Source organism: Galendromus occidentalis, unplaced genomic scaffold (assembly GCF_000255335.2).
Source record: "Galendromus occidentalis unplaced genomic scaffold, Mocc_1.1 scf7180000077524, whole genome shotgun sequence".
In the NCBI taxonomy this organism is placed as follows: Eukaryota; Metazoa; Arthropoda; class Arachnida; order Mesostigmata; family Phytoseiidae; genus Galendromus; species Galendromus occidentalis.
This window is the reverse complement of record NW_003805512.1, coordinates 21,678-87,205: the sequence shown is the minus strand read 5'-3', so window position 1 is coordinate 87,205 and position 65,528 is coordinate 21,678. Positions and strand designations below refer to the sequence as shown.

General features: G+C 50.9%; 12 protein-coding genes across 12 annotated transcripts in view; 6 read left to right on the top strand and 6 right to left on the bottom strand.

The window, feature by feature from the left end:
• Positions 1 to 1,672, bottom strand: part of LOC100905066 (mitotic spindle assembly checkpoint protein MAD2A) — a 1,742-nt gene extending 70 nt beyond the window's left edge. The window contains exons 1-5 of the mRNA XM_003747511.2: positions 1,591 to 1,672; positions 1,147 to 1,236; positions 858 to 1,042; positions 542 to 728; positions 1 to 444 (exon numbers count right to left, since the gene is read on the bottom strand). The exon at positions 1 to 444 is cut by the window's left edge and continues 70 nt beyond it. Of these exons, the coding sequence (XP_003747559.1) occupies positions 284 to 444; positions 542 to 728; positions 858 to 1,042; positions 1,147 to 1,216 (603 nt within the window). The 5' untranslated portion in view covers positions 1,217 to 1,236; positions 1,591 to 1,672 and the 3' untranslated portion in view covers positions 1 to 283. The remainder of the gene's footprint in view (positions 445 to 541; positions 729 to 857; positions 1,043 to 1,146; positions 1,237 to 1,590) is intronic.
• Positions 1,673 to 5,859: 4,187 nt separating this feature from the next.
• On the top strand, positions 5,860 to 8,419 carry LOC100903431 (lysosomal acid lipase/cholesteryl ester hydrolase). Its single transcript, XM_029112654.1, has 9 exons — positions 5,860 to 5,937; positions 6,286 to 6,360; positions 6,521 to 6,593; positions 6,667 to 6,825; positions 6,920 to 7,067; positions 7,188 to 7,473; positions 7,560 to 7,648; positions 7,781 to 7,996; positions 8,086 to 8,419. The coding sequence occupies exons 1-9, from the start codon at positions 5,860 to 5,862 to the stop codon at positions 8,417 to 8,419; spliced, it is 1,458 nt and encodes a 485-aa protein (XP_028968487.1).
• A 1,016-nt stretch (positions 8,420 to 9,435) lies between these two features.
• Stt3A (catalytic subunit 3A of the oligosaccharyltransferase complex) lies at positions 9,436 to 11,857 on the top strand. The gene is made up of 2 exons (XM_003747508.2): positions 9,436 to 10,920; positions 11,014 to 11,857. Exons 1-2 carry the CDS (start codon positions 9,549 to 9,551, stop codon positions 11,790 to 11,792), a joined length of 2,151 nt encoding a protein of 716 aa, XP_003747556.1. The 5' UTR covers positions 9,436 to 9,548; the 3' UTR covers positions 11,793 to 11,857.
• Positions 11,858 to 14,880: 3,023 nt separating this feature from the next.
• Nagk (N-acetylglucosamine kinase) lies at positions 14,881 to 16,549 on the top strand. Its single transcript, XM_003747657.2, has 2 exons — positions 14,881 to 15,471; positions 15,795 to 16,549. Exons 1-2 carry the CDS (start codon positions 15,174 to 15,176, stop codon positions 16,523 to 16,525), a joined length of 1,029 nt encoding a protein of 342 aa, XP_003747705.1. The 5' UTR covers positions 14,881 to 15,173; the 3' UTR covers positions 16,526 to 16,549.
• On the bottom strand, positions 16,336 to 18,257 carry LOC100904579 (uncharacterized). Its single transcript, XM_003747507.1, has 7 exons — positions 18,112 to 18,257; positions 17,831 to 17,989; positions 17,527 to 17,737; positions 17,243 to 17,420; positions 17,000 to 17,134; positions 16,604 to 16,869; positions 16,336 to 16,454 (listed from the first exon to the last, which is right to left on the bottom strand). The coding sequence occupies exons 1-6, from the start codon at positions 18,172 to 18,174 to the stop codon at positions 16,818 to 16,820; spliced, it is 798 nt and encodes a 265-aa protein (XP_003747555.1). The 5' UTR covers positions 18,175 to 18,257; the 3' UTR covers positions 16,336 to 16,454; positions 16,604 to 16,817.
• An 814-nt stretch (positions 18,258 to 19,071) lies between these two features.
• LOC100903142 (uncharacterized) lies at positions 19,072 to 20,438 on the bottom strand. The gene is made up of 5 exons (XM_003747656.1): positions 20,207 to 20,438; positions 19,987 to 20,058; positions 19,766 to 19,901; positions 19,373 to 19,680; positions 19,072 to 19,185 (listed from the first exon to the last, which is right to left on the bottom strand). Exons 1-5 carry the CDS (start codon positions 20,354 to 20,356, stop codon positions 19,072 to 19,074), a joined length of 780 nt encoding a protein of 259 aa, XP_003747704.1. The 5' UTR covers positions 20,357 to 20,438.
• Positions 20,439 to 22,409: 1,971 nt separating this feature from the next.
• Positions 22,410 to 23,730, bottom strand: LOC100903004 (uncharacterized). The gene is made up of 4 exons (XM_003747655.1): positions 23,581 to 23,730; positions 23,140 to 23,431; positions 22,608 to 23,037; positions 22,410 to 22,515 (listed from the first exon to the last, which is right to left on the bottom strand). Exons 1-4 carry the CDS (start codon positions 23,728 to 23,730, stop codon positions 22,410 to 22,412), a joined length of 978 nt encoding a protein of 325 aa, XP_003747703.1.
• Positions 23,731 to 51,004: 27,274 nt separating this feature from the next.
• Usp2 (Ubiquitin specific protease 2) lies at positions 51,005 to 55,838 on the top strand. The gene is made up of 7 exons (XM_003747506.2): positions 51,005 to 51,607; positions 52,908 to 53,148; positions 53,273 to 53,501; positions 53,661 to 53,910; positions 54,006 to 54,186; positions 54,360 to 54,492; positions 54,607 to 55,838. Exons 1-7 carry the CDS (start codon positions 51,005 to 51,007, stop codon positions 54,695 to 54,697), a joined length of 1,728 nt encoding a protein of 575 aa, XP_003747554.2. The 3' UTR covers positions 54,698 to 55,838.
• Positions 55,839 to 57,183: 1,345 nt separating this feature from the next.
• Positions 57,184 to 57,891, top strand: LOC100902855 (uncharacterized). The gene is made up of 3 exons (XM_029112652.1): positions 57,184 to 57,414; positions 57,554 to 57,649; positions 57,752 to 57,891. The coding sequence occupies exons 1-3, from the start codon at positions 57,294 to 57,296 to the stop codon at positions 57,889 to 57,891; spliced, it is 357 nt and encodes a 118-aa protein (XP_028968485.1). The 5' UTR covers positions 57,184 to 57,293.
• A 148-nt stretch (positions 57,892 to 58,039) lies between these two features.
• Positions 58,040 to 59,481, bottom strand: Mic26-27 (MICOS complex subunit 26/27). Its single transcript, XM_003747505.1, has 6 exons — positions 59,427 to 59,481; positions 58,916 to 59,128; positions 58,728 to 58,827; positions 58,452 to 58,634; positions 58,239 to 58,339; positions 58,040 to 58,156 (listed from the first exon to the last, which is right to left on the bottom strand). Exons 2-6 carry the CDS (start codon positions 59,126 to 59,128, stop codon positions 58,133 to 58,135), a joined length of 621 nt encoding a protein of 206 aa, XP_003747553.1. The 5' UTR covers positions 59,427 to 59,481; the 3' UTR covers positions 58,040 to 58,132.
• A 358-nt stretch (positions 59,482 to 59,839) lies between these two features.
• On the bottom strand, positions 59,840 to 61,623 carry CycH (cyclin H). Its single transcript, XM_003747504.2, has 7 exons — positions 61,370 to 61,623; positions 61,100 to 61,223; positions 60,811 to 60,971; positions 60,552 to 60,700; positions 60,289 to 60,441; positions 60,089 to 60,200; positions 59,840 to 60,003 (listed from the first exon to the last, which is right to left on the bottom strand). Exons 1-7 carry the CDS (start codon positions 61,482 to 61,484, stop codon positions 59,867 to 59,869), a joined length of 951 nt encoding a protein of 316 aa, XP_003747552.1. The 5' UTR covers positions 61,485 to 61,623; the 3' UTR covers positions 59,840 to 59,866.
• A 975-nt stretch (positions 61,624 to 62,598) lies between these two features.
• Positions 62,599 to 63,556, top strand: LOC100904004 (uncharacterized). The gene is made up of 2 exons (XM_003747503.1): positions 62,599 to 62,825; positions 63,282 to 63,556. The coding sequence occupies exons 1-2, from the start codon at positions 62,618 to 62,620 to the stop codon at positions 63,524 to 63,526; spliced, it is 453 nt and encodes a 150-aa protein (XP_003747551.1). The 5' UTR covers positions 62,599 to 62,617; the 3' UTR covers positions 63,527 to 63,556.
• The last annotated feature ends 1,972 nt before the right edge of the window (positions 63,557 to 65,528 follow it).

Here is a 65,528-nt window from a genome sequence, read left to right as displayed (position 1 = left end):
AAGGCTCACATCCGTCATGGTCGATAAGTTTTAAAGAGTCCAGCGTCTAGCGTATACAAAGCGATAAAGAAACTCTGTGGAATCGCGGTATTGGATCGCAATCCTCGATTCCGCCAAGACCGAGATAATTCGGGCGGAGTTGGAGCAGGGCAAAGCAACGGCGGCGCTTGGCCTTGAAATCATCCTGATGGATAGGCCTGAGACCTGGGAGTTTTTTCTTATTATACAACACAATTCTTCCCTTGAAAAAATTGAGAATAATAGGGACCGCTGTCCTCGCCAATCAGCGGTAGACGACAGCAGCATCGACGCTATGAACAGATGTCGAGAAACTTTTGATTTTCACCATTTGACCGCCTTCAATCAACATGGGTTTCGAGTCGGCCCAGAGTTCTTCGTTGACTTCTCCATCCTTTTTCGTGTACACCAACAGGTCAAAAGCCACTGGAAAGAATTTCTCTCACTGTTCAGATATATTTTGACAGACTCTGGAGTGAGACTTAGAGGATTGAGCCGGGTGCAAGAATTTGGAGAGACTCACACTGTCCCTCAAGTTGCGGTAGAAAGGTTACACTGGCGACAATTTGCCGAATGATGGCTGCGATTTCTTGCTGGATCGTTTTCAGCTCTTTCGTTTTCGGGGCACTTTCCTCGGTCATTTCTTCGTCGACATGGACTTTGAATTCCCATCGCTCCAAAGTTTCTTTCGTTTCGACATCGGCAATAACCTGTGGGAATGAATAACCGAATTGGCTTGCCTCCAATGCCAATGCAAAGGATACCACGACCGCAAAAGATGCATCGTTTCTTCTTTTTGAGCACAAATGTCTCACAGGGGATACTCCGAGGTCACTCACAAGCACAAGCTGCCGAATCATCTTCTTCCTCAGGAGTTCTTTTAGTTGATTGGCGACACCTTGGAGGTAATCCTTGAGACGCTCATCGTCTGTGACCAGCATGGTGAGGCCATACTTCTGGACGCGGCAAAAGTTTTCGGGAGGATAAACGCCTCTCTGATACAAGATGCTGTTCACGCTGAATTCTGCGAAGTTGAATCGGCTTTTAGCAAGAAGTGAGTAGTCAGCTCGATCGGGATCTGATGGCGAGGATAGATGGTCCATCGAGGGAGAGACTGAAAAGCTTCACCGAAGAATTCCGCCACGATTGCCGCAGACCCTTGGAGGGTGACTGTGTTGCTCTGAAGTGTGGTGGCCATGCTGTCGAACCGCGACACCGCTGGAAAAAAAGTGGCTACTTGAAGGATCGTCTCTCGGAAGCACTGAGTGTCCCAAGAGCACAGCCGGAGCTATCGAGAAGTTTAGTCTTTGAACATCTGTTCTCCGACGATTCGTCAACGAGCGGGTCGATGGGGTCGGCGCGGACGCAATGCAAGTTGGGGAATAGTCGGACTCGAGCTGCCCCCCCCCCTGCAGAATGAGTCTGAATAACGAGCCGGGACAGGAACGAACTAAATGAAGATTTTCGAGAGGAATCATCCAAAACTTCCGCCCGCACGGGGAGGGTCTGCCTTTTCCCACCGATCCCCTTTTAGATTGGAAGCGTAGGTCGACGCCCGTCTGACTCACTCACCCTTGAGACTGCTCGTGAAGCTCTTATCGAGGATGTGGAGCGCTCTCCAGCTTCAGTTTGTTCCAATGGACCAACGACGGCCAGTAAACATTCGCAGTACGAGCTTTAAGAGACCGCGCTCAGATGATGACTGTGATCCGATACGGTCTCCGACTTATCGATTCGGGCGGCCGGACCTCAGAGCCACAGGAGGAATTTTTCTCTGACGCGCTCATCGGATGCGGCTCTGACGGCCCTGGAGCATGCACATTTGAAGTACATAAGATATGCCATATGCGCAGAGGAATATCCGTGCTCCCGGTCGGGGGCTGATGATCCGACTCGCTTAGATCGATTCCCGAATTCTGCGAAGAATCGATTCGAAGGGATTTCGAAAATCGAGATTCTGTCTTCTGTCGTATCTCTGACTCTCATGCTCATCTGCGGAGCGACGTGAGCACTATCTTGATGATGGTCAGCCTTGTGCTCTTCCGGACGTCCCTTGACTCCACAGAATCTTCCTCGTGTCTTTCAGGCAGGCTGACATGTCGCATCCACTTTCGCCGACCCACCCGACTCGGTGGGAAGAAGGCATCGATGCGGCATAGTACGGAGCCCGGAGCCGCTTCCGGCTGAGCCGAATCGCGAAGTTCCTTTGCGAGCTCCGCCGCTGAATATTCGTTATGGCGTTGTCCTCAATTCACGACCCGTGTCTTCTCCTACCGCTGTCCTTCGCGAGAGCACGGCATGCTCCTGTTTGTACGAGACCCAAGAAGTCACCAGCGCGCTGTAACGCTCCTTCGCCTTTCAAGGAGCGCGGTTTTCTAAACCTGCACCAGAAAACCTCCTTGACTTTCTCGGCATACACGTCAGACGGGAAATGGGATAGAGAAGAGGACATTATCCGAAGTCCTCGCTCATCACAATGGCTTGCCTATGCCGGAGCACTGACTTCGCTTAGCAGAAACTACAGAATCGGGGCCATCCTAAGCAAGCGGAAACAGATTCGGGAACTGTCACAGTCGCCCTGAACAGGGCGTGTTCCAATGCGAACATTTTCGACCACCTGGATAATGCATCGATGATATAATAATCAGGTACACGAGGGCTTCCACTAGTGCTGCAGAATTTACATGTGTATACTCGAATGCTCGCTCCCAAGGTCTGACAGCCGCTTCCCATAGGCCCATCGGCGCTCTCTGAGAATCTCGATCGAGTTGTACGCAAACGTCGTCTCCGTGACGACGAGCCGCGCGGTCCGACTTTCACAAGCAAGCTTCATGCTTTCGCAGTCGCCCTCATGAACTTTGGAAGAGATTTTCTTGCGCAGCACATTCGGAACCTCCACCCTGTCTCCGGAAAATAAGCGTGCATCCCTGTGTCCGCGATAGACAGAGTCTTCCTCCGCCTGTAGCAGTCCCGAAGTCCTCCCCGACACCCAAATACGTTTCCCGTGGGAAATGCAATACACAGGCTTCAGCTCGACGTTTCTCGATATTTCTGGTCCTCCGTGCGCTGCTTGAGACGCTGCTGGAAGCTCTGCTCTTTTGATGAGCTCATGAGAGCTCAGGAGGCTTCGTGAGGAACTCCTATTATTGAGGACGAGAAAAGGAGCAAGCACGGAATGGCAAGAAGCGGTTGTCTCCGTCGGATCACTCGATGAAAGAATGATGTTTCTGGTCAGTCGGTAGAAGTATCAAGGATTGGATGTGACGGAGTTCCGTATCTAGTTGCCTCGAATTTTTTCCGGGAATTATCTCACGACGATTCCACTGGATTCCACGTTCGGGCGTCCCGGCTGAAGCCCCTTGGATTGTGCTGCGCTCAGGAGCTGAGGAATTTGGGGAAATTCCCACAACCAAGGTCAATCGGAGAGGGACCGGCCGGGCTGAAGTGAAGTTTCCATTCACTTTCAAAAGCACCCGACATTGTTGACGAGAATGTGATCAGACGACGATGGTTAAAAACTCGACGTGAAAGCCGCTTGTCGGTACATGCATGACTCCATCTGGAAAACAGCCGGACCGTGTACTTGACGCGGATCATTCCCTCCTCGAATCGATAGCCAAGAGTTCGTGGGTCATTCCTGACGAGAAGTTCGGTAATTTCGCAGATAGACAATTTGGGCTGAACATGATTGGTATAGAAACATTATTCCACACAACGGGAAGGACGAGTATTGCGTCACAAACTTGAATCCGGCGAATTCTATTGATTACACTTGCTGGCTTGATTCGATGCGGACTGTCGGAACCTGGAAGGCTTACTGGTTTGTTGGCGGACGGAAGGGCAATCCAACAGACGGTCTGATGAGCGGCTTTTAAAGTCTCGCCGACGAGAGTCGAGGACAAAAGACCGTCCCCGCTCTCTCAGTACATGAAATTCTTTGCGCAACATTGCGTGCATGAGCTCGGTAACTTACTTGAGGGTTGACGGTTGTCGTCCGCCAGCGGATTCGTCGACCCGCTGAGAGATGTTTCGACACTGTGTCATCTTAGTGACGATCGTTGCCTCCTCAGAAGTTCTCCACGTCCTCGCAGAGCTTGATCCTGATGTCGGGAAGAACTTCGTGAGTACCTTTAGCAACATCCCTATCTCCAAGCGGGGAGCCCGAAGGGGTTCGTGGGAGTGGGAGATTCGTGTCTGTGCTCAGCGTCGGACTCGGCAGCGCTTGCATCGGCTCGGAAGCCGTAAACTGGTTCCGTCCGCGGATGTTCCGAGGGGGAATATCCCTGAGGAGGACGAACGAAATCCTTAAATTGCCCTCTGTGACATAAGACATCTAAGCTCTATACTTCGAGTTGCGGGAGCGCGGAACGCTAAGTCTTCAAAACACGGGGTATTATTACGTATCGGGTACCTATCGGGATGCCGTGAATGTTGTAATGCACGGGCATTCAACGGAGATCAACGGATCTCAACTGATTACAAAGGCTTTAACCCCTCGAAGATATGTGAATCATTAGAAACCATTCATGATAGGAAATAGTACCGTGTTCAATCATTTCTAAGAAAGGGGAAGGCAGTCTCCAGTATTAGGGCACTTTCGAGGTTGTGAATGCAAGGGGAGGAGTCGCGAAAAGCAGAAAACTTTTTCTGCGGCTCCGCTGCTGTAGGAAACCATTATGCTCGGGGTGGTGTTTGATTTGATCCGTTCAATATTGTCCGCAAGAGTTAGTGACCCAAGTCTCCCGCTGATGGGCGAGAAGTACACGGGCAGTCTCCGTCAGAGCAGGTTTCGTGAGGTCAAAAAATAGACGGGCATGCCCCGCAATCGGAATAATCGAGTTAATTGCCCCCGGGAGTCCGAATGGGACCTCAGCTCAGAGATGGTCATGATCACGGATTCGTTCAAAATTATCATAATCCATACCAATCATTATAATCCTACCCGAAATCATGAGAGGGACTCGAAAATCCACGATTGGGGTGTCGGAAATGCCTTCGGATCTATCCGAGGTCGTCGATGAGAATTCGACGCCACGTATCGCCCACCTCTACTCTCTGGGGCTCAAACCGTATACACGAACTCGAAAAGGAGATCAAGTCAATCATTATCATCCGGATTATTATCCACGTGATAGTCACCATAGTCTCGATTCATAAGAATCACGATGACGCCAATCAGCTCGGTGCAATCGGTTTCCCGGGCAGCAGGGAAAACCCTTGATTTTTCTCGGGGACGAGAAGTAGCTCACACGGTGATTGATCTTGCTCTTTCGCGATGCACGCTCAGACGCTTGAATCGTCAAGTTATCCACGCGGGAAGGTGTGGAGTGTCAGACGATTCTTCTTCTTTGACCCGATCGACTTGAGCTCCGCTGCAAACAACATTCTCTTCTTCCATTTCCTCGTACTCGGCGGATCATTAGTCTGGTCAGACTCTGCCGCTCGATAAGCGGAGTGACTCGGAATCGATGGGTTCAGCCTGGGCTATCATTAGCAGGAGCGTAATCTCGGCATGGAATAATCGAGAATGAAAGCTAAGAAATGTGACCATATGGACGAATCTGCACGATGGATCTCAGAATAGTTTACAGTACCTCGACTTACAGTCGTCTCGACTTACGACCGATTCGACTTACGATCCTTTTTTCTAGAAGAATTTGTTTCGACTTCCGAACGATTAATTCGAGTTGCGTCCGATTTTTTGGGGCGAATAATTCGCGGTTGTCGCTCGACTCGCTCTGAATTAATATGTGCACAACTAATGAACTGAGGTTTTGTTGTCGATGAATACACATTTCGCGGTCCATCTACCCCGCTCTGAGCTGATCTAATCGCCCCACTATGGGCTCCTATGGGAAATTCTGTTTCGAATCACGATCTTTTCGACTCACGATCGGTATCCGGGAACGGATTAAGATCGTAAGTCGAGGTACCACTGTACTGCTTCCGACAGGCGGCATCTCCTGCTGAATCACCTGCCTGTATTGTCGAATGTTCCTCTTGAGGATGGAGTGGGCACGATTGTGGTCCTGGAACTCCCGGTTGATCAAAACTCTTGGAAAATCAAAGTAGAGTGGTGCCCAGTACCGCTCGGCCTGATTCTCCTCGTGTCACAGATGGCATGACTGCTCGGAGAAGGTCTCCCTCGGAGAGCCTCGGAGCAAATATTATGTGGAGACCACACTGAGGACGTCTGGATCCTGGAGACTATTCGTCACTTTCGAAGGGAGGGCTTGGCATCAGACTTTCATTTCCCTTTGATTGCAGAGTGAATTGGTCCTGTCGAAGGGATTTATACCCGAGGAGCACCACGTCATAACCGAGGACAAGTACATTTTAGGGGTATTTCGCGTCAGATGCCGCCAGAATTGTTGTCCTGAAAAGGTATACCGAGGCAGGTCCATCTCGAATTGACCAGGGTCTCTAGACTGTCATTATTGATCTTGCATCTTGCTGATGGGCGAATTGAACATGAGACGTCTCGAAAACCGAGAAATTCCAGGTAGTCTACATTTCGACCCCCCTCTTTTTGGACAGCGACGCTTTCGTCGCCGACTTCGCGAACAATTCCCTCGGTGAGCGCCCTCTGTCAGAATATCATTCGAAGATTCCTCCGGTGAATCTTACGCGATAAGTGAGTGGTTTCAGCGTTCCTCCTCGCGGACAATGGTTTCGATGTATGGATCGGAAACATACGGGGGACTAAATACAGTCGAGCCATGGTCGGGAAACCGGATCCCTCTGCATCAGACACGTCGTTTTTCGACTACACCTTCATCGATGCTGGCTTGAAAGACATACCAGCAGGTGATCTCTCCTCACGTCAGAATCCATACACCATCTCATAAGGGCCTACGCAGACCGCCGCGAGAACTGACAGCATTCAAAATTTCCCGTCTAGGTATCGAATACGCCTTGGCTAAGACCGGACGATTGCGTCTATTCTACGTCGGGCACTCCCAAGCGACCGCTGGACTTTTCGCGTTGCTCTCATATCGTCCCGAGTTCAACGAGAAAATCATTGCGATGGCTGCTCTGTGTCCCTTCAGGTGAACTATGCTTCCGAACGAAGACGAACGATAGAGACAAAATAGTGTTGTGGTTCGAAACAGCGTCAGAATTCCATGAAAAATTTTCTGGGCTCTCATTCGAAGAAAACTCTCCTGCAGGCGGATATCCTGCAACGTAGGTCAGGATATGCAGTTCGGCACCCTGGCCAATATCGCTCACTTCTACCGATCTCTCAATGTAAGAGCCGGAGCTTCGCTGGATACGATGGATCCTTGTTCATCATTCACGATCGATAAATTGCGATGGTTACAGGCCCTGCGATCTGTATTCGGGGAATTTCCCCCCAAGACCGGACTCCATCAAAATTTACTGTGCAAAATTTCGAATTCGCTCTGTGCGTTTGCTTTGCATTTCGGTCTCGGCACCGCGCCGAACCTCAATCAGGTCAGGGCTCCAAGTGGAAAAAACCCAAATCATATGGTCTCGTTTTTCTGAATACTGTGCTATTTGACTTTCCCTCCTTCTTCCAGAGCCGTCTGGACGTTTACGTGACGTTCATGCCCGCTCCGACGTCGCTGAAGAATTTAGTTTTCTTTGGACAGGTACGCCGACCATATATGTAAGAAAATACTCGGATAACTTGGAGGCGCATTTTTAGTTCCCGCTTCTCGGAACTGTCGGGAGCCCATTCAGTCATCGGGTCATAAAACAGAGCACAGATCACGGCTTCTGAATTTCGACCAATCCATAGATGTCGAGTAGGAGCTGCAACAACACCGACGAAGTCTACGATTTTGACTACGATGACCTCACACGGGGCTGGGGAAGTCTATCGTCATTGTTCAATAAGGAAGAATCGAACATGCTTGCCTACGGCTCGAGTGAACCGCGACGGTTCCTCGCGAAGGACATTCGAATACCCGTTCGGCTGTACTATGGAGACGATGACGGTTACGCTACAACAATGGTGGGATAACGAGGAATCCATTCCTTTTCTCGACTCTCCCCTCGAGGCTAACTCCGACCGACGATTGATGGATACCGCCTTGTTTCCAGGAAGCAGAGCGGCTCTCGAGAGAACTTCCAGATTATCGGGGCTCCTTCAATCTGGGCCCAAATTTTGGACATTGGGACCTCATTATGCCCACTTACAACGCAAGTCATGTCCACGATGCTATGCATTTTCTCGACAATTTCGTGGCGAAAACATGCAGACTCTGAAGTGACTCTGAAGTCGCGACATCGATCCAGGGATTTTCAATTCCATACTCAGCTCCCGCACTTGTTGGAATCCACCAAGCACGTCACAAACAGACGATCAAAGGTCATGGTCTCAAATAAAAGCGTATCTGTATTGATTCAACGAGTCGTTCCCGTCGACGAGAGCTAGTGTCGAGTGACTGCAACCTTAGCGGACGTCGAACTCTAGATTTCTCTGTTCGGGGAAGAGTCTTCGTCACCGGTTGGCGCTGATTGGTGATCCCTTGATTGCCGCATTTGAGATCCGTCTGAGGGGCGAAGCACATCAACAAGGCTTTCATCGTGGTATGATAGCTCTGGCGATCGATGACGCACGGCAGTCCGTCAACGATACGGTTGAGCTAGGCTGTTTTTCCTTCCCCCTCGAGGCTGTACCCGCAGACAGCCCATTCAGCGCTATCTACAGAAAAATTACCCCATCTGATGTTGTGCCTTCAGATGATGGGCAGTCTCGCTCCGAAAGTCTGGATCACACGCCGGTCAGCGGATAGCGCATGCGACGTTTGCTTTGAAATGTCCACAAGTAGACTGGACTGTTCGGAAACCGTGCTCATGAGAGCGACGGAACTTCCGCGAGCGACGTTGAGCTTAGAAATAAACCTGTTTCCCGCATCTAAGGCAAAATCGGTTAAACGAAGCCCTATCCTCTAAACAACTGACCTAGGCGGCGGGTCGCCTCGGATCTCTCCGCATCCTGAGGCTGTCCTAAGTAAGATAACTGAGCTCGTGCTGTGGACGCGACCCCTCGAATCATCGTATTCGATTGCGATCTCGACGCGCTCGGGATCCCGAGATTGCATGGGGACCTTGTTGTGGATGTCATGACAGAAGTCAAACGGTCAAAAGTCGTGATAATCACGGTTGGGATCACCGCACTATATCTACCGGCTGCGAGGCAAAGATCATGGGCATCAGCGTCTCCATGCGCCGGTACACGGATTTCTATCTGTGAACGTCATTCCCCTACCACGAGGATGTGTTCCCCTACGGAGTATCATGCGCCGATCAAACAGGATCGGTCGTCTGATCGTCCACTCGAAGGAATGTCCTTCTTTTAGAAGTCGGAATCGGACCGACTCCAAAAGAGAGCAGCGCATATGATCGCTTGTTTTGACAACACAGGCACACGCCGCAGCCGCCAACTTCAGAGCTCGACGAGCGAAAGAGTTTGTTGCCAGCAGCAGGCCGGCGAGCCGTGAAGCGACCGGAACAGTCAGCCGTCCTACGTACAGAGAGCTGCTTTTCGCAAGTCCAATACTATGGGTACCGCCAACGGGCATACGACCAGCCCGTTGGAGCTCAAGCGCCATTTCTGGTGGAGCCGAATGAACTCCGATAAACAAGAGGCTGTGCTGAAGCTGGTCATTTTGTCCATAGCGTGCATCCTATCGTTTTCGTGCCGATTGTTTAGTGTGCTCCGCTTCGAAAGTGTCATCCACGAATTCGATCCGTACTTCAACTACCGCACAACACAGTTTCTTTCCGACAACGGGTTCTATGCCTTCCACAACTGGTTCGACGATCGCGCCTGGTACCCGTTGGGCCGGATCATCGGTGGGACGATCTATCCCGGATTGATGGTGACTTCGGCGGCGATCTATCATGTCGCCAACGCGCTCAACATCACCATTGACGTGCGAAACGTCTGCGTGTTCCTCGCGCCGGCTTTCTCATCGCTGACAACGATCGTGACGTATCTACTCACTCGCGAACTCTCTAACACGAGCAGCGGGCTGGTTGCCGCTGCAATGATATCGATCGTGCCGGGATACATCTCGCGGTCTGTAGCCGGGTCCTACGATAACGAGGGTATCGCTATCTTCTGCATGCTGCTCACATATTATCTCTGGGTAAAAGCTGTCAAGACGGGTTCGGTGCTGACAGCTGCCACCTGTGCCATCGCGTATTTCTACATGGTATCGTCGTGGGGTGGATACGTTTTCCTCATCAATCTTATCCCTCTGCACGTGTTGACGCTGATGGCCACCGGAAGATTCAGCCACCGCATTTATACGGCTTACTCGATCGTCTATTGTCTGGGCACGCTGCTCTCGATGCAGATCCCGTTCGTGGGATTCCAACCGGTCCAATCGTCTGAGCATATGGCCGCCCTCGGTGTATTCGGGCTTTGCCAACTGTACGCTTTCCATGAATATCTTCACTCGAAACTGAGCAAAGAGCAATTCGAAATCCTTTTCCGAGCCGTTATGGTCCTCGCCGCGGCTACCGCGGGGACCGGCATCATCATAGCGACAGCGTTTGGAAAAATTGCACCTTGGACGGGACGTTTCTACTCGTTGCTGGATCCATCATATGCGAAGAATAACATTCCCATCATCGCATCGGTCTCCGAACATCAACCGACAGCGTGGTCGTCGTTCTACTTCGATCTACAGCTGCTCTGCTTCCTGTTCCCAGTGGGAATGTACTTCTGTTTCAAGAAACTCACCGACGCCAATATTTTCATAATCCTCTACGGGGTCACTTCGATATATTTCGCTGGTGTCATGGTCCGTCTAATGCTCGTCTTGGCTCCGGTCATGTGCATACTCGGCGGGATTGGGATGTCGAACATGTTGGTGATCTACATCAAAATGATGTGCAACAAAGGAGAAAAGAAACCCAAGAAACGTGAGCGATTTATACTTCGATAACAGCATGTAATACATCAATGCTCCTCATGCTGCGAAGTGGAGGGAAAATCTCAATCTATTCCTCTTCCAGACGATGCCAGCAACGGACTGCCGAAGGAGAAAATCGGTCAGGCCTTCGTCGTGATAATGATCATATTCATGGTTTTCTACGCCCTCCATTGTACATGGGTCACCTCGGAGGCGTACTCTAGTCCTTCGATCGTCTTGTCCGCTCGTGCACACGACGGCTCAAGAATCATCTTCGACGATTTCCGAGAGGCCTATTACTGGTTGCGTCAAAACACACCTGAAGACTCGAAAGTCATGTCGTGGTGGGACTACGGTTATCAGATAACGGCGATGGCGAACCGGACGATTCTAGTGGATAATAACACATGGAACAACACTCACATATCCAGAGTTGGTCAAGCGATGGCATCGGACGAGCACACGGCGTACGAGATCATGCGCGAAATGGACGTTGATTACGTTCTCGTGATTTTCGGTGGGCTGTCCGGCTATAGCTCTGACGACATAAACAAATTTCTCTGGATGGTCCGTATCGGAGGCTCTACCGAAAAAGGCAAACACATCAAGGAACATGATTACTACACGCCGTCCGGCGAGTTCCGCGTCGACAAAGAAGGATCGCCAACTCTTCTCAACTGCCTCATGTACAAGCTGTGCTATTATCGTTTCGGAGATGTATACACGGAAGGCGACAAGCCGGCCGGTTACGACCGGGTCAGGAACGCCGAAATCGGCAACAAACAATTCAAGCTCGATGTTCTGGAGGAAGCTTACACCACGGAGCACTGGCTTGTGCGGATTTACAAAGTCAAAGACCCACCTAATCGCGGCGTGCGATAATCACGTGATTGTCCATAGTTCTGAACAAATGTAAAAAAAATACAAAGTATGAGACTTTTGTGTGACGCCCTCCCGGCGAGAAAGACGTCGCGGATCTCAAGATGGTCTATATATCGATTATTATTTATGCTTAGATAATGAACTCGATGTTCAATAAACTTCCAAAGACGACGAGTATGATCAATGTTCGAACATGAGCACTGGAGGAGACGTGCTAGCCAATTTTCGGAGCTAAATCGTTGGCTCCGTCGCAATCTTGGACCCATCGGGCGGGAAACAGCGCGGAAGGAAAGTTTTTTCCCCTTTTCGCTGCGCTCAGCGGGGGGCGTGGATATATCCGGCGTCGCCGAAGTCGCCAGCTTCTTGGCGTCTTGCGTTCCCAAGCCGCCGCGCGACGAAAAATCCTCCGGCCAACTAACTGCGACCGCGGACGAAACCATTTTCGTTAATTGTGCTGCAGACGCATGGATCGTTGTTGGGGGGGGGGGAATTCACGGTGGGAGAGAAAGGAGCGGCGCTGGAGCTTCAAGACGAGCTGATCGTGTGAGGACAGACTTCCCTCAATCTGCTACCAGGAAAAGAATGGTCAAAGGCGCTGTAGCTCGCGCTGAATCTCGAACATCCGCAGTGAAGGTTGAACATAATCAAAGCTATTCTGTACGAAGACCAAGCCTCGTTAAAGCTGGGGAAAGCCCTGTATGGCCTCGAAGCGCTCCAGGAGAACACGCTTATAGGTTTTTGTGCGACTTGGGAAACTAACGCAAAGCATTGCCACGCAGCTCAGGCCGTCTGTAGGCCACCCTTGACCTCGGAGAGACCCTTGAAGTTCGCTTTTCACCTTTATAATCGGACCAATGCCCCTCGAAATCGCAAAGAGTTCTCTGCCTCCGGACTGCCGTCTAGGGTCTAGGGCGTTTAGGGAAAGCGGAATAAGATACATTTACCTAGAGACATAGAACATCGTTCAGAAGCTTTTGGACCAATCGAGGGAGCATACCATCTGATCAGAACCTTCGCGCCCATCAGAGTATACACATGCACGCAGTGATGGATCCAGGGATGGCTCGAGGGAAAGCGGTTTTGATCTCTCAACTTGCCCGGAAATTATTTCCTGTGGAACTCGCGGAAGGACGCGAAATCAAGGTATATCAGATTCATATATATATTCAGATTCAAAGAGTGGATCTTCGTTTTAGGGTTTATTCAACACAGGGATATTTATGCAGTGAAGGTGAGACAGTGAAAACTTCCGGGGGATTCACAATATGAATCGTATGACAATCGTATGAACGCGCATCTTGGAGTTGGCACTGTACTGAACGCAATCCGGCGTCGTCACTGGATTCTACGAGGAGGAAAAGCGATTAAAAAATCATTGCGGGGTTGCGTCGTCTGTAGAAAATCGCATGGACCAACCGCCGATCAGGTCCAAAACCCTTTCACCTCTCCACCTGCACAAGCGTGCGAACAATTCATCTGAAGTTCTTGCCCGACATGTCAACCACTCAAACGCATCTCTCACTGCGCTGATTCCAGGCCTATTATCCTTCATGCAGGCTGTTCATATCGCATCATGGCGGCTCACGAGCTGCCGCCGATATCCGTCGTCCCTTCAAGTCATTTCGCGACCCGCAAGTGCGAGAGCTACTCAGTAAACATCGTATGGATTGGTCTTTCAATTGACCTCGTGCAAGTCGGCGAGGGGGATTATCCGAACGACACGTTGGTGTGATCAAGAATGTTCTGAGGAAGACATTGGGTCGGAGCCTCGTTTCGGTGGAAGGATTCAGCACTATCCTCTGCGAGCTGACAGCGATTATCAATGATCGACCTCTGTCCTACGTCTCGCCTGATTCAGATGAGCCACGCGCTATCACTCCTGCAATGTTCCTGCGTGGTGGGCCCTCGGCATCGCCGCTTTGCGGTTCGACAATCCTCGACTGCTTGAACCTAATGGCAAAGTTCCGGCTTGGCCGCTTGAATCGGGGGCTCTACGGTGCAAGCTCTTGGATAGAACAACCTCGCGCTCTGCATTTTAGATATCGCGCCCGGACAGCATCGCAGGCCTCATCACTGATCACGTAGAGAGGGTCGGAGGCGAGGGATACTCTGTCGAAGGGTCGACTTTCCAAATGAGCTGCCTTCTATCGAAGTCACCGAAAAGAACGCAGTGTTGAGCGAGGAATGTTTCCAATCCGTGGAGGGTCGATACTCAACCACCTGTCCTGAGGTCCCGGCTCTACTACCCGTGACAGCTGCCATTCCAGGCTCGACGCCGTCCGACGTCTTGTAAACAAGTGAGTTTATCCGCGTCCTGGAGGACTCTGGATGAGCTTTTGCAATCGAATTAAAAAGCCATCATACACGTAATGAACATCAGGACAAAATCGAAGTTCTCCTAACAGCGTTTTCTGGGTTATCATTGGGCCGGATCGTGGATGGGCTCCTAACCGGAAGGAGTCCGGAATACGAGTGGGATTAAGTCGCCGGCAATATACGTTGAACGTATCGTCGTCCTCTCATTCCACTCGTTTTACGTAGTTGAGGAAAAAGGGAAGCTCCGGCACCTGGAATATTAATCAGAGATCTCGGACGGAACGAACTGTCAAACTCGTATCAACAGAACCGATCGCGGAATGGAATGTTGATCGGAGCAAACGCTGCTGGAGCCCTCATCGAGTGGAGAGAGTCGCTACCCTTCACCCCGGCTACACGATGCTACATCAGCTGAGCAGTCGACTCTTGGCGGAAGCTTGTTTCTCCCTCGTCTCAATATATGACAGCCAGAGTGAGAGTTCCTAGGTTTCCGACTCAGTGAGTTCATTCGAGTGATCGGAGATTAGCGGGCGCCGTAAGCGGATAGTACCCTCTCCTAGATCTCCATTTGTGTACTCTTTCGGGCTGACAGTTCTTATCTCTCTCATGATACGTCGTCGAAACAGGTTGATGACACACATCACATGTGCTCAGACTTCCCTCAGCCATTCAACAAGCGAGCCAATGCGATTCGAGACGAGAGTCTTCCTGTCTGACGCTCGATGGAATTTCTCCCTGGAGGAGTCCACCGATTTCATAATTATTTACGAGATCGATTATTTCGCCAACGGAATTCCGCCTGGCGAAAACTCAGTCCTAGCCTTCGTGTTTCAGGTTTCAGCTGACCTCGAGCGGCCATTGTTCGCGGCTCGTCACCGATTACGTCAGATCTCTTCGATTCCGTTGTAGAAGGGTTGACACTTGGAGCACATGGCGATTAAAAGCAAGATTCGAGATAACCTATCAGTTTTAGAATCGGCTCGGCTCCGCATTTAGTCGAATAACCTCCAGGCCGATTGCGTGAGCGGAAAGTTCGTCCGGGAACTGTGCAAAAGTGATTCTGCGATGCAAGGTTTCGTTGGGATAGAAGGAGGCGCCTCGGTGTCGAAATCGGTTCTGGTCAAAGACGACGGCTCAATATTGGCTGAGACCGACGGCCCATCTTTGAACCACCTACTCGATGGAATCGATGTTGTCTTTGAACGAATCAAAGATCATCTCCGAGAGCTTCGGAAGAAGTCCTCGACCGTTGAGGAGACCTTCAAAATTATTTCCATCGGCTTGTGCTTGAGTGGATGTGAAGACGAGACGGCGAATCGGAAACTTGAAGAGGAGTTCCTGAGAAGGGATCCGACTCTGTTCGGTGAGTGCTCAAGCTCCTAAGCGGATGAACTTTTCAGACGCTGCGAGGTTCCTAATTGATCCTCGGGCTGTGGGTCTCGAGGCCTTACGGCTATTGAGTAGCTCCGAGCGAGGAATTCTCGACCGGGAGCAACATCGGAAACTTACAGTCACTAAAACACCGCGAAGCGGAACTCCTTGTCTCGACGGAACGGGTCTATGAATCGATAAATTATGACTGAGTCGAATCAGAATTCCGATGGTGATCCTACCCCAAGGAGAAACGGAGACAATTCTTCCCGCCTCCCGATGCACTATCAAGTCATTATTTCGAACCGTTCGCAGGAAATGTCAAAGTCGCAAGCGATGTTGTGGGCTCTATTCGAACGGTGACTCCTGACGGAGGACTGGTTTTAATATCCGGAACCGGCTCCAATTGCTTCCTCTTGAACCCCGACGGCACTTCAGCTCGCTGCGGAGGCTGGGGACATCTCGTTGGCGACGAAGGCTCTGGATTCATTTGCTCAAAGAGAGCCATCAAAATCGTGCTAGATAATGAGGACAACTTCGGAACGAGTATTCATGATGACAGAGAACTTCGCAGAATCATCTTCGAACACTTCGACGTAGACAACACACTGAAACTGCTGCCATACTTGTACTCGAATTTCAAAAAGTCTTTCATTGCTCAATTAGCCCAGAAAATCTCACAAGGAGCCCGATGTGGGGACGCACTCTGTAAGCTGCTCTTCAAAGATCTAGGAATCGATTTAGCGAAACACGTGAGGGCTGTGAGCAGTGCGATCTCGAAAGATTTCTACGGAATGCCTGGGGGTCTCCCCATCGTTTGCGTTGGGTCTCTCTTTCTCTCTTGGGACTTGATGAAAGAGGGATTCGTTGAAACTCTGGGGAGTGATGTTCCAGAATACACCTGCGTAAGACCGACCGTCAGCGCCGCGATCGGCGCAGCATATCATGCGTCGTCCGTGGCCGGCTCGAAGATCCCTGTGAATTTCTCTGAGAACTTCGAGATTCTTCATCATTATTCTGCGGCGAGCTCTAACGGAGAGACTTGAGCTCACCGACCCCACCACCGATTTGACTGTATCCGCCGAAATGACGAATAAATTAGGGTTTTCACATCGGATACGCACCCAGGAAACTTCTTTGTCTTCGACTTCGATGAGTGTGAGAACATTGGGGAGCAAAGACTCTGTCTTCTCGAACAGAATAACATATATTAATTCAGCGCTGAATAAAATCCAAGACAGGAGAAATTTTCTTCGATATGTCACGTCAATCCGTCTCATCCGTAGGCCAATGGCGTATACGCGACGCGTCTCCTTTCTTAAAGTACCAGGGGAGGAACTACAGCACGGTTCGTTGCGCTTCATTTCGGCTCGGCAGGTTCGTCTTGAGTCTGGAACGATCCGATACGCGTGCAGGGATCCTCTCGATCAATGAAATCCCCTATGAGGCATATGTATACCTCATCTGATATGGAATAGTCAGCCACTAGATGATTTGAGTTTAGATCGGCTCACGCTTACTCTCTCATGAATTCATGACTCCTCGGCGAAAGCTTCATCGAGCTTTTAGTTGGGGAGTACAAGGCGCTTTGGGGATATAAGCGTGGAGAGCGATGACAGATGTGGTCTCCGGCCATCGCATTACTTCTCGGTTCCCTGAATCAAAACAGAAGAATTGGAGGAAATTTAGTTTGCGCAAACGATTCGCTATGATAGGACTCGAGAAATGGGGATTCAGGAGCAAACGTTAAATTGACCGTCTACCGCGCTGATTTCCAATATCTGGTGTATGGCGATTCAGGAGTGACGCTGATGTAGGAGTCAAACGGGTGGAGATAGAATATGATACTCTCCAACCTCTGGGACATATAGATAGCTAGAACTCCCGTGATCAACGTTATGAGTACGGATACCGCCGACAGGAAGAGAACTGATGTCCACGCTGGAAACAAAAGCGTCGAAAGTTCGGGTGACGTTCTCTTTCGTCATGAATGTCCTGAATGGGGGAGCTCTCTAATTTCACGTGTGATCTAGGGTGTGGCACTCACCGATGTCTGTGTCTTTCTCAAGATCTATGGCCAGCTGATTCATAAGATGATCCGATCCCCGGAAATGAACCACCAAGGCAGAAATTATCAGCAGGAATAGGAAGTTGGCGAAGGCAGAGCCCAGAAGCATACACAATCGCACCCGAATAAGGGTGATAGCGTCTTTCAAGAAGCAGTACGTCATGAAATAACTCAGGAACATGGCAGCGTACTGGAAGTAAGCACTCTCAAATAAAATGGGAATCTATTTCTGCTTGAAGAATCTGGAAATCGCTCGCAAGCATACAGAGCACATCTTCCTCACCAATGCGCCGAGAGAAAGTGTCATGATGAAACGAAGCCGGTCTCCTGGCGTGTTTTCATACATTCGTGTAGCTTCAAAGAAAGTTCCGGTCGCGCTCAGGAAGTTCATGAGAATCGCTGTATCCATGAAACACAAGCAATACTTTGCCCAGCCCAGAATCTGGGGAAAAAGAAGTTCAATTGAGTGTGACGGAAGCGGCTCACCACGTCCTTGTAAACGATGGTTTACGCTAAGATGACAGGCTGGCTTCGGTAACGAATCTCAACGGAGCGGCTGATTACCTCACGCTCATCTGCATTGAAATTTCGCACACTGCATAGGGATCTCACTGGGAAAACCGTCATCGTGGCTCAGCGTGTGAGTGTCAAGTTCGAGACCTTTCAAATACAAAAACAGGACGGCAGCGAGTGGACGCACGCAGAAGAACAAAGACACGTGCATTTGCGGATGTCGACTATCGGATGTGCCACTCTCGGGATACACTCCTGCCGAGAACCACAGCGAATAAGATACGATCCGATTTCGAGGAAATCTTGCGACCCAGAACTAATTGGATCGCATAGATCTGACCTCGATCCTAAAAAGTGTTGAGAGTACACAGCCAGGGCTGCCTCTCCGGAAATCGATGGCTATCATCGAGATGATGCTGGCAGTTCCGAGCGAGTCCGGATCCCCTTCCACACCCATTATCTTATGAATCCCTGTCATAAGTCCGCCAGGAAAACTGGCAGAATAGCAAGATAGACTCGAGTCGGTGAATGAAGGGAAATTCGTGCAGTGAGCCTTTCGTGTCAAAGCCTTATCTTTATTTTTTAATGTAAACGTGTCAGAAGGAAGGGATATGGAAAACCCAGTCCCCAAATCCTCCCTCAGATCTCTGGCTCGATCCGGAATTCCGCTTGTCTCTCCCTTTGGAGAACGATTGAGCAGTGCGCGAATATTCAAGACGGCGGGAACGAAGTTGTGTCCTCCTCAAGTTTCAGGCAATGGTTCTTCGCGTGATTTCGGGAACAACTTCGAGTCTGAAGGGGTTATGTTCTTCAGCGATAATATATGCCTCGTGGAGCTTCGAACCGCTCCGGGCCTTCGGGGCTCCTGCCGAACCTGTATCCCTGAACACGTTTCAGCCTGAAACCGTGGATCCACAAATTTTTCTCCCCTTGAAATCATTTGCGAATGGTTGATCAATAAGCGATAGACGAAACCACGAGAACTTCCATGCTCACTCTTCTTCCAGGCTTTCATTCGCTCGAATAATCCCATCGGTTCTCCGCGTCCACAAGAACGGCGGCGGAGGTGGGGGAGGTGGTGGTGGGACAAAGGTCGGATGAAGCACACTTCTCCGTCTCGGATACCTGATTTAGGATAAGCAAGCATCATGGACTGTGAAATCGGATCCTGATGAAGCCCCATGAACCACCAGCGCTCAACATACAATTGGTTCCGATAGGGAATGGCAGGATCCTCATCGCTGGAAACGGCGTTTTGCGGTCGCTCGGATCTTCTCGAGTTGCGTCGAGTCGGCGCTATATCTGAACAGACCGAGGACGTTCTCCTATTCAAGTTCTTCTTGCGGAACACGTTTCGATCGTCGGGGTCAGCGTCTTCCTTGTCTTCAAGGATCTTAGTCTCAATGAAGAAATCCTCCCGTCTCATACCGTCCTTCTCGTTCGCCGTTCCGTTGACGAGGACCTCGGTTGCATTCTCGGCGTTCGCTTCCTTTTTTCCTTTTGCGTCTTCTGCATCGGAAATGGCGCCGCCCTCCAACACATTAATTAGACAGTACGTAGCCAAACCGATCACCAACAAGAGGGTGACGTACACAGTGAGGTAGAAGAAGACAGCGAAAGCTGAAACCCGGCTATCGTTAGTTTATCCAGTGTCCCCGGAGATCGCAATAAAGAGACTGGTCCTCTCGTTTAGCCCCAGACTCACCCTGCAGCGGAGCTCCTTCCTCTCGGAAGGTGAGGATCCTTGTCAATTCCGGGCTTCGATTTCCATCCAGGATCAGGCACAGCGCCATGAAGTTCCCGACGACTGCGGCGGCAATCGTGAGCATCGCTTTGTTATGCTTCAAAGAGGAATGAGCGGATGCATGAGTCCCAGATTCTCTTGAGGGGGAGTCGCAATGCTTCTCCATCTATGTGATCTCTCACCTCTTCGACAACATCTGCCGGATCGAGCTGGACTCCGAAGTGTCCCACAATGACGAGACTGACGACGAAATTCTTCGGGGCGAACAACAGATTAGTCACATTGGCTGTCCCTGAGGAGTGTTCGCACTGATGGGTGATCGCGAAATTATTCTCAGAAAGCGGCGACCCAGTATTGGGAGCCCCGCGAGAGAACCGTCGGAGGAAAGGAACGTCAACGTACCATGCCCCCGGTGATTGCAGCAATCCATGTCTCGCTCCCGCTCGTTTTCTTCTGGAGCAATAAGAGGGTCAGAATTCCTTGAATGATTCCGATCAGCCCTTGTTGCCTGAAGATGAATAGCCGCAACTTCGTGCCATTCTTGAGCTGCATCTTGCTCAATTAGGAGCGACTTTGGCTGGAAGAAAATACTCGACACAATTAAACAAGTCGACACGTCCCACTCGTCAACACTAAGGGTGGAGCCTTATACGAGCGCCCTTCGCGATGTGCGGACTTAAGCGTCGATGTGCCGACGACGCTGACGTTTTCCGATCTTGAGTTCGGGCATTCTGGCGTCATGATAGCAGTTTTCTCTCGTTTTCGAAAATGGCCCTCTACTGTCCGCTATCTCCTCCGCGGTATGCCGACCCCTCGGTTGGGATCTTCCACCTAGTTACTCAAACGCGAGCGTTGAGCGGTTGAGATTAGCTCGGATCTATGGAGACTTCAGCAGGAGGCCGACTCGGGCGCCTCGTTATGAGAAGCTCACCATGGGGTTTCGCGCGAAGGGTGCCCCGGAGGAGATACCATGGGTTTCGTTGGAGGTAGGATCATCATCGATACGAGTATGGGTTCCTCTAAAGCTGGGGCTACCCTAGGAATCTGCTGCGACGCCGTCTTCGAACCCCAAGCAAGCGGCTCTCCCGCACGAGACAGCGTCGGCGTCGCTTCACGAATTGAAGTTGTCAAAGCGGATCTACAAACCTATAATGTGATTTGCCTACCGCTTTGGCGATTGGGCTATCCGATGTTATCGTCAATCTTGTACGGTCCGCGCGTGAAAATTACAGGCGTAGCACTTCACCTCAACCCGCGACTTATGTCAGATTCGATTCTTGTTATTCAGGTGCTGTCAATCTCGGACCTTCTACGTTTCGAGAATTCCTATCGAGCTTCTAGAGGCATCCCTCCCTAAGGTCTCAACTCTCTCCCTGCGATTTCGGGTTCCGAGTTTCGATGACAGAGATGTGTGTGGGCCGCATGGTTCCAAGTCCGCTCAAAAAACCTACTCCGTATTGACGAAGTAGTTTCGAGCATTGCGGGGTCTTCCCCGCTAATGCTCTTAGAGGAGGTGCATGCAGGAAAAAGCGGTTTGGTGGCATAAGGCCTCTGAGTTCAAGGAAAGCGCAACTCGCGCTCAGGGAGCTCATGAGAATCCCCGCATTCATAGAACAAGAGGGATACTTCGCCCACATGAAAGAAAATAGGAAGCTCGAGTAAATGTGACGAAATTGACCGACCACGTCATCAGAACCTAGGATTTACGCTGCGATCACTGGCTCGTTTCGAATTACGAATCTTGAAGGAGCGGCTGATGACCTCACGTTCGTCCAAATTGTTCCGCAAGACTCACAGGAATCTCGCTCGGAAACCGTCATCGAGGAGCGCCTCCGGCTCGTGAGACTCTACCATAGGCTTTTACGTTGGTCCAGAGATTCACCCGAGGTTTCATTCATGATCCATCTAATCACGAGATGAAGGAAAAATGAAAAAAACACTAAAGAAAATGAGATCAAGGCCGCAGATTCACCTTTCCGAAGAATGATCATTTACTGTCCGGAATTCGGAAAAATCTTGTGAGGCGGAGGAGCGATCTTCACTGTCAGTTCGGACCCAGAACCCAAAGAAAAAATCGAGTGTTCGTCGATCTAGGAACATCCATGCGCCCGAGGCTTCCGGGTCGAAGCGTTCCGTTTATTGCTTAACGTAAATGTTTCACAAGGGAGAGATGTATGAGAAATCCAGTCCTCAGATCGTTCGTCAGTCTATTATCCTGATTCAAAGGTCCGTTTGTTTTCCGGTTTCGGAAAAGAATGATGCTCCAAAGATCGAGAACAATAGTAATGCCCTCCTAATTTTTTCACGCGATGGCGATTTACATGATCTCGGGTCTGAGTGTACACGGGTCGAGTTCTCTAGCGATGCAATATGCCCCGCTGAGCAACACACTGATTCGGGTCGTCATGACTGCGCATAAGTTCGGGAGCCCTTGCGGACCTGTTCCCCTGAACCCGTCTCAACCTGAAAACGTAGATTGCCAAGGTGAGCCTCTCTCGACTTCTCTCGAAGGCTAGGATCGACTCCTGCCGAACGCGACGATGGAAACACCGAATCAACAACGACGTGTATCCTCACTCTTCTCCGAAGCTTTCGTTCGCCCGAATTATCTGATTAGTTTTCCGTGTCCACTGAGAAGCCCAGAATGCTGGCGGCGGGGGTGGGGAGGGGGCGGAGGTGCAACGGGATAAATGCTGTCCCGTCTCCGGTGCCTGATTTGGAGGAGCAAGTATTACGGACTGATTCGCCGGAATTCTATTGAGCCCCACAGATCCCCGTGCCAGATCACTAGGCTTCAACATACGTCGGGTTCCGATGAGGAATGGCAAAATCGTCGTCGCTGGAAGCAGCTTGGTGCGGTCGCTCGGATCTGCTCGAGTTTCGCCGAACCGGCACTACGCGCGAGCAGAGCGAAGAAGGCTTTCTGTTGAAGTGCCTTGGACCATGTGCTCCACGATCATTGGAGCAGACTCTGTTTCTGTCTTCATCGCTTCTAGGCGCCACGAAATAGGCTTCTTTCCGCATACCATTCGCCTCGTTGACCGGTTCATCTACGAGGACCTCGGGTGGGTTCCTGTGGTTTGCTCGCTCCTTCTTGTTCTTGTTCTTCTCCTTTGCTTTCTCCGGGTCGGCAGTAGCATCCCCAGTCATTAGATATATCAAACAGTAGGTGACTAAACTGATAACCAACAGAACGGTGACGTATACGGTGAGGTGGAAGAAAACCGCAAAGGCTGAAAACCAGGACGGCTACTCTTAGTCATTTCAGGCGCTCCAATCAGACGCGGGGTGGAATGAGCATATTGTACGTCGGCGTTGAGGAGCACGAGACTCACCTTGAAGAGAAATCCCTTCCTCCTGGAAAGTGAGCATCCTCGACAATTCCGGACCTCTATTTCGATTCAAGATCAAACCCAGCGCCATCAAGTTTCCGAGAACTGCGGCCGCTATCATCAGCACCGCTTTGTCTTGCTTCACGGAGGAAAATAGTGAAGGATTAGTCTCGCTCTCCTCTGGGCACGAGCAGCAATCATTCGCGGTGTTTGAGACTCTCACCCCTTCGTCAACGTTCTCCGGATAGAGGTCTACTCCGAAATGCCCCACAATTACCAGACTGAGGACGAAATTCTGCGAAAAGATCGAATGGTAGTCTCACGTTGGTTGTTCGCTTAGGCTTGGTACCTTCGTAGATAATCGCGGATCGTGGCCCTTGAAACAGGGAGCTCCTACATAGACCATCGCCGAATATTATACGGAGCTTAAGGACGTAAACCTACCATTCCGCCGGTGATACCAGCAATCCAAGCGTCGCTCGGATTTGATCTTTTCTCAAGCAGGAACAGAGTCGAGATCCCCTGAGCTATTCCGATCAGTCCTTGTTGCATGAAAATATAGCGTCGCAACTTGGTGCCATGCTTGAGCTGCATTGCGCTCAATGGGGAGCAACACCGGGTGATGAAAACACTCGACACAGCGGAACAAGTCGACTCGTCCCTCTCGCCAAAACTTAAGGTGAAGCCATGTTCAAAAGCCGTCCGCAATGTGCGAACTCAGTGTCGATGTGCGGCCGACGTTTCCACGTCTTTGAAATTAGCTCCTCTACCACCATACGGAGAGCGCTCTCTTGATTTCAATCATTGAGCTCGTACATCATTGAATGTGCTGTGGGCTGTGGGATATGTTCCCTCGCCCACGGGAATACATCCTTGGGTCTCGATCCTTACGCGTGGGGTTCTCTTTCGATTCGGAATTCGATGAACAGAAGGACTTCTGGCTTCATGACTCATTCCAGGAAGAAGTTTATGAATGGAATCCATTGTTGATGAGTGACGAGTCCTTCGCGATCCGGGTTCAAGTCTCGACACCTTCACGAGGCCTGCTCCTCTTTTCTTCGATAGTCTTCTATGCACGAGGTTGAAGACTTCGCGGTCCGATTTGGCTATTTCCACTATTTCTTTCATCTCGGGACCGGGGTTCGGCGATTCCTCCATACGTTCTCCAAGGAGTAACTAATCCATCCGGCGTCTTTCCAATTGAATTCGATTCATTTGTCGAAATCACTCCTATTTGAAAGAATTCTGCCATGATGAACTCCTCCGATCGACAGTCGACCAGGTTGGAAGGAGTCAAATTCAGAAGACTTCTCAAGTTGTCTCAAGAAATGTCCTTGTGATGCCGGCGGCGCTCGAGCAGTGAACTCTACAGTGGCAGTGTGACGCATGCGCTCATAGTTCACTCACGGACCATCGCACTCTCTCACCGAGCATGGAGAGTTACCGAAGGACTCCAATAGGAGAGAACCCGGTCCAGGTGACCGTGTCCAAACGGAATCGAGGAGGAGGGCGTCCGACACCGATTCGCCCTCGGCGAGAAGAAAACGTGTCGCGCGTTCAAACGTCTGACATCGTGACTACGGAGTAGCGGGTACAAGTGTGAACTGTCAAATCAATCCGGGCAGTCGATTCTAGAAGTTCGGTCGTGAATCCCGAATGAGCGAACTCCACAACAATAGGATCGACGTACAGATTCACGATCTCTCGCTGTCAATCGAATCTCGACCCTACTGGGAGTACTCCCAATCTCGAGCGGTAAGTCGTAGAGAGGAGAGGTCAAGGCCGACGAGCGCGTCCGTGCGGAGTCGGGCTGTGGACCCGATGACCATGACGTTCCTTTGGGATTATTTACACTAGAGCAACACGATTCGAGAGTGGGTAATCGCTCGCAATGTCAACAACGGAAACTACTGTGAGCAGTGGGGATTAACGGGTACTTCCGCTGAAACAGATAAGATGGTGTCATGAGTCATGAATTTCTAGGATATAGGTTTCTCCAACACTAAACCGACCGGATACAATATCACAGCCCAGATCATTAGACTTACGAGACGAGACTGATTCGTCCAAGAGTGGCGTCACGCTGTCTCGACGTCGACCAAACTTGGTACAATCTCCAGCTAGACATACCATTGCTGATCCTGCCTGGAAATCTCTATACATTCCTGGAGGAGCTCAGTCAGCTAGGAGATGTCGTCGGCGACAGAAAAAGTGATCTCGATAGCTCGCGAGCTTCCGTAGACACTCAATTCTGAGCTTCGCACATGGATCGCTATCGATACCGTAATTATTACGTGTTCAATAAACTGCGAGCTCACCTTCCGCGGCAGCGTCCGCTATATGTTCGTCCGAATTCCGGGAATGCCGTATGGTCTCCCACAAATCATCACTCCAATCATTGAGATGTCCGGAGTCTCTGAGAGTCACTGCAGGCGAGCTCTTGCCTCCAAAGCTCGTGAAAACGGTGGAGGATGATCTCACTCATCGGGAAAAACTGGCTCCGAATAAGAATCTCCGTACGTGGGCTGTGTGTTTGATGCTTCCGGCGGTGCGGTGAACGGCGCTGGCGGTAGACCGCTCCGACAATGTTTGCTGAAGATCTACACAGAAGAAGTCTTCTTGACGGGGTTGCTGAACGCCGCATCCTACTGTTGCCAAGTCACTGTACTTATCGCCAGCTTCTCGACAGAAAAGATTCGATTATTCTGAGGTCCTAATTGCGTAACCTTGACCATGGTTTTCCGGGAAACAGGAATAACTCTGTGACGTCTCGCTCGGTATCCGATTTGCCGGATTTCACAAAAAGGTTCAACCCTTCCTCGTTCGATGCCGCCTCGAACCCTGTAAGGCACCATGCGGTCCGGCGATCCCAAGCATTCGGTAGCACTGGAGTCGAAGAACGGCTCGGAAACTTCCTCATCAAGCATCTTCAAGCAAAACTGCCATGGGCTCTGGCCATCAGAAATATGTTACTTCGACCGCCATCAGCAAGATCATGGGAGCGTGCCCGTTTGAATAATATGATGGAGCTCGAGATCTCATTCCTTGCCAGAAACCGAAGAATCGAGGAACAGATGTTCATTTCCGCATTGCAGAGGGGCCCTTCCGGAGCCTTCGGCGGCACCCCCTCCCAGTCTCTCGGTCAAGGATTCGCCGCTTGAGTGCATCGATCGACGGATCGATCGGAAGCCCCGAAATGGAAAATCTGATTGGAAAACCTGGGCTACAGCTATCCTGCCAGAAGCGGATCGTTCCTTTCGATTTCATGAATTTCTTTCCCTTCAAGAAAAAAACTCAAGGAGGTTGAACGTGTACTACACTCTTGCGGTAGCATTAATTAATTATCTGTATCGGTTTTCGGTTATTCATGGGGAAGTCTCGTATTCCGTGGACCAATTCCATTTGGAATAATGCCATGGCTTATTTTGAATGTAAGAACGGAATGCTCGAGAAATTCTCAAAACAATCCCGAGCCAAATAGCGTTGCGTTCAGGTTCTCAGGGCTTCATCTGTTATTTGTTGCCTTTTCTCGGATTCCCTACAACCGTTGCCGATGCGTACGGGTTCGGTCACAAGGCGACTTCTCGCTCCCCCCGAATTTATTCGATGCAGCGGTCTCGGATTAGCATCCATCAGAGAATACTTTGAGGAATGCTCTTAGGACGTACATATCTCCACAGAGGAGAAGCTGAATCAGCGGCCCGAGAATCAGTTCTCATTCTGAAAGAACTCTCGATCAAAATTCAATCAGTTGAGTTTGATCGATTGGCTCGAATCTTATTCGCTCCGAGCGGCGACCAGAATAGTTAACGATTTCCGAGGAGATGATTCATTTCATTAGGGATCAAGATTTTCCGTGGAAAAACTGAATCCGGAAACCCGGGCTGGCGCTCTGAGCCGTTGGAATGGGGAAATAACAACAGGAGCGAGTAGACCCATGAAGTCTCACAGTCATTGCTCCAGGATACATATACAGAATCTTAATGAGTCGGTGCCGCGGGCGGATCAAAGACTCGATAGGGAGGAGACTGCTCGATAAGGCGCTGCTGTACAGCAATTTTATTATGTCACTCTACTGAAGTAGATCGCGCTCGAGCTTCGGTGAGAACACTTCGTTTCCGCTACACTGTGGAACCTTGAATTCTGGGTCAGCTTACGTCAGTTCTTCGGATGCGGAAGACTGTGAATTTCTGGTTTCCATCGACCGAAATTCTCTGTGGCTCGCCCGCCTGTTCTCGGCGCTGCAAACGTCGCGATGTCCGTCGACGGACGATGCGGTATTCAATTAACTCGATGAGCATCTGAGTGAGCGGCGTCATCTTTCCTGATCACATGCTTTTGTAGCTAGTTATGCGTCTGAGAGACGGATGGTGTGTACGCATTCACGGCGCGCCGACTGTCATCAAGAAGAATCTCACGCGAAGGAGCGCACTCACGTCAGACCTACGGCCATGTCCGGGGATAGCCGGACCCACGAACCGCTGCCGAGAGGAGCGTCGTCGCCGATGACACGTAAAATCCGGCTTACGCGGTAATACCAGTCACGGAGAATGTACAACTTAATCCCGCGGCGCCGACGTATGGAATGAGCGTTTTTCAGCGGTTATGATTTATAATCCACCTTCTTTTCATGGTCTACCTCGGTCCATGAAGTTCCCGCGGCTGCATTTTACCGCTACTTCGGGGCGCTGTAAATTCGTTTCTCTTGGAACCGGTAAACTCAATATAGCCACCTGGTTCAAGGACGCATTAGCATCCCTCGAGGAAAACGCGAGGTTCTTAGTACCGAGCGTTTATCCTTCCACCTATCTACCCATCCATGCTTTCCGCCCGTCGTTCAGCCTATCAGTCCGTCGGTCAGTGAGAAATTTTGTCCTCGAAGGTCAATTACAGCCGCGCGCTTCTCGCCTTCAATTCGCGCTTCATGTCTCGCGGACGTTTCCTCGACCACTCTCGTTGTCGCTCGATCTCCCTTTGGCTCATGCTACGCGATGTCTGTCGATATGCCTGTACATTTGCCCACATGAATGAGTCAGACTGAGTGAGCCTTGAATGGAAACAGTGCTTCCTTCCCGAATTTTCCATTTCGCTTGGGATAAACAGCGAGACTTTCGCACAAGTACCTATATGAATATGTATCGGACTGTGAGTTTTGCTGCGACCACCCTCGGGAAACATGTACCTACGTGGTGCTACGGATGATGTGGTGCATTCTCTGGCTCTGTTGATTCGCAGCGAAAATATCCTTCGATTCCAGACAGAGCCCACCGGATCGAGAATCGCATTCTGGTCACTGTTGGACATGCGGATTTTCATTTGAAACATCACAAACTTATTCGATTGTTCAGTCCCTCTAATTCATGCGCTCCACACGCCTGGTTCGGTGGACCGCACGATCGCGGGGGAGCTTGGTCCCCGATAGTGGGGGATTTGAGAGACTGATAAAGTCATCATTAGGGCTATGATGAGAATTTCGAGCGCTGTGGGGAAGGATCACCGACAAAGGGTCTGGAAGACGCCGAGGATAGTAAAAGCGGTCACGAGCGCCCGTGACTGTCCCGATACAGAGCCGTCGTAGGGCTACCCGTCTAGCTCTTCATCATGATGATCGCCTCCAGTTTAAGCCTACCGATAACGCACCGATCGTGGCCTTGAACCGAGCTGGCGATTATCTAGCGGCGGCTAGGAACAATCAAATAGCTCGTTTGAGCCCGGTGGAAGATCACCAGTAGCAGAGCCTCAAGATTCGATTGGCTCGCTCGGAGGCTTTGCTCGACGGGCTCGGCTCGGATTTCATTTTTTTCTCGGGGACGTCATGAATCGAGCGGGAGAAATTCTCCCGATGCGTTGCCCCGGTACAGAGTGACGACTCCGCGGATCGTATGGGTACCTCCACGAGAGCGAACTAGAGAATGGGGCGGCAGCGCCGTTCTCAAGGCTCATATCGATGACGGAAGGAAATCTTTAGTATGTATTGAGGACTGTTAGGTCATAATTCATAATATATCAGTCGGATCTCCATTGTCAGCCAATGAATCGGTCCAATCAACAATTGATCGCGCGTAACTGATCTCACACGGTGAACACGCGAACACGTGGAGCCACATAGACAAAAGGTCTTGAAGGAGGACCGACGGTCCGATGGATCCGTTCTCCACGCACCAAAGCGCCTGTGTCGATGAAGCATCGGGTTTGTTATCTCAACCGCCTAGCTCGTGGGCCTGCTTAGCATAGCTTGTCCATGTAGTTGATTCAGTCTTCTCAGTGAGCAGCTTCTCAGTTCACTGGAGATTCACTCGCTGGACGAAGTAGTTCAAGTTCAGAGTCAACGTTCGATGATCAGAAGCGGATGAGGAGTCCGAGGAGCCTGGGGCGCGCGATCAAAGTCATTCACACTTCATTCTTCCGGAAATCGGAGTCGATGTAAAGCTCTCATTGATCATCTAGATTGGATCTCTTTGTCCGAACACCTCGGGAACAGGAAAATGTACGCCCGACCATGGGAGTTCGAAGCAGTCGCTGCTCTCTGCCTGAAACGGTGAAAATCGAAATAATCAAACGATCTCCAACAGACATCGAATTTCAGCATCCGTATGAGCGGTAGACGTACGGACGGCCGGGCTGCATGGGCAGAATTCAATTTCTGGAATGCGTTCCCGCCGCGCGGTTGCTGTCAGCAGAAGTGTTTGTCAAGTGAGCTCCGCTATCGAGGAGATCACGGAGCTGCCTTATTTGCGATTACGCGGATTCCCGGATATTTTTTTAAATCAAGTGAACGGCGGCCGCCCTTGAACTTCGCACTGCGCCGTGCTCGCATGGTGGGTCAGTCAGAGTATTAGTCAGAGTACATTCCGCTCAAACTGCTTCTTCTCGACGAGCTTCCCCTGACCCTTCTCGACGGATTGCCTGGATCCTGTTCACGGCTGCCGAAAGCTCAATGGAGCAGAGGACTCGCGTCGCTCGTTCGGTCGCTCCCTCGGTTGTGGCGCGCGAGGGAATCGTATTCGTTAAAGAAGGTTCGACGGCTCCTGTACCAGAATCTACAGACGTTCGGCTACTATCAGAATTTTCTGAGATATCGAAAGGCGGATTACAGCATGCGTATGACGGCGTTACGTCGATTTATCCATGACGTCATGTTGTATCGGTGGATTCTCTGAAAACAAGCACGGACGATGTTAGCTTTCAATTTGCACTCTGTCTCGAAACCCCTATCCTGGAAGAGCGGAACTCGAATGATTTTTTTCTCTCTCGATCCAGCGATTGTCACCTCAAACGCGATTGAGTTGCTGACGTGGCGATGCGAGCCGAGGATCGATGCTCGACAACGGAAATGGAAAAGAGAATGAGTCTACGCTCTCCATCGTAGAGGCACGAGGAACGTCGATCCATGGATTTCACTCAGCGTCGCGGAGAGATGGGCTCGGCTTCGCACTTCGGAAGACATCATCCACGCGAGATGATTGCTCAGGAGCAGGATTGCGCGTAGGACCTGAGCGATAATGATCGGGACGAAATCTCATCTCGATCACAATAGTTCTCCATGGTGCGATAATCGATATTATTTCCGCGCTGACGATCCCGCAGAGTGTAGTGGTACGGCTCGATGCCCACCCCATGATTTCATTTCTGGAAGCACCGGCGAACATTCTAGAGTGACAACGTTTCGTTTCCCTGTCCGTGATAGGTATCAGATCCGGTCTCCCGATCTTTCTCGAAGCTCGCCGGATCGAGTCTCACCTCTCCCAACCATCGGACAGGATGATGGTGATGATGTCTAAGCACTTGGAAATATTCAACCATAAACTTTCAACCATCAGGGACTATTGACGGTTCCCCGATAGATCGGAAAGGATTCGAAGTAGCTAAGCATGTCAGTCTGCTTATCTGAGACGAGTTACGCAACCACTGTCCCTGGATTTGAGCGACAGATACTTCCTGGTGTACGCTTCGAAGTGCCGCGCATCGATCACCTCTGCGGTGCGAAACCGTCGCGTGAAGGGTCGCTTCGAACGAGACACGGGATTGAGACGGTAGTTCTCCTCTGAGAATCATTTCATTCGTATAACTATTCCATTTCTCGACGGTCAAGGACGAACCCAACTCCAGCTCCAATTGGATGCCTGCCCAGAGGCCTGATCGGCCGAGCACGGACAAGCTTGGAGATATCAGTCCAAAGCACCACAATGGTAGACGAGCTCTGTGAGCGCTCGGAAGCAGACCGAATTCTTTCTCTAGATACGTTCTATCAGTCATTCTCGGACAGAGTCCCACCTCACAACTTACGACGATGACCTCATCCCCTCAGAATACGGTTGCGAATACGGCTCGAAACCTTTCTCTGCGTGAATCATAAACGGGCTACACACGCTTGATCGTCACAACGACCATGTCGTGTTTCAGGAAGACACCCGCTGCAGCTAGGCTGCGAGCTGGAAGTCAAGCAGTCTGCGGCGTATGAGATCAGAAATAATGTCCGGCACGTACGACGCGCTCGCATCTCCTAGCCCATCTCGTCAGATCCGTTCGGGACGGTGCTGCGAACTGACGCTTGCAAATCGTCCGGACGGAGATCTCATTTAAATCAATTGCTCCAAGAATGAATCCTTCCGGCGGCTCGTCTATCGTAGTGAGCGCATCAGAAGAGATTCTTCCAGAGAGTCGAGCAAGTTCCCGACGAGAGCGATGCGCCGCCTCGAGGAAATAGCAACGAGAGCTCGCTGTTCCCATTTTTTTTGGATAGAGGCACCTGTACGTAGGTATGTCTACATGGAGTTTGACGAAGGAGGGAGAGAAATCCTTCTGGGATTTTAGATCATCTGCTCCCAGGACAAACGACGATGGAAGTCTGCTCAGTGTGAGCGGTTTTTTTCTTCGGAAAGGAATTCACGTGGCAAGCTCGCTCACAGATCTATCAGAGCGTCAATCCATTCAATCGCACAACTACATCACATATCTGATGATCGCCATTAACTTGATGCTCTCAGGGCAGTCGGAAGTTGCTGATCAGTCGAGCGGTCGAATGATCGCAATTTGGCTTCATTTCCTCGTTCGCCCTCGAGTTACGTTACGCATTACTCTTCTGTCGCTGGGAGCGAGAATCGGTGAACGGACTTCACTTGGGGATAATTTTTTCCCTCCCCCATTCCTGAAGAACTCCGGTCTCGATTGACACGCCGCGGCGTGACAGTGAAATGGAGTCATTCCATCGATACCCGCCCCGAAATTAGGACGGTCGTGGCTCCATTCGACAGATAGAACGTCAGAATCGTAAACACAGCTATCCGCAAAGGTCCTTGTTTGTCGAGCGGGGTCGTGCTCGTGAGCGTGACGCAGGGATTCGGAACTCGTATACGATCGAGCCCCCCCCCTGTCTGCATAGAGGGTTCCATCAACGTACTTTTACACGTCTTCTATTTAGCCCAGCACGGAGCGATTTGCGAGCAGTGTTCCGCAGGGAGGTCTCAGCTAGATCATCGACTCGAATGAGTGAACATGAAACCGCTGCGATACGCCCCCTGGTCAGGCGAACGTTAGAGCTTCTAGTGCGACTTCACCCTTTTGAAGCCGAACCTGACGATGGGATAGAGAGCCATCTGGATTGCATCTTCCGCATGGAATCTTCCAGTGCGAGCAATCGTTTTCCTCGGGACAATTTATTGCTGACGTCGATCCGTGCGTCTGCCTCCCTTACGTCTGTCGTTCCATGCATCCATCCATCTATCTATCGGTGTGTCCGCTCGCCATCGGCGCGCTCGTCTGACTGACCCTGATCTGTTCCGATTTCTGGAACTATCGAATGTCAACATCTTCTGTCTGAAATTCTCCGCTATGCGGTTTTTCTCTATCGTCGGTCATCGGCCGGGTCGACCGATCGGAGCTTCGCTCCTTTTAGCTCCGAGAGGCTGCTGGATAGAGTGATAAAAGGAATGCGCTCTTCTGTACAACATACCAGCCGTGTACGTATCTGTTCGGCGTTTTCGCTCCGGACATTCTTCCGACGGGGAACTATTCGACCCCGCTCAAGCGGTTGGAAATTCTCACTTCGTCTTCGCGTCCTGCTCGAATGATTTCCTTCGAAAAGCACCCGAACTCGATCGAGCGGGAGAGCGCCCTCGTGACTGAGGCGTCGCGTCGCAGAGTGCCGGGTCTCCGACGACGCGGAGAGCCGCGGATCGGAAGGAGTTTTCTGCGAAAGGCGCTTCGACTCCGGCTCGGAAGTGAGCTCGGCCGGCCGAGCGGAGTTCGAAGTCTTCGATATTCTTCTCCTGGTAACGGGCTTTCTGGGAACCCCTGAATGCGGCGAAGGATCTTCGGGCTGAAGAACGAGCCAAAAAATGGAGCAAACGTGCGGTGACCGTCACGAACGAGACCCGTGGACCCGAGACAGATATTCAACGATTAATCAAGAGAAATATTCATGGTATGCGATCAGGTTCATTAGTTTACAGTTGGTGGATGAGTCGAGTTGGGAGTTCGTCGGCGTCGCTGTCCGTGAGGCTCGAGTTCTTCTTTCCTGGGAACAATGAACCGAGGGAAGTTTCTGCCAAAGAACTTGGTTGCTCTTCCTACGAGCAGCGGTCAAATGTTTCTTTCTGTGCGTCATTCGCGTCTTTTTCCTCGAAAGGACCGTTGAATGGAATCCAGGGGATGGCACAAACCAGAAAATTAAAAATAAGAAACACTTGCTGGCCACAGCAAGTAACCTGTACGCGCCCGTATCAGGAGCAGCTGTCGCACAAACGAAAACCAAGAAGGAAAAGCACGGTCCCAGAGAGCGGGACTCCGTGTTGAACTTCTATAGACAGTCTCCAAACGGATTTTCTGGCATCGTCTCGGCTCAGACGACGTTAATTGTGATGGTCGTGTCGCTTTTATCCGCACATGTGGACTCACGATACAGAGAACGGTCGGATGCCGCCGTCGTCGACACAAGCGCGCCAAACACTGACATCGTCTCGCATTGGACGCTCAAATTGATAGACGAACGGAGCGATGTTATCTAACAAAGAAAGAATAAGAAACGCCCTCTGTTCACATGCGGCTGCAGGTCGAGAAAAGACAAACAGGCGGATAGGTGGTTATAATGGAGCGAGCGCTGTGCCTTCAGTTCGGGAGACGTGAGTTTATGTCAACGTGGTTATGTAAGCGACGGCCGCTCAAGGGACGGAACTGAACGAATGAAGCGATCCGACAGCGGCGCTTTCCCAAAAATTCTCAGATTAATTCGCGTTTGGCAACCCGAACGTCGGTCGGCGTTCAGACTGCGACAGAAGTGGGGTTGCAACACAGCGCGCAACATTCGATTCGCGACAGAATGGCGGCTTGACAAATGCATTCCGCCGTTGATGTGGTATGATGTAGTATGAATATTTTTCCCGAAAAGTCGAGTACTTCTCTTGCCCGAAATTATTTTCTGTTTTCGAAATGGAGCCCCGATACTTACCACTTTCACTCGTCGCAGGCGAATTCGTCGCCGAATCGATAGCGTGGGCGGGAATCAAATCGCCTCGACATCCAAAATGATCCGAGCGGACCGATAGGGGAGGAGGAGAAAAAACAGATCGACGCAATGACGACGAGGCTTCGTCCCGAGGAAAAATGTAGACAACAAAAGTACAACCCATGATGAATTGGGCCTGATGGCACAAAACAGCATCTTTCAAAATACTGGTCCAGCGGGGCTTTTTTCTCTTCCTGCGTGCTGGACAGAAACCGAGAGAGAACAAGAAGGACGATTGGGGAAAAGGGGAACACGGCTTCTGCTCTGTAGGTGATCAAGTTCTCCGTTGTAGTCACGCGATTGGACGTAATATTGTTTCTGAGAGCGCATCGTTATTTCCACCGGCGAGTCACTCCCTGAGTCCTCATTCGAAGCATGAGCGACGAACGGACCCACGGACAGGCTGCCTGACTGACTGACTGGCTGACACGGCCTTCAACTTGAACCAAGCTTTGGCTTTCGCGATACACGAGATTTTCCTTACGTAACCGATTGGCGAGCGCGCCCGGACATTTTTCGCTTCGATAGGCGAAAAAGCGACGATCAGAAACGACGTTCATTACGAAGTTCGCGAACTCCGGATAATCATCAAGAGTAGGGATAAGAAAGAGGTGAACGGCAGATATCAATTTCTGGACAACTCTTCCCCGCGGATCCATTCCGGCGCATTGCACGTATACAGCATGACGTCTTCGTGTCCCCCTGGCCTTTATGATGCTTCCTCGCATGAACCAGATATGTCTACGAAACACGCCGCTTGCCGCTGGAATTGTGATCCCGGACGAGAGAACATTTTGTTATCATTGACGCTGCACGATGACACAGGCGTTCGGGACGCAGGGAAGAAGAGCAGGTAGTGGACGTCACACGAACGGATGGAAAACATGGTCCATTTGAGCAGCCGACGGTTTGCGGAAAATTTCCTCTCCTCCTTCTGACTAATGCTCCGGAGTCGTTCGGAAATTTTCCGTTTGTTTCTCGGTGTGCGATCCGCCACTTTCCTCGAGCACCTGCAGTGCGTCACATCCTCGCGTTCCGTGATGATTATCCGTGTTGCTTGTGGAGAAATGAACTGGAGTTACAGAAGACGTAGCCCTCTGACATCACGCTCCTGGCGGTCTGATGGACCGTGAAAAAAACCCTCCAAAAGTATAACTATGCGTGACGGCATCAAAGCAGAACTAGACTTGACACGGGAGCAATCTCGACGCTGGAATCAAAACAGACATTCCCTGCGTACGAGCTTTCTGGGTTCCGGATCAGTTCCAGGATCCCGTTTTGTTCCATCCCGCGAGCGAATAATATCAGACTACATGAAAAAAGAGTCAGCGAATGTACCGGGAAGAAGCCGCGAGTCGAACGTCTGAAACGGGTGTCCCTTGTCAGATGAGGAGGGGAAGGGGATTCTCTGGAGATAGTTCATTCAATTCCGCGATAGGTCTCTTTCGACAATCCCCTCACTGTCTCAGGGAATCTCCCACGCGATCACGATAATCTCTGATTCATGAATAGTTTTTGTGCGAGGTCCTTACCCCCAGGCCAAAGTTTCGCATCGTCCTCGAATGATTCCGTAAAGAGTTCTGACCCGGCACCGGAATCAAGAACTTAAAGAATGCTAGAAAAGTTTCCGACGTTTCATAATAATTAGCCTACGGCTCCCAGCAGGTGCTTGAACCGTAAGCGGCACCGCTCCGGAACGGTACGCCCGCTCGTTCGCTTTTTCTAACGTCCGCCGACTTCATTCGCTTCTCCTCTGGAGAGCATATTCGCTGACGGTCCGAACATATATTTGTTTACCCTTTCCACCTGGCAATTGACAAGGTCGGTCGTCGACTAGCTTCTCGTCGGCAGGCACCACTTACGCAAGCGATTCAGGTGTGTACACATCGACCTAGGCAACAGATCACGCCACTTGCATCCGAAGTCCAAGCTTTGCAGGGGCGGAGGCAACTCGAAAGCCCGATGGATTATCGCGTAATTCGACTCTGAACGACTTCTGAGCGGTCGCAACTGTCACGTGGAGTTTAGGGTCATGATCCTTGTAAGACCTTCGGAGGAACCCGGAGGCCGCAGAGAGGTCTGGGGAACCCCGAAAAGGATTCCCATAGGTGGACCATCATATGCTTAAAATTAGCGGTTTCTTCCTCGTATGGATCATCCCAAGGTTGAGGCGATTGGGAAACGACAATCTAAACGCTGAGTCGCGACTACGCTCCCTCTTTTATTGACGGTCGGACTTTCTGTGAAAAAACCCAACGGATCATCCATGCCTCCCGAGTCCCGTTTGAGCTCGGAAGAAGGAGCGTGAATGATGCTCCGAACCCTCGTGTTAGGATCCAGGGTCGGACAACGTTTCGGCGAGTCTCGTCGTCGATATTGAGAAGGAGATTTTCGTTCCGAGTACTTGATCCGATAGACGTGGTCAGTAGGCGAGGAGGAAAACGACCTCGACCCTTTTTAGACTCCGCGAATCCAGCTGGAGCTAGTTCTGCTTCGAGCAACTAACTTTTCCGCGGGACCTCCACAACGTCGTTGACTCGACATTCGGGGACAGCGAGAGGGAGATTCATGTTCGTCAAGGTGCTCTTGCATGTAAATGAATACTAAGAGCACCCGGGTCGCACGGCACTTGTCCGACAAAAGTTGATAAAAGCGGAAGGAGAGAAAAGAGCAGCACAGAAACAAAGTTCAAGAAACTCGCGTGATGATCCCCACCCCAATTCCGGACTACGGTTTTCTGAATTCTGCGAGAGAAGAGCAACTTTTAGCTTCTGGAACAGTGTTCCAGTCATGGGAAAACGCGAAACGTTTTCCGCTCTCGTCGAGCTCCCCATCTCGGGGAAGAATTCATTCGGGTACACGTAATGCGAGATGTAAGCGCGCTCCTCATTGCTCTGGGTTCATGAATCGGGAGTGAGCGTTCACGGATCTAACCATGAATGATACCTCGAGACATTCTCGATATGCAAAGACACGGCTTGCAAATGGAATTTTTTAATTCCATCCGTGATTTCAAAGCGGTCGAAATCCAGATCGTTCACCCGTATTAAAATTTTATGCTTTCGCGGACGACGGAACCCTTCGGACTGTAGACCAAAACTTTGTTTTATAACTGTGTCATTTTCTGTCAAACGGAAAGGAGAAAAGAATGTTTCGACTTCCACCGCATAGGTGGGAGACTATTGTGACACCAGAGAGTAATTTACAGCTCGGACCTCGACGATACGTTCCCGTCAGTGTTCTACGTGTCGGACGGAGCGAAGTTAGCTTCTTTTTCAGTTTCTCTAAGCCTCTCGATACGCGAGACTTCTTTCATCGAAGCTCGGGGAGGCTCACGAAGAGTCTCGAAAAGCACCCGGGAACAGCTGATCGCCCTCAAATCACCGAGGCTGTTCTGGCTTCTGGCATCGTTTTTCAGGGCTCACGAACCATTTCTGAGGCTCCTCACGTTGCGCCCGTATAATTGGGCTCCCCATACGGCGATACGAGTCTCAAGGAATTTTAGAAAGTTACCTAGATTAGGGATTATCCGGTATCAGTGGACGCTTCGTGCGGGCGTTTTCGCGATTTGTCTCCCGTGTCGCTGTATTCAGTGACCGAGACTATGTATAAAGTAGGAGCCTCGATGAGGATGAGAAAAGCCCTCGTCTCGTTCTGTTCTGACATCTGTGTCAGAAGAGCTGAGACGATCTGGGGCGCGAAACCGCACATTCCGGACCCGCTCACGACACATCTTGCAGCTTGGCCGGTCCGTTCTCTCGCAGCGCGGTCCGGGACGGACCCCAGCGACAGTTTAGGCGATCTTCAAACACCACCACCTGACTCATCAGTATCCCTGATCTGATTGGCTCGATCCCCGAGACCTGATCTTCGTACATCACTACATGAAGAGCGTCCACGGTCTCTGGACGGCTCAGCTGAGGAATCTTATTACCGACGCGCCGAGACTGCCTGCCAAAGACGAAGAGAAGAGAGCAGTAAACAAGCACCAGCCCTCGTTCTGCGTGAACGTGTTTCTTCTGTGAATACCCCTTTACCGACGATACCCACCCGGTACCCGACGACGGTAAATCCTATCAATGTCTAAAAAGGTTTCGTTCCGACGTATTCTACGCTTGATTCATGGCGGATACATGGACTCGGGAGCGATCTTCGATCTCCTCTCGCTCCGTATTCCTTTTCTGATATCGTTCTAGTTGCCAACGAGCGAATATCTAGTCTCGGCTGTTCGCGATCTTCCAGCTTCTGGATTGTGTCATGAAATTTAATCCTAACGCGACACGAGCGGAAGAATTGTGTCTTTAATCGCCAGTCCGCTGTTTTCTGGACCTGACGTCATTTTTGTTTTTACCGAAGATCGCAATGCAACGACCAGCAGCGATTCGCGGGACGGCAGACGACATGAATAAACAAGTCATGCGCTCGAACACGCTCCTATTCTAATGACATCATCGAGCCGGCGCGGGAATCCTCGTTCCTTGTTCGACAGCTCGGGTTTTCCGCTTGCGCACTTGCTAAGCTGAGTGACTCGTGAGCCGTACGGTGGTCAGTCTGTTTGTTTGTTCGCCTGGACGAGCCGGGGGCCGATGGACGAACGGACACCCAGCCCGCCGGCCAGTCGGCTGATCTTCGTAGGGTCTGTCTCGTGGAACTTGGCTGTGATGGTTGCCGCTGCTGCTGTTGACGTCCATCGCCGTCGTCGCCGCGCTGGTCTGGTTCGATGGCCCTCTCCTCTCTCACGGCGAGAGGTAAGACAGCGGAGTGACGCGCGCGCGTGTCTGCGAGCGACGGCGGCTTTAGACGGTGGCCGTGTTGCTCTTAGTCGATCGTCGTCGTTATCGTCGTCCGGGGCCGCCAGTGTAGTGGAAGGAAGCCAGGCAGGCAGGCAGACAGGCGCATAGGTGGATAGGCCTGGCTGCAGCGACTCGGGCATCCGCAGCAACAGCCGATACTAAGAAGCAATGGAGAGACCGTGAGTGCTTCTCGCCGCTGCCGCTGCTGCTGCCGCCACCGAGAGAGCACAGTCGGGCGGCTCATCTCTCAGTTACTCAGTCCGTCCGTCAGTCAGTCAGTCAGTCAGTAAGCCATTCGGCCAGTCAGCGGAACGATCGTACGGTCGATTGTTGGTTTTCTCGCTGCTGAGTCCCTTCCAAGTGCTCAATGAACTCAGTTTAGTCCTGTCCCAAGACGGGAACTGAACCGGCGTGAAAACCGAGCTGTCTCCCCCGCTCTTCGACCCCATCATTTCGGGCCGGCTCCGGCAGGACTGGGACGGGCGATTCTGCTGCGTCTTCTGATCGCCTTCGATCCCGACATCGGGCTCCAGAGTCGTTCATCAACTGTTCTGTGGATTAACACCGGATTCGGAAAGGGTTCGCATGGCTGCCGGCGAAAACTGACTGATAAATTCGGACTCCAGCTCGGCTCAGTGAACTCTACTTCAAAGAATCGAATACCTCATTGGATCGAACGCGCCGTTCCTCCGGGTCCCACTCGCTCTCTTGGAATTGATTCCGTTCTGTGCAGTGAAAAAGTGAGTGAGTGAATTCGTGCACTTGCTGTCGGAGTGGCGCTCAACATTTTCAAAGGATTTGTTTGACCTTGGATAACGAACATCAACTGACACACGAACACCACCTGTGTCTTCTCCAGACTTTCCTTCTTCCACTTGTTCGCGAACCGTGGTAAGTTCAACTCCGTCAACGAAAATAGACGAAGATCGGGACGCTTGGTCCTGGGTTCTGGTGCTAACCGAATCGTGTAGCGGAACGCTTCTGCCGAGGTTCCCCGATCTCGCTTCGACCGCATACGAATCGTAGAATGTCGGCTGAGGGGGCTTGATCCTCGTTTTCGTTTCCGGATCCTCAGAAGCCGTTCAATTAGATTACCGTTCTCGTTCATTATGCAATGCTCCCTCAATCCGAGCACCGTCTGTATCGTGGTAGGACAGGTGTCGTCTAGGAATCGAGCGTTTAATCAATGACCGTCAGAAAAAAAATGTCGAATAGTTCTATGAAGCGCGCTTGCTCGGATTAGAAACTTGGGTCGTTGTCTCCTCCCGAGTCTCTAGAACCCGATTGTCTGAGTCTCGCTGACTCAGAAAAAAACAGCTGTACCGTCGTGGATTGGACGGTTTGGCAGAATTTGCTTCCCTCTCTGAAAGTGTCGCTCTCAGACAGCGTGGACTGGCGTACAGTGTCAGCCGCAGAGACAAGCCTCTGAGTTCCAGACTGCATGTGCTGGATCTCTGTGAGCTGGTCTGGAATCTTGACCCGAAGGTTTTCGTTCGCCGGTTGAAGCCTCGGATCTTGTTACGGGATTACGGCTCTCTCCAATCACCCACCTCGTCTGCTCGAAGGGGCAAAGACCGGAGCTTCTGCAACGCTTCGAGGAGCCCAGTCGCGCTTGCTATCAATCGATTGTGGGGTTTGGGACTCGTCGTCTGATTCATCTGGACATCGGAGAGCTGAGCAGACATATCAGATCGTCACCTGTGGGCCCTTGGAATAATTTCCCTGGGAACGATTGACCTTGATTCCTCAGGATCTCGATGGGTGTCAGCGGGAAGCTCTTCTCACTCAGTCAGAGCAATAACTTTCTCGGCCAGCCTCTTATGCGGTCGACCACTACTGTACCGACGCTCGGAGTTTGGAAAGTCATCCGGCGCATACATTTACGCTTTGCGAAACGTTGAGTATTGGAGAAGAAATCATTCACACCTCTGGTAGTACGGGAAACATTTCCGACGAGGATCATTATGCTCAGTATCCATTTTCCATTATAGACTTCATCGTTCTTCGCCGACTTGAACGGAAGCCCCGTCGAGGTCAGATGCGATCTTCCTCTACGATGCTAATGCAGACGAGTGTAGACGTGCTCAATATCCCGCTCAAATCCCGCTCCTGACGTCGAAGAGCGGCGGAAGCGTCATCGCGATAGCGAGCCAAGCTCTTCCATGGATGCTCTTTGTTATCGTGTGAGAGGAGCTCAGTTTTCGATTGGGTGCTTGACGGAATAGCTTAGGACGATGGAAATTCGTGGTGTTTCGCTCTCCATATTCCGTTCGGAAGGCATCTCGTACGAAGCCCCGGAGTGCTTGACTCGGATAAGATATGCGCGACATACCTTCCTCGTCGATTTCGAGAGTGAGCCGACCTCTCGATTTTGATAAGTGGTCACTCCTCGATAAGCGGCGAAAACTTCCCATCGACGTGAGGCTAAACATTCGAATGCGAAACGTTTGACAGAGACCGGAGGGGACCCGGCTCGGAGCGAGAGCTTATTTCACTCTGTGTGGAGCTCTACGGGAGCGAACGTTTCTGCCCAGCTGATCAGATCAAATTCATTTCGATAAACTTTTGAAATATATGAAAGCAGGCCCTACGAACAACTGCTGGAATGCCCCTAGCGATCCGAAAGAGAGAGGAATTTACAAATCAAGGAGTCGCGAGCGATGTTGACGCTGGCCCACAACGAAACAAGAGAAAGTGATACCATAACAATGAGCAAGCTTCCGATCAAAGGAAGTTTTGTGTGTGCGACAAGGTGGAAGACGTGAAACCGCCGAAAATGTGAATGATCTGTTGCGGTCTGCTCAGAAAGCACTGAACCAAACCGTCGTTGATGGGAGTCAAGGTGAACTCGGCTCAAGATAGCTAGCCGCTGTCGCCGTAGCCACCGGTAAGTGTGTAAGTGGGGTAAGAATATTGTTGCCGCTTTCCGTTGGACGTTGATGACGACGACGACGACGGCAGCGTCGGCGGTGGTCAGATCAGTTGCCTCATGAAGAGCCAACGCGTGACCTTTTTGAAGTACGAAAGGAGCGTTTGGTGGTCAATTTGTAAAAAATTGATTGAGTGAAGCACGGAGCCAGCTTGTTCGTCTGGTTGCAGAGCGATGTCCTTGGCTCGTTTGCCGCATCCTCGCGTTCGCTCTCGTACTTTTTCCATTCATCCTTTCGTCGCGTCGGCAACAAGCCCATCCATCCGTTCGCTCACCGGACAATCGGGAGCGTTTGCTGGCGCTCCACCTGCCCGTCTCTCGGGGAAAACGACCATTGCGGTGGTCAGATGATCCCGACGGAAGCTCGAGCCCCCGGTTGTGATGCAGTAGACCTTGATCCAGTTGGCGGCCAAGGTAGCTACACCGGCAGGCTTAGTGGCTGGTTGATCCATTCATTCACTCTTCCATTCATACATCCGTCAACACGGGCGGCAACAGCGGCGTCGACGCTCTTACGACGACGTTACTGCAAAGACGGCGATAACGATTGCAGTGATAGCGGTCACCACCTCTGAACATTCTTCGCGGGCCAGGTGCGTTTGACGCGGTGATATTGAAGACCAGAGGCCAAGAGCTTCGCCAGAGCTTTCAGAAACGTAAAGTTGCGAATCGATCGGAAACGGAAAAACGCTCCCTTGTCCGCCGAAATTGACGCCCTCATAGCTCCCGAAAATTTCGAATCCATGTATGCATATTCGTAGACCGCCCATGTTGACGACATACAACGATTATGTAGACAAAGAGAAAAATACGTCCACGAAGGCGACGCTTGGTCGGCGCTCACTGATTCCGTCGCTGACGGCATCGCTGATGTGTTCTGCTCCCGATTACATTATTCTCGCTTCCGTCGATGGCCGTTGTTGCAGTAGCAGCAGCAGCAACAACTACAACCAGAACCAAACACCAGGCCTCAGCGCTGATTAGCACAGCGAAGTTTCATTCAGTGACTCAGTTATTCACCAACAAGTTCTCTCGGAAAAAATCATTGATTCATCAGTGCGTTGTCGGAGCATCGACCGAATCATCGAAATGTTTCCCAAACCCGACAGGGAGCAAGCGTTGTGATCCCTGTGCGGGGGACGAGCGCGAGAATAAACAATTAAGTGGAGAGTTCCGATTTTTGTACATATGGTAAACGGCCGTCTCTATAAAAACTGCGCACCATTTCGCTTTGCGTTCTTGCCAACAGTGAATTTAACGAAGCCAGCGGTGAATGAAGTGAGAAATTGCGTTTTTTCACTCTTTTCACTGCCTGTGCACCGATCGATGGAGCTCACTAGCTAGCTAGCGCCGCTAACTCGCTCGCTGCTTCTACCAGATGAAGTGTGCCGCATTGCCTCAGAGCCGTTTCAACACAGACTACACCGAGCGATCCAAACGTATTGAGACGGCTCAAAAGCATACTGCAGTTTTCGATCCGGCGACGGTGGCGGCGGTTCCCACTTGTTGTTCCTAGACAAACGGCGCTGCGGCAGCGCGGTCGCGGCGATCGACCGAAATCTGTCGTGAATTCCAGAGCAAACGAGCCAGGCAGCGAGCAGCATTCCGACGGCGACACGGGTGTTCCACGAGGAATTCGCCCAGATTCCAGAAACTGAAAGTTCGGGTGGGAAGAGCCTTTGAAAATGCACAGAATTTGAATACGCAAGTCGGCTGACTTTCGACACTGACGCGGCAGAGCGTTTCTCCTCATTATGCTCGGATATTCGCTTTCATTAAACAGCGACATTCAGACCACAGACTGGAAGAAAGGTCGCTCCATCCATGAGATCGAGAACAATGCGGTCCGCTTGAACCCTTTGTCTACGCGAGTCGGAAATCAGGTAGACGTCCCGCTTCTCAGGATATCCGAGACCAGACCTCTCCCAGGCAGAGTTCGAGGTATCATTAGGCTCACTCAGTCGTGAGACGATCTGACCTCAAATTCGAATGTCGGGTCCTCTAACTTTACGACCTGCATGAAATTATTGTTTCCGAGTAATACATAATTTTATGTGTCAGGTATTTAGAACAGCTCGTAACTAAACTTTCCGTTCGCGTATTCCGCTTTGGAATTTTTCTCAACTTACTGCTTTAGGCCGCGAATTACGGCGTGGCCTTTCCGCAGCCTTGGAGAAGAAGCCTTCCGCGATTCTTTTTGTGATCGTACAAGCTGCGAACCAGGGTCCGGTTCCAGGCGCCTCGTGACCCCCTGGCGGCGATTTCTGATACGTACGTGATGTAATACAATCGAAAAGATGATAATAAGATTTTCATGTCCCGCTAAAACGCTGATTGATGTCGGCGCGTCTTTCCGCGCACTTCGGCCACCCCTGAGTCATCGCCGTCAGCGCTTCGCATAGGTGAAGGCTAGAGCCTCACCACTTCTTGCCTAAACACAAGATCAGTGGCGCCCCGCGGTTCTGCGATTCGTGGTATAGGTGAGCGAGAAATCGTGAGAGCGAGCTCGGCGCCCAGGTCTGTAGGAAGCACCATGGCCACAGCCACGAGCACGAGCCACAGAGACGTCAGCGACGTCATTGTCGTCGTCTTCCGTCGTCGGCCCGGAGAACTAGAGCTCACCTCGAGGCCTTGGTCTCATTCGGAATGTGCTGACCTCGCGGACGCTTCCTGGCCCAGGAACCGTCGCCAGCTAGTAAGGAAGCCTAGCACAGCCTGTCGGGCCTTACCCGTAAGGTCCCTTTCGAAATGAATGCTTACCCACTCTTGTCCTCAATACAATGTGGCTCGTCTGGCAGATTCGAGCGAACCTACTTACGACAAAGGCCCGCACGGCTCTGTCGCCGGCGTTCTGGCCTGGCTTCACCACAATCCCAGGTGGTCCAAGAGTACTGCGAACTCGAACATATGTACAATCCTTCCTCTGGGAGTGAAAATTCGGAACCGAGAAATGCGCGCGTTTTCATCGTTAACAGAGTGCAGATGTGCGACTTCACCCAGTCCAGAATGCGGCGGAGATGTCTCGTCGACATCTCTCGACTAACTCATTACCTAGTTAGTAGTTGCAGGGTCTGTCGGACCGTATGCGGTTAGGTCTTGCCATTCGATATCCGACCGAATCTCATCTGGGAGCAGTGCCACGAGAGTGAGATAAGCGAGCGAAACCACACCAAAATTGCTCGTTCGAGGTTGTTTCGAAAATCCTCGTCGAACGCTGGAAGTCTCTGCGAGAAAGATACTCGGGAATGGATGACGTGAATATTTTTCACGGACTTCCCTCACAGAATTTTCCTCTATCGAACGAGGTGATTCACGTTCCCTGGAATCTGCCGAACAATCGATGGGTCATTCGGCTCCGATCTAAACCTTTCTCTCCCGTCCGGAACTTCATCTTCGCTTCTGAGGCCGATCCACGAGATTCTGTCATCACCGCTACCATTGGATCTGACGAAAGCTGTCCGCGAACTTGAAGAGCGCGGAAACTATAGGGAATTGGCAGCGATTCGACTTCGGAACTCTTAGGCCGAATGGGACCGAGCCATTGAATTGTGTGAGCGCCATGCAACGCTCAACTTTTCGCGAATATATTCCACACCGACGGATGGATCAACGCCCTGTCGAGCGTCCGAACACCCCGTGCGGAATTCCGAAAGCGAACCCTTTTCCTCCTTTCAAGGGCTAGCGCGCGACGAGGCTTTCGCCGCGTTGTTTGACCATGGTGGGGTACGGTACACTATAAGTCGAATGACAAGGATTACCGCACCGAACTCGATGTTTGTCGACTGCGATGACTCTTTGGGTGAATGAAAGGAATCGCGCATTCCACGACGGAGACAATAAGCCGTAAACATCTTGCTGAACATGAGAAAGTTTATTTAGACAACAAAAGCAAGAATGACGATGTAACGATACCGTCAAGTGCTTTCCCTGTTTTCGGGAGAAGGTGCTGTGCCTCCCGAGAAGAAGGAGAAGTAGAAAAAAGAAGCTCGCGGCCGTGAGCTAGCAATCCGGGGCTTTCATACCGAACAGTTAACGGTTTTTTGGATATGTCATTCGTCTTCAACGCAAAATTTTGCACGGCGGGTCTTTTGAAGCTCCTAACCTTCGATTAAGAAGTTTCGTTACTGGAATCGACTGAAAATTCGAGAAGAACTCTGTTCGCGCCATGGTTCACAGCACGAGGGAAGACGTCTACACTCCTTAGTGACGCGGCTCAATTCTTTCGGAACTTTTCCACTCATGAGGCTGTCGTCAGAAAATTCATCGAAATCAGGTTTTTGACAAGCAGACCGCTGCATCGGGGTCATTGGCGGTATTCTTCGAGCGATCCGCATCTGCACGGAACAATCGTTTGACCAACAAACCTCTTCTGAAGTGACCTGCGGCCATTCGCGGATTCCACTAAATCATTCGTGCACGCTCGAATCCCCACGTTTGTTACACTTATCCGTTAATATTAAGCGTACTGTTCTATTGCGTGATCTATTCCCCATGCTCGCTCCGTGATTTTCCATCGGCCACCGATGAACAATTCTTCTGGAATTCCGACGGGAGCCAAATCTGAATCCCCGCCGCCTATGAAATCCTCGTATGTCTATGCGCGTGGATTCAGGGTTCATGACCGGATTATGTTTCGGACGATGGAATTATCCGCTCGGGAAGAGAATGTCGCGCTGGAGGAATTCTCCCTCTCAATATTCGACGCATCGAGCATAGCTTGCAGGTCGACAGTAGCACCGCGGTAGCACCAGCGTTGAAACGATTTCTCCTCTATTGGACATTCGGTGGGCTCTTTGGGCTTAACCTTGACGCGCTCGCTGTTGTCTGACTCATCGATGTTTGCTCTTTTCCTATTGGCAAGCTTCGATGCCGAAGTCATAGTGGCTCAGCGAGAGTTTTTATCCGCTGCCGACGGATTCTTGTTGAGCTTCCTAGAAGCCCCAGAGAGCCTTTGCTAAACGTCGTCCGAAGCCTTTCTAGAAGCTCACCGAGTTGGATGCACCGAAGCTAGCTCCTCTCGATTGCTTGCGCCCTCAAATCGGAATCTCCAGCTCGTTCTGGAACGGGACGACCCATGGACTTGGCTGGCGAGAATTGATTTCGCATGCGATGAGGAACGTGACGGAATCCGCGGCCCCACCCACTTTTGCAAATGATAACCAAGTCGAGTCTGATGAAACAAGTACATCCTGGAACCGCAGGTGTCGATCAGACAAATTCAGATCGATTCAAGAAGTGCCTCTTTCTCAGTCAGTCAGTCAGTCAGTCGTTGGGTGACATCGTCTCTTTGTCTGACCCGCGGGGTTTTCGTGGCACGTAATTCAATCACCTCGGGAGCATTTCAAAACGGTGCGAGAATATCTGTCGTCTTTCCGAAGCGGTGCCGGCACCGGCGGCGATCTTTTCCGAAGTCGACTTACGATTTTATTGTTGTCTAGAGATTGATGGATGACTTTCGCGAAGAACCCATGTAGATTCATCACTCGCCAACCTCACAAGAGGCGTACTCAACGAGGGATATTGTCGCATTTTAAGCGAAAGTTCTTGATAGGGGCAGCGACTGTAGCAACAATCCTTTTCTGGCGTGGAACGGTGATTCAAGTCGATTCGGCGTCTCGCGGAATCCTTTGAGCATTGTGGCGAACCGAGTGAGCCTGCGAGACAGGCTGCTCATGAGCGCCATAGCCCGATTCGGGAGAAGCCGATCCCCCCATCGACGCATTCGATCGTCCCTCCCGGATTCGAGACTCCGATCCTGCTGGGAGTGTTCCCCTTGCAACGCGAGACGAATGCCAGGGATTCATCCTCTGGGTTTGCTGTTTATCAACTCTGATAAATTAAGGATTGCCCGAAGGCTGCCTCGTCACGACGGAGAGGATTGTCTCGGAACTCGAGCGAGGAAAGTTTTGAGCTGTGAGAATCCTCCCGAGTCCGGAAACTCGCGACGCGGGAATGCGGACGCTCCATGTATGCTGACAATTGACAATCATGCCATTCGACGAGAGCATGTTGGCTAGCTGAGTTTTTTTTCAAAGTCAAGGAGAAAGCTCTGCAAAATCAATCCCTTATTTCATCTTAATTCGTCTAGAGAGGGCTTCTTGCACGATACGGGAACGGGCTGCGCCATCTGGAAATGGAAATTAGACAGACTCGACATCAAACACGAAGTGAGAAGTGATCGACCATCGCCCAATTCCATCCGGGACCGATGAGGAATTTCGTGATGGCGGGGATCGTGCAGGGAGCTCGCAGAAATTCTAGCGGTGCACCGAGAGATCTCTTGTTATCTTCTGATGCGTTTCAAAAGAACCTAGCGATCCGTACAGTGGATTTGTGTAAAATCTACTTCCGAGCTGATAAATGCCCCGGAACGGGATTCCATGGCGTGACTGGGCGCTCTTTGAATTCCTGCCGGGATCGAAAAATCAACGTCCCCCCTTGTCAATCCAGAAATGCGGCGCAGATCCCGACACGGCCACGACAGAAACTCACGGTGAACATATTTATAAAGTTCCCCCCTTTTCTCTCTATGAAAATTGCTTAGCATTGAAAAGTAGGTGTCAATTGCGGTGTAGATCGCGGGTGTCAATCGTCGTCGCGAACGGCAGCGTTCGTAGCGCCCGAGACCGGTTGCGTACATCCCGCTACCTGAATAAAAGGATTTTTCGACGTTTTCTATTTTCAGCCGCAGTCTTCGGTGAACACAGCGAGTTTTTGCTCTTTTTCGTCGTGGTCACTGTTGCTTTGACATTCCGTATCCGACCCTCCCGAGAATTTCTCCATTGACAACGATAAAGTGGAACGCCCAAAGCTAGTTGGGCACATTTGCAATAACGTGGTGGACGAATCTATTCGATTTCGTTTTCCTGTCGAGGCTTCGATGAACCCTCAGACCACGCACGAGCTCTTGTCTTCCACTCCATGCTGGAGCATGTGGCTCTGCGAGAAGCATTGGTGGTGCTGCTTTCCACTGCTCACTGAGGACTCGGTGGAACGGAGAGGTCCGATTATTTATCAATCGATATCTGGTTGTCACCATTCGTTCAGGAATCGTAGTGAATAGCGTCACAAGGATTTCGTTGGTCCGGTGATGACCACCATCAGGCCCCTGCGCCTCATTGTTACAGCAACCTTAGTAGCGGCGGCGACTTCGTTGGTAGTCGCATCGGAGTCACGATGATGCCGATTCGATGATGGCGATCATGATGATGACATCGACGATAAGCGACGCTGAGCGAGTTCCGCCGGCCGGAGTTTTCCCGTCGAACTTGATCGCCGTGAAAACCATTGTTGCTGACCGGGAAGGTTATCGGTTCCACAAAGTGATCCTCCACGGCATTCGATTGGATGTATTCATCACTCTGTCATGTGACTCGACCCCTGTGAGAGGAGATCATATATTGGATCCGGCTCTTCCGGCGGATCCGATCCCGTGAGACAGTGCTTGGAAGGATCGTCAAAAGTGGGCAAGAATCCCAAAAACCTTCGTGGTCCCGAGCATTTAGCGGGAAACGAAACGAGCGACCGACTAACCAGCTGAGCAACCCATGGGCGGCCGAGAAAGTAAAAATGAAAGCTCTTTACTACCGCTACCATCAGCACAAGCGGCACCAAAACACCATTCGGCGAACGGCTGACCAACGTGTCTCGGAAACGAAATCGGAAATTGAGAGAACAGAGCTTAGAAAAAGGTCGAAAGTTTTTGAAAGCGATAGTGTGTCTGGGTCTCTCACAACGAATCGGTCACGAGACAGCCGTCCGCGCGGAATGGATTTATAAAATATAGGGGCGATTTGAGAAAGCTCTGGTCGGTTCTGATAACGATGATGAAAATTAATCTCATTTGCCAGGAGATCAGATCCGCAGTCAGAAGAGATTTCTTCTAGCTAAGGGTTCGCGGTCGACGTTCTGTGAATCACGAAACCGATGTCAAGGTCACCGATCACGCAAGCTTGGCAGCAAGCGAACGAGCATCTTTTAACGATATCTTCCACCCATCTGTTTATTTGCCTCCGATGTTTCCGTTCATTTGGCATGGGCGTGAGTGGGGGGAAACTCCTATTCAAATGAGCAGAGCAGTCTGTCGGCGGACACCAAGGTAGCGCTATCTCCACTGGCGGCACCGCGGTTGGTGAAGTGGTTTTGCAATCGAAAATCGTCAAACTAGTGGCGCTCCCATACTCACTCTTCGGTTGTTCGCTGATTCGGATAGAATGACCGTCCGACTCTAGGAGCCTCTGAAAACTCCTACGATCGATGAAAATACGATCCAGACTTTCCCGCCTATCTCCGGAAAGGGGAACGCGAAGCCTTGTTCATGTCATTCCTGACTGGATTCCTCGCGGCACTTCCTTCGCGATTTTCGCGAGATCGGGCCCAGAGTCGCTCTCACGATACATCACGCAGGCGTCGGATGACCGCCGGGGCAGTCCCAGCTCCGATTCACAGCTCGGGAGTTGCGATGTCTACGGCACAAGTTCGTCCTTTTGCTCATCCTCCCTTCGAGGGAAGAAAATTCATCGAAACATTCGAATTTCGCATTGTGAAAACGCTTCTCGATGATCACCGTTAGAAGCTCGTCTACTTCCCAATGTAACAACTGTTGACCGTCAATGCCTTTTCCTTTCCAGAACGCTTCGAGTGATGTCCCTTCTGTCTACTCCGGGATCAAGCTGGTCTCTACCTTCGAGTCGTCACTACACCACCTTAAGCAGCTCTACGAGTTTAGCTACGCTCCGTTCGAAGCCGCCTCGATCTTCGACATTGGCTCCGTCGACGTACTTCAGTTCTTCAACTTCAATAGATTTACCATCGCGTCGCAGCAGAATGTTCCTGGGTCGCGAAGACGCGCTGGAACGCAGCGAGCCCGTGAAACTCACAAGCTACAGAGACCTCAGCGAATCGAGGCTAGCCTTATCGAGGGCAGATTCGCTTTCGCGCGGCATCAGACGTCTCTCAATAACTGACTTGAGTACACTCACGTCTAGCGCGTCAGGCTTGGATATAAACGGCAACGTCAAGAAAGGTCACGAGAGGAGTTTATCCGGCTGTTCGCAAATCAGTGGCGAAGCTCTTGCTCCTTCTCCGACAGGGTCGGATTCGGGACTGGGGTCAAGGTCGATAACTCCTTCGTCCTCATATCATTACCGCACCCTGGGGTCGTCCAATTCGTCTGTCGACTCCATTGAGGTAGCGGTCAAACCATTGACAAGACATCGGATCCGTCGGGTGTCAACAGCTTCAGGAGTGAGTATTTACTTCTTACACTCGCTCTTATCTCTGCCTTGCTCAGAGCATATGCGCAGTTAGTTCCGCGTGGCGTAATCGAGGACGATTATTTTTCCAACGCCTACCAGCTCACCTACGCTTCCTATTTCCTACTCTCTCGGCGACCGACAATAGCTTCATACACATCCGGGATTCTCTGAGCTACAATCTACCCGTGAATCTATGACGGCATCCGTCCACCTATCAATCTATCCATTCATCTGTGGTGGAGTTTGTCGACCGTTCTATCGCACGGTTTATCGTCTACAATGTGGTTGCCGGTGGTCGGCTTATTTTTCCGGCGGTAGTTGTTTTGTTACATCAGCGAGTGGCCGCCGTAGCTGCCGTGATTGCTTAATAAGTTCCTTCGGGCTTTTCGGGCTCTTCGTTCGTTATGTCATTTCTGGCCAAGGTCCTTTTCTACGGCGGCGCTGTTGAAGCCGGAGCGGAATAAAACTCTGTTGCCGCTGCCACCACCGCCGCCGCCAATAGCAACGTAAGCCGTAGCGGTTACATGGCAGAGCGACAAGCACAAGTCAGCGATTGTAGATTGTGCTGTTCGGTGTTTGTTTTGCCATGACAGATTCTGAATGTCGCATGCTGCCCTCGAACACGCGATCTTCACGCAATTCCATTGACTGGAACCCTCACTGCGACAACAAAATCTATGAAGATCACAATGGAGAGAAAATAACAAAATCGAATTTCGGATTTTTCATTGTAGCGGGATGGTCATATGAATATGCCTGAGATCGAATCAAGAGTTCAGAAGGCATCGAGTAGTCATGGCGAAATTCGAGCAGCCGGATCTTCGTTGTTATCGACTCGGGACTCTCGTACCTGAGGGGTTGAGCTAGCTCAACTCATGGGGGTATGGGGGTAAGAGGTCCACCCTCGAAATGAGGAGGGGATTCGCGATGAAAGGGAGCTCAGCCTACACATGGCTGATTGAAACGCTACAGAGACCCTGTAATCGAGCCGTAATGCGGGAAAATTCGGGGTCTCTCGGAAAGAATACAACAATATTCTCGACATCAAGATATTCTCATTCGAAAACGAACTCCCGTCACTACTGTTGATGACACAAAACAAAATTCTTCATGGAGAACCCCGTCAAAATTTGAAGCGATTGATATCGGTTGAAGGTTCTCCGGAACATGCGAAAGCCTCAAGGAGTCCACCGAGTTGAGTTTTGCCTACTCGTCGGACCCGTGCCTTGTTGTTCTTCTGGTTTCACCCATCTGAATTTCACTGATTTGTTGTGTGACTTGATTTCCAGGATAGTTCATCGGGAATTAGCGTAAGCTCGCGAAGCTCTGCGCGAAGCTTGGGATCCGCCGCCGACCATAACGGGAATTCCACCGTGGCGGTGGTTGGTTTGCGCAATCTGGGAAATTCGTGTTTCATGAATTCAATCATCCAATGTCTCGTCCACACTCAGCTCGCAGACTACTTCAGAGGTCGTGCATTCCGGGCTGACGTCAACACGAGCTCACTCATGAAGGGTGATCTCGCGCAGGGTGAGTAGAATCGGTGGATTCTGATCCAGAGGCTGTGAAATTATTTTGCTTCCAAGGTCGGGAGCCTCTGCAGCTCGAGCATCAAAGGAGATTTTATTTCCTCACGTTCTGATCTCTCCTGCAGCGTTCGCGAGTTTAGTCACATCAATGTGGACTTCCAAAGATGGGAGCGCCATATCCCCGACGGAGTTCCGATCTCAAATTCAAAAATACGCACCTCGTTTCATGGGCTATTCTCAACAAGATGCCCAAGAGTTCCTCCGGTACCTCCTCCAAGGTCTCCACGAAGACGTGAACAGGGTGCGGATCCAACCGAGGGGCACTTGCTTGCCAGAAATCGATGGATCACTAAGGTGAGCGAGGCAGGCGCAATTCGTAAACAGTCGCGTTTCCCTCCACATGAACAAGAATCATGAAAGCCACACAAATTGCTGAACAACGGCCAGATCATTTTCTCAGACCGTCGATTATTGAGTTCGAGAATGAAATCCACTTTCGTTCCTCTGTTGCAGTGATCACCAGAAAGCCGCAGAGTCATGGCGACGGTACCTTCGAGTCGACGACTCCCGGATCGTCGATTTGTTCGTCGGTCAGCTGAAATCCACGCTGAAATGTTCGGAATGTGGTCACAAAAGCGTAACTTTCGATCCGTTCTGGGATTTGTCGTTGCCAATCTCAGACTCTCGATGCACAGCGTCGACGCTCCAGCAATGTTTGGAGTATTTCACCAAAGAAGAAGTTTTAGACGGCGACGAGAAACCCGTGAGTTTCCGCTGCTTCTCCGACCCGAATGAATCAGCCCCTCGATACTTCTCCCTCGAAGAAACGAGCAATACTGAATCATTGTTTTTCCTCAGACCTGTGATCAATGCAAAAAACGACAGAGGATGACGAAAAATTTGAGCATTTGGAAATGCCCCAAAATTCTCGTACTACACCTGAAGCGATTCGGGAACTCGGAACGCTATCGATCGAAGCTAGAAACCAATGTTCAATTCCCGTTAAGAAATCTCGATATTTCGGCGTTCATGTCAAACGGTAAGGAGCATTCCTTCTTGCTCAACATCACCTGACAGCAAAAGATCCGGCGGCCACTAGGCGAGCGGACGGACGGGCGGGCGAATTCCCGGAAGTGACCAGTGTAGGTCTGCGCCGACATGATTCCGCTTATCGTGTGCGTGATTTGTAATTTCACCGGATTCATGTTGCAGGTGGGGACTCGCATTTCTGTAAATACAACCTAATCGGAGTTTCGAACCATTCGGGAAGCACTCATTCCGGTCACTACACGGCGACTTGCTTAAACCCCATCAATAGGCAATGGTATAGCTGCAATGACGCAAGGTACGAAAACAAAATCTCCTTCACTAACTCCATTGTTTCCAGTGCTGATCTCTCTCATGAAAGTCGAATGCTGATCTTTGGCGCGAATAATTTTTTCTTTCTCCTGAATTGCAGGGTCAGTGAGGTCGGCGAGAGCAGAGTGGTTTCATCCGAGGCTTACGTGCTGTTCTATGAGCTTGATGGGACGACGTTCAGTCGATTGTGAGCCCACGCATAGTCTGAGCAATCGCTACAAAGAAGGACCTATCTAGTCGAATTGAATGTTTTGTTGTACTCTAGCTTTGAATTTTTGGTATCGTCGTAAGACGCCGGAGCAGCTTGGAGCGAGCAAAGCGAGTCTTGGTTGACAAGCGCTTCCCCAACCCCCGAGAGAGGCAATAACAACGCTCGCCGTTTGAGCGAACCGTGGCAACGATGTTTCCTGGGCCCGTCCAGGGCCGAAAATTCCGAAAATTTTCACTCGAGATCATTTCCGAATTCCTCGTTTGAGCACGAGAAGCCGGGACTCCTCCCTCTCAATGTCCCGCCCTGGAATGATTCGGATGACTCTGCTAAGCATGGAATCACGAAGTGAAGGAGGAGAAGCGAGTATAGACCAAGAGCTCCCCTCTTACGGTTGAAACTCGAGCTAGAGAGTGAGTTTCCCCGAATTACGTGGCAGATGGTCCGATCAACCTCGACTTCAGAGGGTAAATCGTTTTCCCATCATCCCACGGAACGATCACAAGCTCAGGGCTCTCGAGACCCTTAGCGAAACTGCTTGCAGAATGCGCCTGAAACGAATAAGGGATTCCTAGGAGAGTCCGAGCCCAGCCTCCGAACAGAGATGATGGTACAGGCCGAGAATGTCCCGAGAACTTCGATACCGGGACGTCTCATATTACTTGAGCGATTCAGACAGCCCACGAATATTCGCCGGCGAGGCAGTCGCGGCTTCACGCCGCAGTCTGAGGAGGCCGTCGGGCTCAAGTGTTCGGTATCGGCTGGCCTGGATTGTATACAGGCGCCCCCGTCGGAACTCGTGTGCTTTCTAGTCGACAATCGTGAGACGACTCGACGGAATTTTTCCCTCTCTACCCTCAAATATCGATCAGCTGGGGATGAAGCACTACTCAGAGCGGAGAGAGAAACATCTCGTAACTGTCGGCAATACAAGAAAAAGCTTTCCTACATGTACATAGGTTGTGAAATAGGCTCCGCGACGTGGACGTCGTAGAGCCGTATAAGTGTACAGCGCTTGCAAATGGAATGGAGCTAAAAGAAGAGCGTATTCTCATGGAAGTCGAACGATCGATATCGAAACGAGAAAATTTCCCTTCCGTGTGAAATAAAATTAATAACCCCGTTTGCTTGATGTCAGTTCCTTTTCTCTCTCAATCATAGTACTCCAAGGTTTTTCTCTTCGGATCACCGGATTCGGGGAGAGACGAATGGCGGGTATTTGTACGTGTAAGATAAGGTTGCCTATGGGGAGGCTCCAGGAAACGATCCCTGGAGTCTCCGGAAGCGGGAATGATTATCATCTAAAAGCACGAACGAGATCCAGGACCTGGACACATTCTTTTCAATCCCTATCACCGGCACCAATGATGCATATCCACAACGGAATTCGGATTTTTTCTCCCCTATCTATGTCGATGATTCAGGGATCCTCATAAGCTCGAGGCGAGTGCCGCTGTTTGTTTTCTTGGTGGGTCATTGTTCGAATCGCTTGTTGACCGCATTAGCTCAATCCATGTCGTTGGTGCGCTACCAGTGTTGTTGTTCTTCGCGATAGCTCAGAGCAGATACCTCGAAGACCGACATAATGAGAGAACTGCATGTTCATCTGATTCTGGTCTTGAGCTCTTCCATGGCTATCGACGTTGTCGCCCGGAAACCGAATGATAGTGCTCCGATCGATCTCCAGAATGGTACACCGAACAGCCAAGCTTTCAGCGTGAGGAGTCGTTCCCATGTTCACGACCGCTTCCAACCCATCCTATTAGACAGTGAGTGTGTTTAACCGGAGTGACGACCCGAGCTTTGAGTCCGATCCTGTTTCCCCAGAATGAATTTCGAGCAGTGGATCGCGCGGCTCAATGCCCCAGCAGAGGAGTATCGATCGAGTTTTCTAGTCGAGGGGAGAAAAAGCCTCTTCGGAGCTACCGTTAGCATCGAGGACAATTATCGAAAGAGGGGAGCTCTGACGCTAATTTCGAATTTTCAGAATGCTCCGCTTGCGACATAGAACTCTGTAGGAGACGATGTGTTCGCGGCGTTCCACGATGCGTCGTCGACGGAGAAGAACGCGAATGTTTTTGCAACCGATTGAGATTCCAAACGAGGTCGGCGAGGGTGATCCAGGCTAAGGGCCGCCGAGCTCGTCGGTGTGACGAGAAGGCGATCTAGCGCTCGCGTTCTTCGATTCATGGAGCATCTCGAGCTATGACGTCATACGTCGTAGGAGCAATGAAACCTCCAGGAGATTCTCGATTGGTGGGGAGAAGCTATTTCCGACCGTGAATCGGAGTCAAGCGCGGTCAAGGGCAACCTCCATCAGAATGACGAGATCTAATGTCGAGGACACCGTCACATAATAAATTAATTCCGTTTCTCTTCTGCTAGGCGATCTTTCTTCCTAATCTCGAGGGGTCTCTCCACTCTGTTATATCAAGGGCAATTCAATGAGTTCTCTCTTTTCTTACGTAGTACACCGCTTAATTCACGCCCTCTGCTCCATACTCTGTTCGAAGGGTTCGCTGAAGCCCTTCATTCGTTTTTGTGGCAGACTCACGAGCGAACCTTGGTCGATAGGACCGATGAAGCTCGCCACGGTGCTATCGCTGTCCTTAATCGCTATAGCGCATGGCCAGGAAATCACTAGCAATACAACGGATCTTGAGCCCGAGCTGGATGTGGTCACAACAGAAGACCCGAAGAGTGAGTTCAGAACTGCATTCCGGACAAGTTTCTCGCTTCTCCGTTTCCATCCATCCTCATTGTATCTTTCCTCGGCGAGAATATTTTTCTGAGAAATATTATGCGGGCGCGCCTATCGAAATTAATGCTGACTCTACAGATCGCTCGTGTAACGCCTGCGAGTTAGAGGGATGTCGCCGGAAGTGCAAGGAGACATGTCGTTATTGCCAGTATAACTTCTGTCACGTCGATGCTGGTAAGTCCTGTGCGATGAGACGAGCTCATCCGAGCTCTTTATGTTCTTGCTTCGAAAAATGCGAACGTGTGTGCATCGCTCGATCATTCTTCTCTAATCAAGGCGAATACGACTGTAAATGCATGAGGACGCCGCCGCCGGTTGCGATGAAGAACGATACAGATGGCCCGCCGCTCGCTCGCGTCCGACGATGGAATTTCCCCAAACGTGGGAGGCGAATTCGGAACTGTAAAATGCATTGAAAATAAAATGTCCCACCTTCTGTAAGGATCTGACTTCCCTTGAAAGGGTGGCTCGTTATAAGTACCTCCGGATCGTACACGGGGATCTGCACGCAACCGAACTCTTTAGAAGAAGATCCCTCGCTCCGTAATGGAATACGAAGGAAGAAGAGGGAGCGCTGTGTCACTAAGCCCAGCATAGCTTTATTTCCATCGCTCTTCTCTCGTAATATAAGTCTGTGAGCTAATTCAATAACTTGAACTATGCCTTCTTGGGTTCCTCTGTCTGCAAGAAAAACGCGAGATGCGTTAGATGGCGATTAGCAACGAGCTGACTCCCAACCTCATTCTCGGAAACCTCCTCTCACCTTATCTCTAGATCCACTGAAGTAGGCGGTCAAACCCTTGGGGACATATTCACTCAGTTTCGAAAGCTCGATTTTCTTGAGCTCAGCCTCCAAGTCGTAACCTGTGGTCGATCGGAGAAGAATGAATGACATGCGAGACTAGTCATTCTTCAATCATCGGAGAAAAGGCCGCTACGCGAAAAGTGCGTCATGCAGGGTGTTCCGCTCACTCACCGGTTGTGTCCTTCACGGTTCCGCAAACGACTTTACTCGTTTCGTCCCTGTACCGGTGGTAGTCTTCGGGATAGAGATTCGCGGCCACGACTCCAGCGCCGGTAGCGCCGAAAAGACTTCTTCTGAAGACGCCTCTCCTCGCCAGGATCATTCCAGCTAAACCTCCGCCGAGGATCGCCATACCTGTCGCGAAGAGGAATTTCCATTGTCATCACCGCTTTCGACCAACTTTCTGCAAGTGTGGAATACCATGCCCGCACATATAATGGAGCGTACCTTTCACCGTCGAGTTGCCTTCACTGGTTACGTAGCCCCACGATGATTGCGTGTGCGCGACGGCCGTGTCCATGATCTGCACTCCTCGATCAGCCACTTGCTAAACGATGGAAATTCACCGGTTCAAGCGGAAAGTTCCTGATCCACGAGAATTCGATACATTTGTCTCGTGCGATCCGTGAACTCACTTTGGCTGCTAGGAGACCCGGCGAAACGGCGACTCGTAGAGTCTTCACGTAGGCTTCGATAGGACTCGGGGGCGATTCAATTACTTCAAATTTGGAAGGGCACTCCGGACATCCATAGATCGGCAAATTCTGGGGCTTATACATTTTTTTACCGACACAACATGGCTTGCACGGTTTCTCAGCTTTCGGCGTTTCGCTCCCTCCTGAAGACATCTATTGTAGGAATATCTCCTGGTCAGTGGTTAGGCTCTCTTTAGAAAAAGAAAAAATATAAATACGGAGAATATCAGCTTCGAGCAGGATAGGAAAATGTATTCCTGTATCCTTCGTGTTCCCCCCAGTTTTCGAATCGAACGCCTCTGGCACCCGGGTCACCTTTGACAAACAAGGGAGCGATTTTTTGCTTCCCGAAACAGCATCTCTTAGCGAGAGAAATAACACGACGCGAGGCTAGAGCTGATATCCACGCTCGGTTTCGGGGGCTTTTCTGAAAACCAGCCCAGGCTCTCACCTTGATCCGGCGCACGGAATGTTTCGGCGGAGACGATGGTTCCCCCGTCTACTATTTGCATTCGAAAGACCGACTGTAAACACTAGACACAGAGGTCAGAGACCCACACATGTGCAAGGTCAGGAATCGGCGGCCAGTGTAGACCGACTTTCCATAGGGCTGATAGCGCGGGGAGCGGTTCAGTAAGCGGGATCATCAACTTCGATCAGAATGCAGTTTTACACTCGCTCTCATGGATCCTGATTTTCGCATAGAGGAAACCGCTCCAAATGACAAAAACCGAACCCCCCGTGACATCCCATCACCGGATTGTTCCGAGCGAGGGTTCCGAAGAGGTGCTCCAGAGGACACTGCCACGGATTGATGGCTGAAGGGAGCCTCGATACATGATTCGTAGATCAAGGACAACGGAATAAAAGGTTGAAAATTCGCATGATGCTTTATTCCATCGAATCCTCATACCGACCCTGCTTCGCGAGACGGCTGTTGTCGTCGTCTATCTCCATTTTTCGTTTATAAGCTGCTGAATCCGGATTGTTATCCTGATTTCGGCATTTCTCCAGTTTTTTCTCGATCTCTGTAATGCGCATATTTAAAGAATCATCGCGGCGAAATTGAGCGACGGTTTCAATGGACTCAATGCTCAGCTGGAGCCAACTCACGCTTGACTTGTTCCTTGGCCGGCATTTCGATCGCTTTGATCATCTGATGCATTTCCTTACATATCCTGCGAGCGTGGGTCAGCTTGTCAGGAGGAGCGTCTTGGAATAATATCTGGAACAGGACGAGCTTTGAGTTCATTTCGATCCCCTGAGATTCATCACTCTCAAGACACAAGTCACACGGAGGATCACGAACTTACATTCAGATATTCGTTGCTATCGAAGTGAGCTTTATTTACTGCGTAAACAATAGCCGCCATCGCCAACTGGCTTGGCGCAAAGAGCAGACTGGCATCGGTGAGGAGCATCCGGTCCAGAAAATCATCGATCAGAGGTCGTAAGTTATCAGCGTCCTAGAACGGGTGAGTGCCGTGGGTTATCAATGAGAACGAAAATCGACCCGTGACTTCTCAATCGAATCTGTGAGCTTTTTTCCGGAGAAGAGAAGATAATGGCTTTTTACCTGGATGATGTGAGACATCCGCGTCTTCGTATCGATCAGGAGACCTTCCACGGCTCGATACGGGTTGTGAACAGTCAGGTGGTACTGCAGATGCTGAATGAGCAGGAGCTCGTTCGTCAGAATGATGTCCTGAGCTTTTTCCCTGTCGCCTGCCGGAAGTTTTTGAGAACCTTAACATTGTGTAACTCTTCGAAGGCAAAACAGAAAAGGCACGTAAAGAATACTCAATAGAGTCGAGTCGAAGGAATGCTTGTCGTACCTTTCACGTTATTTACAAACTGCGTGATAGATATGTTGAACTCCTCCACTTTACAAGCTAGATACATGCAGGTGATGATCATTTGTTTCGGGTGTAGATCCATAACAGAGTTCCTCAGATAATATCGTTTAAAATATGCCAGAGACGTCCCGATAACGGCTCTGTGAAAGAGAGGTCGAGCTGAGGAGAAAGCCTGATTCTAAAGGAGACGATTTCCCCCCGTCTCCCGTCTCCTTGAACTCCGAAAGCGTCAGAGGCAAATGACAGAGTCGATGGTGAGGAGCCTTACTTGGGAACAGCCGGAGTGAACTTCTTACAAAACTCCCGGAGCAGGAACTCATAGTGCCGATACAGCATCTTCTCTTCGAGTGGTAACAGGAATGTGTCGTACACATCCTCGGTCGGCGGTTTACCTTTACAAGAAGTGAAGTTTACGTGAGACTCGGCACGGAAACAGAGCTCCAAGGACGGAAGCAGAGCTCCGAGGACGAAAACAGAGCACGCAGAGCACCATTCTCCGTCTTTGGTGATGATTGGTAATCCTCTTGAGGCAGCTCACCGTCTCTGGCTATCATTTTCTGTATGTAGTTCGTGTTTGAGGATTCTCTCAGTTTCGCCAAGTCTCTCTCATTGGAGAACATCCAATGTTTTTTCTGAGTCGACGACGAGAACATTTTCTCGCTGACATGGAACGTCCTCGGAACGCTAGGACGCCGTTCCCGAGGAACGCTGAAGCTCCTTCCACAGGAACGTCAAGGAACCTAGAGAAAGGCAACCTGAGGAAGTATACCGACGGTGAACCGCGGTCGGCAGTGGTTGCAGACGAATGTTTGCCATGTGCTGATGATGGTGATTTCTGCTGTGAGACGTCGAAGTCCGATGATCGACCGACTTTTTCAGCGCTTCCCCTCCAAAGGAGCTCAATCTAAAAGAGGAAAATCCGAGAAGGGAGTCCGGGGCAGCGTCCGAGAACAGGCAAGGCCGCAGAGGCATAATGGCTCTAGTCGGTAGGTGTCATCTGCTCAAGTCTGATCAACGGAAGCCGGGGTTCTCGACTACGGTTTTGCGAGACCCCGGGATACTGTATCGGCCGCACTTAGTGCTCCAGTCGGCGTGAGGCATGTGGCTAATTGATTTAAGAAGACCTCTCTGCAACTTTACTCACACCTTCGATTGCCTATTCGCGACTCTGCGTCGCTGATGAAGACAGTCCATGATTCTGCTGAGGTCAGCAGCGGCTCCCGATTCCCAGCCTTAATATTCGAACAGTATGTTCCGCAGGTTCCCGAAAGCTGGGCCAGCGGTGTAGTCGATCGTCGAGGAGATATTGAACATCTCGTCGGTGAGACTCCTCCTGGCGAGTCGTTCACCCTCCTCTACAAGAATTTTCCCCGGATTGGAGAGGACTGTCACGGCAACTTGTTGACCCGGTGTTCCATGACGCCCCCGGAATGTCGGCTTCGACAACTCGAGCCAGATTTGGCGAGATTGGATCGCTTTAGCCCTATAGTTTGTATTTAATGCCGAAGTATACATTGTCGACGAGGTACAGAGCCATGTTTCGGGGGATCGGCTGCGCCGAATGATCTGTCATTGAATAGCTTCCCCCCCTCCCCCTCCCACGTAGCACGATATCCGAACTCGACTTACGGAATCTCAATGACTCTCCGTCAGAATGCGGCTTTCCCTCGATCTCGAATCAGGCGGGCTGACATAGCCTTGCCCTTCCCTCCATCTCCTCCTTCCTCTGAGAGAATCGTCTGCGGTCGCCATGTTGTTTGCTACCTTATGATGATCATTTTTGAAAATGGACCAGCAAATCGTCTACGTTACCGGTGACGGGGAATTCGAAATAAGTCATTTAAATGAAGAGAACGAGGAATCTAAGCTTGCGCAAGATGAGAGTGAAGAACGTGAAATGCAGCAGATAGAAGTTCACGTCGAACAACCGGAAGAGGCACCCGAAACGAAAGAAGAACAGGAGGAAGAAGATGATCTACGATTAGAGTGCGAAGGTATGTATTTTGCGACTTGATGAAAGTATTATCGTTCGAGTCTGCCTAAGGAGTCGGAGTCCGGGAGAGCTCTTCAACTCCTGAGTTTCAGCGGCGAAGAGCATGGTTCCATAGACGTGGTGGAATTCGAGCATTCGCGAGAGCTGTAACGGTTCTCCGGAGACGAGACAGACGTCCGAGCTCGGATCTTTTGTTGAGATGTTCGATGACCGTTGTCTTCCCCGACCTTGTTTCCATCGTCTCTTGGCCCCGTCTCAGGAGCAGATTTCGAAAGTCAGCGGTCGGTGTTCTATCCCGAACGGTCGATCGTCTCACGAGAGACTGTTTGGGGAGGGAGGATGCTCGTGGTCTGGCGATCGTAGGCAGTTCTAGGATGGGCCATCAGCGGTGATCAATGATGTAGGGCTGATAGTAGTAAGCGAGAGCACCATATTAACGTTGCATTTTCTCTTACAGAAGAGAGCCTCGAAGCTTCACCATGTAAATTGGTCGATCGAGCGCGCCTCGTGAACTACCCTCTACCGGATCCGCGTCAGAAGCGGCGGATGGACAGCGAGTCGAAGCATCTTTTAGCAGAATTGCTAAATCTCCCCCTGCCGAGTGTCCTCGAAAAGTTGCGACAACTAGAGAACCTAGCCCACATATTGAGTCAACAAGAGCTCACGGAACTTACTAGAGCTGAAGTTCTAAACATTCTGTAATGTCATGCTTATTTATCCTCCCAAACTCTTGATGCGTGATTATAAAGGTTTGAGCGAACGCCGATGTATCGAATCTCTCTGCTTCCTTTTATCGGAATAGTTGCGACGATCAGCCGGGAAGGGATTTCAGAATGGCCTCCAATGACGATTGATTGATAAATCAATCGATGCATCTGACCATGGAACGACTTTAGCTGGAGCTATAAGCATGGAATTTGTTTCTCGCCTCATGTTCGGACCTTAGACATTTCCTCATAATTAGGAGAGCTTGGACGATTAGTGAGACAGATTGGCCGGCATCTAGGGAAAGAAGGCTCCGTGATCCCGAGGACGACTTCCGCAGCATCAATCAGGATGATCGCGGCACCCAAGATGGGTTCTGGAGTTGAACGACAGGGATGGGGCAGTTGTCGCCAATCAGCGAGGCGAGCATACGTTGGAGTCCGGCGTTGTGGACGAGGGGTTTCGAATCGAATCTGAGGCTGTTAGCTCCTGCCCCATTCGCGAAACTTCAACATTCGGGAAGCTTCAACAGCGGACGAAGAAGCTCAGCTTCATCCCTAGAAGAAAACGCCACACTCAAAAGTCAGCGGAAGGCTCTCAAGATTCAGCGGAAGGCTCTCAAGATTCAGCACCGGTGAGTCCAGGACCCATGGAAATTGTCGATGGAATTTCCTCCCGCGGAGCGTTGAACCTGACGTTTCGGAGCTCTGAGGCGAACGGGCCTAGTAATGGATGTTGAATTCGCGGAGCCGTTTCCAGAGTTGTTGGCAGACTCTTGGTCTGTTCGGTGAAACTTGTTTACGTTTGCCGATAGTTACGACGCATTCACTCGCACGAACAAGTTCTGGGACAGAAAATGTGGCGCATCGTTAGCATTTTCTGGGCGCCCGCTGTCGCGGCAGTAGCCAACTGCGGATCTCCATCTCCGCATTCGGAATTCAGCCCCCGATAGCGGCTTTGGAGGGACGCGGAGAAATATGAACTCGGGTCCTCTTGCGAGTTCGAGGCACACCTGATACGCTCGCGCCGAGGAACCGCAGGCCGTCAGCCGTCGCACACTCGCTCGTGCGGGTCGGAGATAAGCTGCGTATATCAGATCCGTGAGGAAGCTCTTATATCCACGGGGGGAACGAGTCCTCTGAGGATGGAATAGGCGCTAAATCTTCGATCACGACCAGAACATGGACTCTCCTTGGGATCAGCTCAATAGCGTGGAACGCTTCGGGAACTCTGAGTGTCTCTGCTCCATGGGTTGCAGACAGGAGAAAAACTCCGAGGGGTTCGCCTCCACCCGTCGATCTCCGAGACGCGACAGCCCTCTGAAAGTATTGACCTCGGGAGCATCCGAGAGATTTTGCCTTCGAACCTATGATGCATTATGCAGGCGGATTATAACCGGACGGAGCGGCGATTCGGCGCCCAGAAGTCGGGGCGGATCATTCTGAGCAAGGAACAGAGTACCTAGGTCCGGGGTTCTCCCAACTCGAGAGCCTATTAATGATCACCATCGTCTGCGAGAAGAAGAGACCCATGATTATCTGAACTCCGATAACCGCTTGCAAACGTCTAGGCGAACCAGCGGATTTTCGGGTTCAGCTTCCAACGATTCTTGCGGCCCTCAACGGCACGCCCGAGAGTCGCGCGTGAGAAATCCCTCGCGGTTCGCTTCGGGGTTGACATTCAGTTGCTCAAGGAATCTGGTTCGCCGAAGGATCATGCTCCGACCGAATGGGATACTTCCAGGACTCCGAGGGGGCTCGATGGTAAAAACTGTAGCCTTGCAGCCTCTCGGAACCCTAGAAGGTCCGAGATCGGAGACCGGCTGTGCAGAATGCCGATACGACCCCGGGTTCATGGCTCCGTGGTGCTCCGACTCGCCTCGAGCAGCATGAGTCCGCTGATTTCGCGTGATTATCGACGTGACAGTCGATCTGCCAGCTCATGAATCGCCCCGCCAGTAGATCGGGAGTGGGGACTCCACACCCTTCCGCCCACGAGT

What these genes read in the sequence shown, in the direction of transcription:
- LOC100904004 (XM_003747503.1), top strand. Translation starts at nt 62,618, where the DNA reads ATGGACCAGCAAATCGTCTACGTTACCGGTGACGGGGAATTCGAAATA. An exon ending in TCTACGATTAGAGTGCGAAG is followed by an intron (nt 62,826 to 63,281) that starts GTATGTATTTTG and finishes TTTCTCTTACAG; the next exon opens with AAGAGAGCCTCGAAGCTTCA.
- Mic26-27 (XM_003747505.1), bottom strand. Translation starts at nt 59,128, where the DNA reads ATGTCTTCAGGAGGGAGCGAAACGCCGAAAGCTGAGAAACCGTGCAAG. An exon ending in CGGGTCTCCTAGCAGCCAAA is followed by an intron (nt 58,828 to 58,915) that starts GTGAGTTCACGG and finishes TCCATCGTTTAG; the next exon opens with CAAGTGGCTGATCGAGGAGT. An exon ending in AACCGTGAAGGACACAACCG is followed by an intron (nt 58,340 to 58,451) that starts GTGAGTGAGCGG and finishes GATCGACCACAG; the next exon opens with GTTACGACTTGGAGGCTGAG.
- Usp2 (XM_003747506.2), top strand. Translation starts at nt 51,005, where the DNA reads ATGTCCCTTCTGTCTACTCCGGGATCAAGCTGGTCTCTACCTTCGAGT. An exon ending in GAAATCGATGGATCACTAAG is followed by an intron (nt 53,502 to 53,660) that starts GTGAGCGAGGCA and finishes CCTCTGTTGCAG; the next exon opens with TGATCACCAGAAAGCCGCAG. An exon ending in TAGACGGCGACGAGAAACCC is followed by an intron (nt 53,911 to 54,005) that starts GTGAGTTTCCGC and finishes GTTTTTCCTCAG; the next exon opens with ACCTGTGATCAATGCAAAAA.
- LOC100903004 (XM_003747655.1), bottom strand. Translation starts at nt 23,730, where the DNA reads ATGCAGCTCAAGCATGGCACCAAGTTGCGACGCTATATTTTCATGCAA. An exon ending in CTGGTATCACCGGCGGAATG is followed by an intron (nt 23,432 to 23,580) that starts GTAGGTTTACGT and finishes ATCTTTTCGCAG; the next exon opens with AATTTCGTCCTCAGTCTGGT. An exon ending in ATTCCTCATCGGAACCCGAC is followed by an intron (nt 22,516 to 22,607) that starts GTATGTTGAAGC and finishes CCTCCAAATCAG; the next exon opens with GCACCGGAGACGGGACAGCA.
- LOC100904579 (XM_003747507.1), bottom strand. Translation starts at nt 18,174, where the DNA reads ATGACGGTTTTCCCAGTGAGATCCCTATGCAGTGTGCGAAATTTCAAT. An exon ending in CACTTTCTCTCGGCGCATTG is followed by an intron (nt 17,738 to 17,830) that starts GTGAGGAAGATG and finishes GCTTACTTCCAG; the next exon opens with TACGCTGCCATGTTCCTGAG. An exon ending in TGAGAAAGACACAGACATCG is followed by an intron (nt 17,421 to 17,526) that starts GTGAGTGCCACA and finishes TTTTGTTTCCAG; the next exon opens with CGTGGACATCAGTTCTCTTC.
- LOC100903142 (XM_003747656.1), bottom strand. Translation starts at nt 20,356, where the DNA reads ATGCAGCTCAAGAATGGCACGAAGTTGCGGCTATTCATCTTCAGGCAA. An exon ending in CGGCAGATGTTGTCGAAGAG is followed by an intron (nt 19,902 to 19,986) that starts GTGAGAGATCAC and finishes TCCTCTTTGAAG; the next exon opens with CATAACAAAGCGATGCTCAC. An exon ending in GGAAGGAGCTCCGCTGCAGG is followed by an intron (nt 19,681 to 19,765) that starts GTGAGTCTGGGG and finishes GCCGGGTTTCAG; the next exon opens with CTTTCGCTGTCTTCTTCTAC.
- Nagk (XM_003747657.2), top strand. Translation starts at nt 15,174, where the DNA reads ATGCAAGGTTTCGTTGGGATAGAAGGAGGCGCCTCGGTGTCGAAATCG. An exon ending in AAGGGATCCGACTCTGTTCG is followed by an intron (nt 15,472 to 15,794) that starts GTGAGTGCTCAA and finishes AACCGTTCGCAG; the next exon opens with GAAATGTCAAAGTCGCAAGC.
- Stt3A (XM_003747508.2), top strand. Translation starts at nt 9,549, where the DNA reads ATGGGTACCGCCAACGGGCATACGACCAGCCCGTTGGAGCTCAAGCGC. An exon ending in AGAAAAGAAACCCAAGAAAC is followed by an intron (nt 10,921 to 11,013) that starts GTGAGCGATTTA and finishes TTCCTCTTCCAG; the next exon opens with ACGATGCCAGCAACGGACTG.
- LOC100902855 (XM_029112652.1), top strand. Translation starts at nt 57,294, where the DNA reads ATGAAGCTCGCCACGGTGCTATCGCTGTCCTTAATCGCTATAGCGCAT. An exon ending in CACAACAGAAGACCCGAAGA is followed by an intron (nt 57,415 to 57,553) that starts GTGAGTTCAGAA and finishes CTGACTCTACAG; the next exon opens with ATCGCTCGTGTAACGCCTGC. An exon ending in CTTCTGTCACGTCGATGCTG is followed by an intron (nt 57,650 to 57,751) that starts GTAAGTCCTGTG and finishes TCTCTAATCAAG; the next exon opens with GCGAATACGACTGTAAATGC.
- CycH (XM_003747504.2), bottom strand. Translation starts at nt 61,484, where the DNA reads ATGTTCTCGTCGTCGACTCAGAAAAAACATTGGATGTTCTCCAATGAG. An exon ending in TTCACTCCGGCTGTTCCCAA is followed by an intron (nt 60,972 to 61,099) that starts GTAAGGCTCCTC and finishes TCTCTTTCACAG; the next exon opens with AGCCGTTATCGGGACGTCTC. An exon ending in GGCCAAGGAACAAGTCAAGC is followed by an intron (nt 60,004 to 60,088) that starts GTGAGTTGGCTC and finishes TGCGCATTACAG; the next exon opens with AGATCGAGAAAAAACTGGAG.
- LOC100903431 (XM_029112654.1), top strand. Translation starts at nt 5,860, where the DNA reads ATGGGCTCCTATGGGAAATTCTGTTTCGAATCACGATCTTTTCGACTC. An exon ending in CTTCGCGAACAATTCCCTCG is followed by an intron (nt 6,594 to 6,666) that starts GTGAGCGCCCTC and finishes GAGTGGTTTCAG; the next exon opens with CGTTCCTCCTCGCGGACAAT. An exon ending in CCGCGCCGAACCTCAATCAG is followed by an intron (nt 7,474 to 7,559) that starts GTCAGGGCTCCA and finishes TCCTTCTTCCAG; the next exon opens with AGCCGTCTGGACGTTTACGT.